Below are 72,089 nucleotides of genomic sequence, written 5' to 3' on the forward strand. Positions count from 1 at the left end.
AAAAAAAAAAAAAAAAAAGAAAAAAGGGAAGGAAATTTTTCGACACCACGCCCTGAGGTGTCCAACTTACCAGTCAGAACCCTTATTGAGTAAAAATATATCAAAGACATCTCCTATTGTTAAGAAACCACAATTAACTGATGGTATAAGCAAGTTAAATATTTCGAAAAGACAAGAATAACCTTGAAGAAAAACCCCCCGTTGTTTTTCCGCCCCCCCCCTCCCCCTCGGGGGGGGGGGGGGGGGGGGGGGGGGGGGGGGGGGGGGGGGGCGCGCCGGGGCCCCCCCCCCCCCCCCCCCCCGGGGGGGGGGGGGGGGGGGGGGGGGGGGGGGGGGGGGGGGGCCAAATTTCTCCCCCCCCCCCCCCCCCCCCCCCACTACAAAAGATAGAGAATGAAGACTCCAAGTAGATCCAACGATAAGTGATGTCATTAGCATGAAACGGTGAAAATGAAATTTGAAACCTGGATGCTTGATTTCACAAAAGTGAAAATGTGAAAGACTGAAAGTCTGAAACTGAAACAACGTTAACGATTAAGATTAAGACTTAAGAGTTAAGAGTTATCAATTAAGACTTTTAAATTTTAAAATAATAAAACTAAATGAAATTTGAAAATTAAAAAGTTAAAACTTAAACCGTTAAACGTGTTAACACTTAACTCTCACCTACTCAAACTCGAGTCTCAACGTCTCAAACACTAAAATTCATGGATCATTAATTACATTTAAACAATACCAAAAAAAATTACTTACATTTATATGTTAATTTTATGGGATAATTACTATTGCCCCCCTGTATTATAGCTTTATTACTAAAAGAACCCTACTCCTTATGAAATTACTGTTGGCCCCCTCAATTCTAACGGTGGAACCGTTAAGGTTGAATGTTTAATGTCTATTTTGCCCTTTTACAAAAAGAATGCCAAATAAAATATTATCCTCATTTAGAAAAAAAAAATCATATGAAATAATTTTACATGTGTATTTTTATCATCTTGAATTAAAAAGAAAAAGGCACCATATTGGTAGTAGGACTTCTTAAAATAGCTAACATCAAATTAGATAAATAAATAATAATCTATTGGAAGTAGAAACTTCTTAAACTGATAACATTAAACTAGAAAGTAAATAACAAAATTAAAAATAACACAAAAAATTAGGAATTACTATTTTTTTATTACCAAATTGAAAAGTACATATCGAAATTTGAAAATGTGTATTCCTTGATTTTCTCTCTTTTTTTAGACTAGGAAAGAAGATTGTTTAAATAGGTTTAAGTTTTCCCTAATTATTCAGGATAGTAATGTAATTTAATATAAAGTGTAAATAAATAATATAAGACTATAGGGTTAATTTGGGATTTTTAAATAAATAAAATATGCCATATCATCATTTAACTAACGGAGTTTAATAGTAGGGGGACAATAGTAATTACAAGCAAAGTTGAAGGTTGAATTAGTAATTTCAAAAAGTACAGGGGATACATTAGTAATTAAGCTATAGTACCGGGGGACAATAGTAATTATCCCTAATTTTATTTATGTAAAAGACTAACAGGCTGACGGGGCCGCACACGGGCTGGGCCGGGCCAGCTCGAAACTGTTCGGGTTGAGGACCCTCAGCCCAATTACGGCCCATTAAGGATCGGTTCGGGCCGGTTTGAGCTATAACAGGCCGGCCCGGCCCGGTTTTAACGGTTCGGGTTGAAAATTGACACCCCTATCTTTAACTACTTTCTCTCCCAATCATTAATTATCACGTGTCATAAATAGTGTTTTCAAACTTAGGATGTGGGGGTAATATAGAAAATAAATAAATTAAAACTAATTAAAACTAACAACGTTAGTAATAGCTGGTCTATCTAATAAATTGAAAAACTTAAAGGGTGACATTAGTATTAGAGGGTAACTCAACGGATAACATTGAAATTTTCCCCCAAGGAAAAAAAATCTCCAATTCAGATCTTTGAGTTTTTTAAACCTTAAAATGAAATGTAATATATTATCAAAATAAATAAATAAAAGGTAACATCTAAATGTTCACCAACCCAAAAGCTTAAGATCGGACCATCATATGCTGAGGATATCAACTCACAAGAGGAGTTACACGTACTATCAAATTCAAAATAATTATAAACATCTGTGGTGCATTCATAATTTCAAAATCTAATCAACTATATAAAGATAAAAGTTTCATGTCCTTAATTAAGTAAATGCGTCAACTCTATCATTCACCATAATGAAATCATTTCATAGATCAGGGTTGAAACCAAGGTTCAAAATGTAGACCAAAACTCGTGTGTCAGTGGCGAACGACATCACTAACATGGCGATATTTTGCCGACTTTTGGTAGGGGAATTGATGCGTCTCAGTTAAACTTTTGGATTGACTGAGCCTCCTCTCATATTTGGGACGATGAGTCCTGCAAGAAAAGTTAGATGCGGGTCGGCTCATGTGCCGGGCAGCCGCCTCCGATGGCTAAGTCAGATGATGAGCAAGAAGAATACTTATGTAAAAGCAACACAAGATAATGCTCAAAATGTCTTGGATCCTTACCGGAGGGATATGACCATCTTTTTATACTGTAAGTATTACCTTTTACGTACTTGGTAAGTTTATCCGATAGAGGTTGTTGTTTCTCCTAAGATTATGCCTCCATGTTGTAGGTCCTGCTCGATTAGTGATTAAGTTGACCTTCCCCATTGAGAACGGTTGCTATATTAGTCCAGCATACGTTACGCCTTGGTCGGGGTGGTCGGCATATGTTCCGACTAACTAGCATGTGAAGCCCCATCCGCGTCAGACTCGATCGGGTAGGAATCTTCCGTATCAGGAACTATCGCCAAAAATCCTATTGCTTTACGCCTTCACCTGAAACGAGAGTGGCGATGGAAGTGTGGAACTCCATAAATTGCCCTCCGAAAATAGCCCACTACTTCACCTAAAACTAGAGAGAGAGAGAGAGACCTAAGAAGACTTAGACAGATATCGCAGAGAGAGAGAGAGAGAGAGAGAGAGAGAGAGAGAGAGAGAGAGAGAGAGAGAGAGAGAGAGAGAGAGAGAGAGAGAGAGAGAGAGAGAGAGAGAGAGAGAGAGAGAGAAGAAGAAGAAGAAAAAAGTTAGCAAAATTTTCGAAAAAAGTTAGCAAAATTTTCGATTTTTTATTTCGCCGATTCGATGATTTTCCAGTGATTTTTTGTTGTTGTCGTTTCGATGCTTTGTTTCATGTCACCCTTTAGCGACAACATGCTGACTTTTTGCCAAAATGTCACGATGTTTCAACGACATAATGTACTGTGGTTGAAACTAAAGGTTTAGGTTCGGATATGGTTGGGTTAGGCGGAGCCAAGGCCTCAAAACTAACCTAAACCAACTCAACCTCACCCTAACCTAGGGTTTTAACTGTCAGCCCTAACCTATACCTTATTCGGATTTAAAATAGGTTAGGACGGATTTGGGTGATCCGGGCCCTAGATGGAACATGGACCCTAATGTGTATCATGAAGATCTACCTATGCTAGCATGGGTAGAGGATCTCTGGACTCTTTAAAACTTCCCTCCCTCCTAACTAAGCAGCCAAGGAGTACAAGCAATTTGGGCTGGAACAGAGTCAGAAACAGAAACAGAAACTGAAACTGAAACTGAAACTGATTCAGTTCAAACCCAAGTGTATATCGGTGTCCTTTCAGTCCTGCGGGAGACAACTACATATCTGTCTTTTCAGTCCTGTCGGAAATGCTGATATGCCCTAAGCTCTGAGAGTTTATTAGTAGTAACTAGTAAGACAACATTAATTTATTTATTAATTATAAACAAACATTATCTACTTATATATATTAAGTTTCAACTTTCAGATTTCTATAGTAAACATTGACTGGGCTCTTCTCTTAAGTAAACCAACTGGAATGAAAATAAAGGTGATTCAATTAAACAAAAATAAAGGTCTTATGTTGTCAAGCTTAGGCATTGAAATCTCTATCTATCATCTTTAAAAGCTGCAACCAAGTCAAGCAGAAATATTGGTGTTTGCTTCTCAGCCCAGCATAACACCTTTGCGTATCTGCAACCATCTCTCTCTCTCTCTCTCTCTCTCTCTCTCTCTCTCTCTCTCTCACTCCACTGGGTTCCTCAACTGGGTTCCTTCTTAATTACCGGTGAAAGTAGCCATGGGGAGAGCTCCTTGCTGTGACAAAGCCAACGTGAAAAGAGGGCCATGGTCTCCTGAAGAAGATGCAGCTCTCAAGAACTACGTTGAGCAGTACGGCACTGGTGGTAACTGGATTACTTTACCCCGCAAAGCAGGTCTTTCTTCCTTCGATCTTCCTCTCTATAATTTCTCTTCTTGGTCCTCAGCCCACAATTTCTGCTCTTTTTTCTTTCTATCTTTTCTTTTCTGGGGTTTTCCTTAATTGCTCACTCAACTCAACGAGAGAGAGAGAGAGACTAATTTTTACTGATCTCTCTCTCTCTCTCTCTCTCTCTCTCTCTCTTTCTCTCTGTATGTGTGTGTGTGTGGGGAACTGAAGGAAGTTTCAGTTTAGAAGGAGAAAAGAAAGAGGAAGTGGGGTTTCTTTGTTCCTACATTGTCTTTGCAACTACTATAACTGGAAGTTTATTGTTGATCTTCCTATTCCATACTTTGATTACAACAGAACTTTGTGATTTTGATCCAATTTTTGAATACCCACTTACCCAGTTCTCTAATTTTCAGGAATTAAACGCTGTGGCAAGAGTTGCCGTTTGAGATGGCTCAATTATCTAAGACCAGACATTAAGCATGGAGGTTTTACTGAGGAAGAAGACAACATAATCTGTACTCTCTATAATAGTATAGGGAGCAGGCAAGTTTATTTCATTTCTCTTGTTCCTCTCCCTTCGGACCTTCCTTCTCATCTTGATTTATGTTACTTTTAATGATTTAATTTATTCTTTTTTATTTTTATTTTTCAGGTGGTCGGTCATTGCTTCTCAGTTACCAGGAAGAACAGATAATGATGTGAAGAATTACTGGAATACAAAGCTGAAGAAGAAACTAATTGCAGGAAAGATTCGTCTCCCAAGCAACACAAGTTCTCCTGCTTTGTCTGAAGCTCAGACCTACAAGCCTGGTTTTTCTGATACTATCAACACAAGCTTCTCAACATTGCCATTATCAAATGAAGTTGGGCTGGGACAAAATTTGGATTCTAAAGCACTTGCTTCAAACCCAACAGGTCACTTCTTTCCTGAATTTGGAACAAGTACAACGAGCAGTTACAGTGTCCCATCATCTCGTGAAGTTCCATCAGCAAGCTTCTCAGTTGCTGCTGCCTCTTCTACTTCTCTTGTCATGGATAATACCTTGTTTTCATCAACTGGTAGCAGCGGAGTTGTTGAAGAAGATGGATTTTTCATGGATTTCTCATTTAACTCTCCATATGATGTATTCAGTGGCTTTGGCTTTCATGGGAAGATCAGTAGTGAAGTTGCTCCAACCTTAACTAACCCTCCTTACACTAATTTGTAAAGTTGCATTCTAATAGTTCATTGATCTCCAACAGGGAAAAAACACAGAAAAAGAGCGAGTAACTAATTTCTTGTTTAGATTTGGTGTTTTAATGAGTCTTGATCATTATGATGGAGGAGAGAAAGAGAAATATTGGTTCCATGTAAATGAAAATTGAACTGAAGTGAAGTATATTAGATTTTCAGAAATTCCACTTATGTTCATCTGTTTTTATTTTTATTTTTTTATTATTATTCTTATTAAGCTTTCGTAGAAGAAGCAGTCTGTGGGTCATTGATTCAGTTTTGTTTTTAGGGTGAGATGTTCATGAATGTGAGAGGATGTCTTCAGCTAGACTGTTTGTTTCTGTCTGGTCAGTGGTCACGAAAGTTGCATGAGATGGCCAATTCAAAGTTGAAGAAAATGTCTCCATCACAACACTACCCATAAAGCTCTCTCTCTCTCTCTCTCTCTCTCTCTCTCTCTCTCTCTCTCTGTATATATAATTCTTCTTTAGCTTTCTTGGAAAGTTTGAATCTATGACTGTAATGGGTTTCTAAGAAACATCAGAAGGTGATAAAGAAATATTTCTATAGCATGTGTGAGACGATGCAAATATTATAAAATTTTAAGAATAGTGGTAGAAATTATTCTAAGTCATCGGAGAAATAATTACATACAGACAAACCTTATTTTAACACTAAAATAAGAAAGAAATGTTCCTAAATCATTAGAATAAAAACATATCGGTGGGTTGCTATATTTAAATAGAAAAGAATAATGGCAACAAGGTTTTCTTTATTGGCACAACTATTATCATTTGAGTTCGTATGGTTTTGCTACCAAAGGCGCCATTGGATCTAGCTAGCTAGGAAGACCAATAATCTTTTGATAATGAAATAATAATCTGTAAATTATGTTTTGACTCACTTGGTTTCATATATCCTATCTTCACTTACTTGTAGGGTATGACTTGAAATGTATATGTTGATGAGCTAATGTTATAAGGGTGCACTCAATCATGCAAGTGACAAAGTCATGAGGTAGCATCTGATGTAATCCATATATTTATATATTGTAACGAAAAAATTTATCTATTATATGATAAAAGATGGGTGTTTGGTTGCAATATTCGATGTGGAGACAATTAAGAATGCACGCAGAAGTATTAATTCAAATGTTGTCTTTTGTTTTACGAGAATGAAATAAGAGTTTCTTTTTCTTGGGGGCGGGAAGCCTTGTATATGATTAGTCAATGGATTCAAGACAAATTATCAAAATTGTCATTTGTGCTATTAAAATTAGTATTTAGATAACCAAGGAGCACGTTGACAAACATTTTAGACAACTTATATTTTGGTTAGTGCATTGCAAGACATTGTGATAAAATGAGGAGAGCCTTGTACATGGTAACTGATATATATATCCGAGATGAGCTCTAAAATTTGACATTTATTAAGTTAAGTAAGAGTGTGACAAAGCTTGTTAACCATTTGAAGCTTTGAATTTCTTCATTACCTTTCCGAAATGCTAAAATCTCATATATTAGTGTTAATTTTTACAAGATTTTTATTGCATCTTCATTTTTCAGCTGGGAATTAAAAAGTCTCATGATTATATATCGATCGTGGTTCTTAACTTTTGACCATCATTCGAAATTGTTCAACAAAGATGATAAAATATATCATGTTTTAAAAACAGCTAGAATATTCAAATGAAAAAAAAAAAAGTCAATTTATTCGCATAGGCCATCTTCAAATTTTGATGAGCTACAAATTAAAAGCATTTGACTAATATATATGAAAATAATTTTCAAATTAATTTTGATTCAAATGTTGGAATTTTTCTCAAAAATATTACTTAATTATAGTGTGAGTTTCATGCATAGATTGGACAATCAAGTAGTGCGTTGCAAAGTCTTCTTTTCTAATATTTTTATTCCTGGGTTGATTAAGAAAAGTTTTAGGATCACCTGATAACCCACTAAAAAGTAGTTTCTGGTATTTCTTGTATCGAGAAGCAAAAAAATCAGTTGAAAACTATTTGATAAAACGGTTTTGTTTTGCATGATTTTAGCAATATATATTAAAATTTAGAGTAAATTGCATTGGCACCCAAAATGAAGGCTTTAAAGCACTGATATCTCACTTTATGTTTAAAAAACACAGAAATCCTAAAATTGAATTTTAATTTGATATATTTGTCAAATTTACTATCCAAAAATGTTAAATCATTGTTTATTTAAAAAAATATTCCTATAATAAACAGTGTCCGAAAGGTTTTCATTGACAAATTGGACAAATATATCCAATAAAAATCCAATTTTGGGATCTTTGTGCTTTTTAAACATAAAGTGGCGTTGTCAGTGTTTTAAAGCCTCCATTTGGGGGTGTCAGTACAATTTGCTCTAAAATTTATGAAAATTTTTGCTTCAAAAAAAACTTTTGATGAAATTTTTTTTTAAGTTTTATCAAAAACCTAGAAAAATGTTTATATTTCTAAAAACAATCATAATTGTTTTTGGTCTTTTCCCAAAACAAAAGCATTTGGATTGCGTTTATTTTCAAAGGTAAGGTAGGGAAAAAGGGGTGGGGCCAAGAAAAATATGTGGGTCATATATGTAATGGAGTGAGAGAGAATGAAAGAAAATGAAGAAATTTTATGGAACAATGTTAAATGTGGATTTTACTTTGTTGTTTTTCACACTTTTTCACTAAATTTCACTTATTTTGTGAGGTTTTGAAAAAAACATGAGATGTAAAATTTTAGTATGCTTCCTCACTAGACAAGCTTCTCTAATTTAATAAAGTTTGTCCGACAATTTTTCCCCCCCACAAACCAAACAAATCACACTTTTGAAATTTTATTAACAACATTATTTTTTTCAAACTTTTTTTCCACTTACTTTTATTCCAGTAAACAAACATTGGCTTGGTGAATTATTAAATGGATACTTAATCTTCTCTTATTTGGTTCTTTGTATCTCAACCCAAAGACAAAAGAATTTACATAAATTATTCTTATCCTTTCAGAAGATCATCAATAGATCAAACAAGAATTTTCCATTCAAACCTAGTCCACCTTTGACAGCACGTGAAAATTATTAAAGAAGAAAAAAAGTTTGGTCTTTCGTCCAAAAGGTTTTCATAGACTAATTGCTGGGCGGCTGCAATCCTTATTCTCCTTCAGTGATTCTTCTATTTAATATGCTTTTTCAAATAGATTTCACGTTTGAACTTTCAACGAATTTTAAAAGTCAATTTTCCAACTAGAACACACAAATAATAATAATAATAATAATAATAATAATAATAATAATAATAATAATAATAATAATAATAATAATAATAAAAAATAATAATGTTTTCTCTAATAAATTTATAGTATATATATTTCAACTTGACATTATTATTCTATTATTTATTTATTAGTTTAGATAATAAAATAGCAGAAATTGATGCATTTCATATCTAATGATAACCTCTGCAAGATATTTTCAATGAACTCTATAAAAATTTTAAGAATCTACGAAAATAATTATTTTTTCTTTGTATTTTAATTATAATTTCTTATCAAATATATGGGGTTCGATCTTAAATGCTAATTAAATTGGTTGTTACATCTCATGAAGAACTCAACGACAATACCTTTGTTTTGTAAACTTTTAGAAATTTTTCTATTAGTTGTGGAATTGTTAAAATTCATTATTATGAAAATCAATCATTGCTTTATTTATTTTTTATTTTTAAAAAATAATTTCTTTGACCTAAAAGTGTTTTTTATGTCAAAAATGAAAGTTCTTATTTAGTTTTTCTATTTAAAATAATTAATACGGCTACATTATTAGTTTAAGCTTGTTGCTTATTATTTTATCAGTCTTTTCTTATTTTAACAACAAAAATAGTAGACACTAATGCAAACTATTTCTTGAAGATCTACAAGATTTTTTGAATATAAACTTTAAAGATTTCTAAAGATGTGTAGATTGCCTCCATTCTTATGATTTGACAAATCCAGATCCATCAAATGGAATTTCAGCCAGTGTTTGGTTCGGGTTTTAAATATACTCCAGAGATGAGTCAGCAGTTTGTTCCTGATGGCTTGAATTTATCTCAGTATGCATCAGATTTTGGCCCTGGGAGTAGATTAGGTTCAAGTCAAGTGACTTGATAAGAGTCATGATTGAGTGTTTAACTGGAGTTGGCTCAGAAAGCATGACCAACCTTTTTGGTCTTTTAGGTTATTTTTTTTGTAGTTCAAGTTAGAATCAAGTTCGAAGCCAAGTTAGGATTAAGTGTCTACCCTGGTATGGCCTGACCATCTACGACCAGGGTCAAGAGTTAGGGTTAAGGCCAAGCTAGAGTTTTAGGATTAGGATCAAGGTTTTTTTTTCTTCTTTTTTTAATTGTTTTACAAGGGAGCTTCAATAAATAAGGGGTTGGGGGAACTATTACATATACCACCAAGTGGAATCACACTTGTGATCTATTTACAAAGAGGTAATAGTCATTGCCAATTGAATGAATCCTTTAGGGTAGGACTAAAGTTTTTTGGTATATAAGGTTCATCCGGGCCAGCTAGCGCACACCTCGATTACATCCTCAAGGGGGAGCTTTGTTGTCTACAAGGTCGAACCCATGACCTCTCCACTGAGAAGTATGGATCTTAACACTCAACCAACTCTACATTGACATGTAAGACCAAAGTTTTGAAAAGCCTGACCTAACTAATCCTATTACAGTCCCCAGATATGACTTATCCAAAATATCAACGGCTACCTTAGTGAGTTGCGTAGCAATACGGCTGTAATAAGGTTTTGGTGCATTCAGACTCCGAAGTGGCAATTAGGACTTGTCTGGGTACTTACCGCTCACATTGGGGGATGCTACACATTGTTGAGGATATTCTTCACTTGAAATCTTTGTTTCAGGAGTATATTTTGGTACATGGTGTTAGGGAGACTAATAGGTGCGCGGATTTTTTAGCCGGATTGGTAACGTCGGACCAAGAAATTTTGTTGGATCCTCTCTCTTTGCCTGCTCAACTCTCTCAATATGTTGTAGAAGAGCAACAGGGTCGTAGGTTCTTTAGAACCTAATCCTGTATTATTGTTTGTATTCTATTTATTTATATTAATATAAAGTCTCATTTTCTCCACAAAAAAAATGATGGACGATAAAAAACCAGTTGATCAAAGTTCGAATCTCCTTGAGACCAAGTGGCATAGCCTCACCGATTTTGTAATACCACATCCCAAATATATAAAAATAAAATTTGGGTGTAACAAAAAAAAATGATGTCAGTATATATTCCTTGGGAAGAATCTTGACTTTTCAACCATCTTGAGTTTGGTCGACGGTTCAGAAATTTGAATTAGAAAGCCCCATTTTTTCTGGTCCAACAACTTTTTGAAAATTAAAAACACCAGAGGGGAAATAAAGAGGGAGAAAGGTAGGAAACTTTAAAGAAATGTGGGCCCCCAAGCCCCTGTATAGTCAATAACTCATGAAAGTCCACACTAGGGTCCAGGGTTCTCTTTCTCTCTCTCAAGATTTTCTCATGAGAAATCAATTAATTTTGGAAACCCTAAAACCATTTCTGGATTCAGTTTGAGACATAATTGGTATTGTTTTAGGTACTCTACTGTGGGCTCGTGGGCCTGTGGCCCAGTGGTCAGTGCTCTTGACTTCTTGTCATTAGTGTTTATACTTATAAATCCAATTTTGGGTTTTTTTTGGGAAGTTATAGGTTTTCAGAAATGGGTATTAGGGTTTCCAAAATCTGAAATTGAGAGCCATGCATGGCTTGCTATTGCAACAAAAGTGGTTCCAGCATTTGTTACCTTTCTCTATGTCCTCACATTGTATCATAATTAGGGTTTGGCTTGGTTCTTTGTGGTTTGACATGGAAATGAATATATTCTCTGCATGTCATCATGTATCTAACCAAGGTTGTATCTATAAAACCTTGATCTATATATTCATGGCCGCCTGCTTTGAAAATTGTATGTTTTGCCAAGGACTTAAGGACTAACTCCATAAATGAACTTAATCAATATGGGTTAACATCATGAACTTGGATCAAATGAACTTTTCAGGACTTCTATTTGAGATTGAACTTTTAAAACACCAATCATTTATTATTTTTACACTTGATGAATGCAACTAACCATGCAAATATGGTATTCATCGATCGTATTAATCGATCATCAAAGGACAAGTATTGTTTTGCGTGGGCACGCCAGAGTCACAAAGACTCAAAAGCTAGATGAACAATATTATCTAGGCTGTTTAATGTGAAAGACCAAGGATTTCACCATCATAGGGTTTCTTGGCCGGTAAGACCAACACCTCCTAGTGAAGGGTTCGGGGGTTCGATTCTGATTTCTGCATGATAGTATATTAGGTAATACCTCCATTCCTAATGTATAAATAGTTACTCCATCCCTTATATATAAAAGCAACATTTACCAAAAAAAAATGAAGATAATATATCCACCATTTTTCTTCAGGCCTCTGTTGAACAAATATACATGCTAGATTGACCAAATTCATTAAAACGGTCATGGATCTAACAATCATGAATAGTCTAAACCTTGCATTGATAATGGTGTTAGTTGCCTCGTAAGACATGGACCAGATGATAGGTGACACTGCTTGAAACCATGGGTAACAAATGCACTGGTAATACTAGAATTTTATTTTTATTTATTTTTCTTTTTTCTTTGGTGAGAGCAATGCTAGAATTGTATTAGATAACATGGTTGGAATTGTCTTCTAAGTAACCTAGAAGAGGGGGGGGGGGGATTAGAAGAAAAGTCTCTCCAAGCCAAATATATAGTCAAAGATAATGATTCATTCTATTTTTGGACTTTATTTTGTGTGATGTGTTCATCATTTTATTATAGAAGTCCTTAGTAGTCACCTTCATCATTTGAATTTTAAATCTCAACACTCAAACCATATTTTTAGCATGATCCCAATAGTCATAGTTTTTTAATTTTCCCTCTCTTTACTTTAATGTTACGTTTATTTGCTACAACAGTTGGCAGTTCAATCATTTTTTCAAGTATATACATTTTTTTTAATAAGAGTTTTTTACACAACAACTATTATTATTGAGGTAAAACTAGTGATCATCTACTATTATGCTCTAAAATATATGGTATTCACTGTCAAAATTACAAGTTACCTGTAGTTAAGATTTTCTGTTAAGTGATGGGTAAAATGACTTAAATGCCCTTATCCCCCCGGTTTAACTCATTCAAAATTTGAAACACAAATTACCAAAATGCCATTTGAAATTATAATATTGCCCCAATCTTACTCAACATCTCCCTCTCCATCAACCAACCCACTATATATTTTTCCCTCTCTGCTAACCTACTCTGCCCTTTGCAACCATCTTATCCGCCCACTATTAGGTCATTTAATGAGTCAAATTGGAGGCAATAATGTCATTTTATTGCCTAAAGGGCATTTTGATAATTTGCATTTTAAATTTTAAATGAATTAAACGAGGGTAAGGGCATTTAGACTATTTTACCCATCACTTAACATAAAATCTTAACTGTGGACAACTTGTAATTTTGATTGTGGATATCATAATTTAAAGCATAATAGTTGGGGGTCACCAATTTCACCCCAATAATAGTGGGTGTTGTATAACTTCACCAATGTTTTGCAGCCAGTTCCAAGCCCATGTAAATGAGGAGGGTTGGTGAGTCAAGTCGGCACTCGGCACCCAAAAAAATCTAGCCAAACACTTTTCATGGATTTGACCTCATATAAATAGTGGGTGCTGTGTAAAAAAATTATTTTAATAATTATCAACAATTCTTGTAATTATTAAAAAGTTTATAGGAAGTTATAGGATCACTTTACTATTCACCATTTGATCAGTCATTGACAATTTATTAGTTAGTGACCATTTATTGAATAAATAATATTTGTTGACACATTTTTACTTGTTTAAAAGTCGACTACTCCAAATTTGTCAATTATCATATATTCTTTTTTTTTTTTCCTCTCTTTCTTCTTTACTTTGGATCTATCATCAACCTAGTCATAAGGGCTGGGGGCCATAAGGAGTGACAAACGGACGCAAGGATGGGGGGTGGGGGAAAGAAAGGTGTGGAGGAACAAAGACTCGAACCTTCGACCTCCTTAACTATATTGTTTCTATATAGAAGGATTGTTACTAATGTGCCATAAGTGCGTCCACTATTGACTGTGCTTTTGGTCACACATAGTTTCTCAATCACTAGAAACAAGTTCTAATTGAACAAATTTCTATCATTCCCCTATACGTAGACTCTATTTACTAAAACTTTCTTGCGCAAAACTTTCATCTGATTCTCCCCAAAATTCAAACTCTCACCACTCTTTCTCCCTTGATAATTTTAAATACCAAAATTATCCCTTTATTTTTTTTTAACCCAGTCAGTTTCTCTGTTTTGAGTAAAGTCAATTTACTTAAATCCCCAAGCTATCATCTATTTTCTAAATTATTGAAATCAACTTAAGAGGGGGGGGGGGGGAAGAACTTTCCGCAATTTCTTTCTCATCAACAATCTATCATACAATAACAGTGTCGTTTTGGTGAGCATGCCAGAGGATCAGAGATATTGTACTCACCCTAGCTTTCTCCTTTTTCTTCTTAATTTGTTGTCGTTGTAGATGCAGAAGATCCCATAGTCTCGGTTCCCTCCAACTTTCCTTCCCGCTTTTCACTTACCTCAGACAAATCAAATTGAATTGAAAACAAGATCTAAGATTGAGTTGGATCACCTCTAGAGAGTTTAGATTAGAACCAAGTTAATTTATACTACAACTGCGTGGTTCCCTTGGAATTCAACCTTATAATGTTCTCACTGTTTAGAGTCTCTATGTAAATGTGTGAGTGTGAGTTTACTCTAATCAATTTGAAGTAAACGGCCGCATATTTATTCTGACATAAGCAAGGTGTGGAGGAAAGGCCATGATGTACAAGTTACAAAACAATCTCCTCATAAGTCAAACTATCGTGGAGGTATTCTTAAATTGCTTCTTCACCTTCTTCAACTGCTTTTCTTTCTGAATTCAATTCTCATTACATTTCCAACCCAGGGTTTCAACTTTGACAAAAATATATAACATTAAAAGGAAAAGAGTATGGTTTTGTGGATCATGGATATGTCTTTAGATTCTTTACCAATTTAGAACTACGAGGTGACAATAGTGTCATTGAAATTAGAAAAATGTTCAAAAACTCCTCAAAACAACATCGAAAGGCAAAATACAATGTTGATCATCGAGAATCTGTGAATCTTGCTCCAAGGCCCATTTCGAAGAGCCTAATCGAATTTTAACTCATTTTGAGTCCTGGACCCTAAAGAATACCTGGTGCTACCCCATGTGCATCACTAACTCCACCAATGACATAAAACTTAGTCCAACCTTGATTTTGGATCACACTCTTCCTTTTACTTTGAAAGAAAATAAAACATAATGGATTCAAGCCATTTTTTGATAAACAACTAATGAAGTCTATACTCAACAAATTATTATTCTTTTTGTGTAAGCATACAAAGAAATTGCAAACTTTTTAATCATTAAGGGTGGGGGGGGGGGGGAACCATTTGGACGTGTGCAATACACAAGGAATTGAGAAAGAACAAAATGTATTATTTTTGATAAGTCATAGTCAAATTGAGGCAAATCTTTCAGTAGACCAAATTATTTAAAATAGTTATTTGAAACTTTGTATTTTGATCCTTTGTAAGGGTAAAGTTGCGGTATCTATTAATTGGGATTTACCGAAAGGTAAAAGCATAATAGAAAAAGAAAAAATAGAGGCAAGTGGTTAAGGGTAATACTGTAATATCACAAGATATCAAGGGCAATTTAGGAATTATGAATTATGTAATCATCATTTAGCAGAATTTGCTGATGAAGTATACCATTGTGCCATTTTAAGAGATATTTTGGGCATCTCTACCAATTTGATATATTTTTAAGGTGTTTGTGATTCTTGCTATTGATGGATGTCCCTAAAATTTTCTCAAATAAATATTATTATAGACAATTAAAATAAAATATTATTTCCTTTTTTGTAGTGTTAAGTGTAGTCTATGTTGACACAAAAAAAATATTAAATATCCTTAAAAAAACTACTTCAAAGATAATAAATAAATAAAACAACTTTTGGAAGAGGAACAATGAAGAGGAAGCAACAATGGGGGATTGGATCTTCTCCTTAAAGAGTTCCTACCTAATGAGTATCTAATGGGTGGACTGACACACTCGGCGGGGCGGACCGGGGGCCGGAGGGGGCCAGCCCCCCCGGAAAAAACCAACCCACCAACGACCCCCACGGAAAGCCCCCAAGGACAAAAAGAAAGAAGGATAAAGCACCAAAAAACAACCACAACCAACCCCCCCTACACAACCAGCTAAGGGGGAAGGAAAAAAAAAAACATAGGTATCAAAACAAAGTACTAATAAAACAACCTCAACCCCACCCCTCCACCCTCCAACCCCCCCATAGCGTGGCAAGAAAGAAAAAACACCCACAAGAAACAGCTGCTCTTCGACAAGAAACGAGAAGAGAGAGGAAAAAGCAAGAGGAACAAACGAGACCCAAAAAGGACACCACAGAAAGGGCACGGGGGCAGGTTTTTATATGTGTTTAATTACCGCGAGAAAAAAAACCAAAAACATCAAGGGGGCCCCAAAAAGGGGCTTTTAAAAATGCGGGGGCCCCGGAGGTTTGGTTCGCTGGGCGCCTTCAAGGTGAGGATCCAGACTCACATTAATTGAGGCTATGCTCCAAAAAGAAATCTTTTTTTCTATATATAAAATTCTAAAAATATATATTCTCTAAACGATCGTAGTAGATTAGTATGTTCACATCTATGAGTTTCATGTGTGTACGGCAGAATGGGCACATTCAATTCCTTGGCTTCAACAAATATTTAGGCCTATGCTAATGCAGGGTTGGTAGAGTGGTAGAGATCCATGCTTCTCAGTGGAGAGGTTCATGGGTTCGACCCTTGCAACCAGCGTCTCCCTAGCGAGGATGTAATCAAGGTGCACGCAAGCTGGCCCGGATGAACCTCAGCTTCAAAAAGAAAAAAATGTTTGTCTAATGTTGTAGGTTGTAGACATGCTACTACTCAAAAATAAATAAATAAATTCCTTAAGGAGAACATTGGAAATTTTAATTAGTTATATATTTTGTTTATTTATTTATTTTTGTCAAAGAAGAATTCACATAAAGCTCACTAGAGAACCCTCATAGAAGTTGAAAATTCAAGATTCATGGGGAATTAGGGTGGAGTTAAGTTATAGTATAAACAAGTTGTCACTGGGATCTTTAGTTTTATCTTATGTCTAGACCTATAGAGATCATAATTGCATGTATTTTAAGAAGAAAAAAAATCACATATTGCATGTAACTTGATAGCATTATCTTACCCATACTTTATATATAAGAAATGTCTAATAAAATATAGGAATATAGTGGAAAATATTAGAAAAAATGGAAGATTGTTTTATAAAACTAGAAAGACAATGTTAGATGTGAATCTACAAAAGAAGAATATCATAAATGAAAAATAGAGAAGTGGATGAAAGATTAACCATCCATCATTTCTCCAATATAATATAAATAATCTTAAACCTATTGGAGTCTTGATTTTGCTCCTCTTGAGGGCAGCATATAACACTACCTCACATCTCCACTACCATAAATTCAAAGGGGTTCTTTAGTTCTTACCTTGTTAGCTTTTGGAGATTGGATCCCACTGATTATGTGGGGGGTAAAGGATAATACTATTCTCCAAGAAATGTGATCCTTTAACTTTGAACCTTGTACACATGTTTTCTTATCAATTCATTCCTCTCTTCAAATTTTTGACATCGTGCATGTGATGGTGGGTATTATAAAAATGATTTCAATTGTCATTTTGGAATTATTATACCCTGTCTTTTAAAAGAAATTGTGGGAAATTCTGACGACCCGCCAACAACCAACAACGCATAAACGCCCCACCAAAGCGAGAGAGGGCACAACCCAACACCCCAAAAACCCAACACACACATACCGCAAGCGGTACCTTAATAATGGGGAAAAAATAACTAATCGTTTATTTAAAAAAAAACCAAAAAAAAAGAAGAGAAAAACCAAGAAACCCAGAGGGAGGAAACCAACCAATGACGAAACACCAAATATTCAAAAAAAGAAGAGGAGGAAACCAAATGGATTTGGATTGCCATTCTTAATTCAAAAAAAGAAGTTAGGGGTGGGAACCAAACAAATTGGATTTCATTCTTTAATCAAAAAAAGAGCAGGGAAACCAACGGATGGATTTGCCCATTTCTTTAATTCAAAAAAATAAGTTTAGTGAAGGGGGAAACAATCGGATTGGATTGCCCATTCATTAATTCTAAATAAATGAAGTTTAGGGTAAAATGACATTTAACGGTTTTATAAATGGGATAGCATCGCTTTTATTTCTTAATTTTATGGGGCAAATTAGACATTATTCAAACACGGCACACACCGTTAAGGAAGGGGGCACCGTATTTGTAACGGGTTTTATTAGTATAGATCAACTCGGGTGGCAGTTTATCCCAATTGTTTTTTAAGAGATTGTTCGTTATGATTTTCATCAATTTAGAAAATACAAAATTCATTATTGTTGATGCAACCTAGAGAGGGGGTGAATTGGTCCCAATTTTTTGGTTTGATTGCAAATTCAAGGTAAATTGAAAATTCAAATGAAATTAAACAATAACAATAAACCACAAGACAAGTATTTTATAGTGGTTGGACTTTACAAATCTATGTCCACTCCTCTCTTGGCCTCAAGAGAATATTCCACTAGTGATTCTCTTTCAATACAATGGGTAGAGATCAAACCCTTTACAATTTTTATTATGGGGCAAGAGCACCCTTTACAATCTTTGTTTATTTTAGGACAATACCACCATTTTCAATCTTTGTTAACGGGCAATAGCACCCAAACAATCTTTGTTCACGGGCAAGAGCACCCAAAACCAATTCTAGTCTACCTAGACTTAGAATTGAAGACAAACAATATACAAGAAAATGATGTTACCTAACAAGAGGTGTGACACTTTACCTCTTGTGTGAGTGTGATGCGATGAGGGTTTATGCTCAAATGGAAATGAATGTACCACCAACGCCTTCAATCACCTCAAGCTTGGTTTCTACGAGCTTGCTTAACACCTTGGTATGTTCTTCAAGGTTGAGTGAGGATGAGATGCAAAACCCAATTGATTTTCTTGTAATTTGATGAGAGCTTGAGAGTACTTGGGGAGTAGTTGATCAATTAGCAAGGTTCTTGGTCTCAAATGGGGTAAATTGGGCTTATATAGATGGCCTTTGGGTGCCTTATCCCAACCCCAAACGAATAGAAAATAGACAAATTTTAGTCATAATTTCAGTCTAGACGGACTACCATCTGGCTCAAACGGACTACCATCTGACTTAGATGGACGTCCATTTCATTTAAAATATAGTCGTTGGAGATTTTTAACCAGGATGGCAGTCCATCTAGGTCGACGGAGCTTCGTTTGAAACACAGAAAACCTATTATTGGGAAATACATGGACTTAAAGGGGTTTTAGGGATTTCTAGTCAATCCTAAGCCTCATACACTCTCCTAACATGTCTTAGGTCAGTTTAATGAGATGATATGTGTATAATTGAGTGCAATTACATATGAATGTACATGAAGTGACTTAAGTCCTAATTTGCTAAGTCTTCTTGTTTGAGCTTGAGTTGATGATCATTGATGTTCTTTGAGTCTTCTTGTACTCCATTCTTCATGCTCATCTTAACTTAGACTTCATGTCCATCTTGGCTTGGTCTTGGCCTTGACTTGAACTTAGGCATTTGGCATTGAGTTGGATTTGATCTATTTGCTCTCATATTGAACTAAACAAACACAACTCAATATAACCATAAGTAATTCATGTTTGTTATCATCAAAACTCATGGAGGCTGATGTGACAATGCTAACATGGCATTTTCCAACAATTATTTTTTTGAAAGTATATTTTAGACTTTTATGTAAGGAAGATAGTTGGTAAATATTTAAAGGGACTACTAGTGGCTTAGTTAGTAGCTGATGTTGTGGGGCATAATAAATCCATACTTTCTAGGAGGTCACTAATTTGAATCTTCACCACCTTCTACACCACACATTCAAGGAGAGTTTCCATATCTAAAAATTGACAAGGTAGAATCCCTTCATGAATGTGTGGTGGAGAAAGTGGGGGTTGTGTTATACATTATCCCCTGGGAGAGCAGATTCAAACCCATTTTGTTGTTACTTCATCCCATCTCCCCCATCTATCAAAAGAATAAAAGTTGAATTTGGGGTGAATAAGAAATTACCTAAGAATCAATCAAAAGGAAGAAGCATATTTAATAAGATGTATCACCCTAAATTACCTGAGAATCAATCAAAAGGAAGAAGCATATATAATAAGATGTATCACCCCCCCCTCCCCCCCCCCCCTATGTGGATTTTGGGAGTCAATAATTGACCACATCAATAGTTATGTTCAAAAAATTGTTTTGATACATAACCCTTGTATTTAGAATACGAGAGAGAAAAATAAAATAAAAATGTAGTGTGAAAATGAAATTCTAACTTAGTATTATATAACCAAGTCCCCCATAAATTGTTTGTTAATCTCTTAAAAAAAACTTTAATTTATAAATCTAAATATAGAAATTTAAAATTGAACACTATATAAAAGGCGGGGGGGGGGTTAGAGAGAGGAGGATATCACATATATAATATTCATGGTTATTGGCAAAAAGTTTCCTACTAGTCATGCCCCTTCATTAGGGTTGTAATAGGAACAGGTTGGGCCGAGCTTCTTAAAACCTTGACATTGACATTGTATTCTTTAGCCTAACCTAAAAACCTAACCATGACTTTATAAGGTCAGCTTGCATTGGGCTAGGTTAGACACTATACTTTGACCATAACAACAAAACATTAAAACAATGTATAATTCCATATCATTACCATACTTTTACCAAGAATATCCCACAAGGTGGTATGTTTGGTCCAGCTTTGTCAAACATCCAATCCTAGACCTAATCTAGAGCCACCCTAACTTGAACGTAATCAGGACCAAACTTGCAACCATACCTTTGTTAATTATATGCTCTTTTCTTAATTTGATTGAGTTATATTGTTTTCTACACCACCATGTGTGTGCCAAGAGATCCCCCCCCCCCACCAAACAACACAAGAAAACTCTTCTCAAATCATATTTGCAAATATCATCCTAGCTATTTGTGACTAAATAGCAATAGTGACAAGTAATTTATGATTCTACCTATGGTGCAACATTTCTCCAAAATTCGGCCGTTTCGGTGGTGGGCAAAATAAATTTGGGGGCAAAAATGAGAAAAATAAAAAATCGGAGAAATATCGCTAAAATCTGTGCAATTTTACAATTCTTATTAAATATTATAATATTTTTTAAATCTATTTCACATACACTACTGTGCATGTCATTTTAGGGTGGTTTTTCACAATAGTAGGAAGTGGGAAGTGGTGTAACTAGTGGGACCTAATGGCTATTTCATTTTAAATCTTTTGACTTTGTCTCTATGGGTAATTATTACACTTTTTGAAAACCCAAATCAAATTTTAAATCTCCACCATTGGATTTTTTTTGCATATCCCTAGATTTAATTCAACCATTATGAATTTGAAACTGATAGAATTGACAACTAGAGGACAAATTTTGTCTGATATTTCGGCAAAATTCGCTGTTTATCTTGTTTCAACAAATGGCTAAATGGTGAACTTTGCTGAAAATTCTCACAATGGTTCTACCCCACGCGCTTCCCCAAAAAAAAATTAGAGCGAGACAACATTGCAAATGGTTGTTATCATTTCAATGTTGGGCATAGTGAGAGATATAGTTTTTTTTTTTTTGGGGGGGGGGTGTAAAGTGAGATTTAGTTAACCTCCGCTATTTGCTCCAAGAGAGACTCTCGTACTCAGTTATTTTTTTCTTGTAAAGTCTCTTATTCAACTATACACTTATAATCAATACTTTTCCTTTCTTATGGGATTAGGGTAGAGCCTTTTCCATAGATGAGAACAACAAACCAGTTATTTATATCCATACTGACTTGACTCAATTAATTGGCCAATTCAATCCCGATTCAGGGGTTTTCCAATGATAGTTAAGGGTGTCAAACAAATTTTGTCGGCCCTGAGTCCATCGATATTTACTTGGTTTGATTTGATTGTCCAGTGCAAACAAAGGGTTAGAGTTAAGCATTTCCTTAAGTGTGATAAGGTTCGATAGTATTTTGAATATAGGTACTTGACCTTGTAATTAATCTTGTATGCACTTATGAAGAACAAATGAACAGCGAGTCCAAAACCTCTATTTTTGTAAAGAATATTAAGAGCCATTGTCAAGAAAAGATAAAATATTGAGAACAAACCTTCCGAAACTTTCCATAACGATACCCGCTATTGTCAAATCCGATACCTACAGGTTTCGTATCGGCGATAACTGTACCATGAGCAAGCTTGTGCGGGCTTTTTATCTGGAACGAACAAGCCACAGAGGCTCCCGCCAAAGTGCCACAAGATAAAACACCATTTCACTCCACATCGCTTCTTCAATTCTTCTCAGTCTTTCTCCTGACAGCTTCAGAAGAGGAGATCTCAAAATGGTAAATGAATCTCCCTGAACCAAAACCCTTTATGAGTGCTGTGCTTTGTTTCTGTTCCTTTTACAGATCAAATGCGACCCTGTATAAATTTTTAAATTAAGCTGGCTTATTATCTGTTTCTCTTCCGATGTAGTTCCGAATTCTAGGGTTCTTTCTCTTGATTTTGAAATGCCGGTTTTGCCTGGACTTATTGTTCTAATTAGTCGATCGCTTGTTAGTAATCTAAAAAATAAGTTCCTGAACTCATAGTATTTTCTCTTAATTCAAGCGATCCTATAAAATGATTGGTAATAATAGAACAGAAAGCTAAGTTCGCTGCATTCATTCCTCCAAATAGAGGTTTTTGTCGTATCTTAAACTGCTGCAATATATATATGGGCAGAAGAGCTCCAATAAAGCATGCAAGTGATAGCCAAAACTTTGTTCAGTTGGTGTGGTTCACTATTACATGCTATTCTGTATAAAGTACTTGATCTGCATATGGCAGATGGGATTTCATCCTTCCATTTTCTTTGGTTGTATCATAGATTAGAACAAGCATATGCCAAATGTCTATAAAATGCCCCATTTAACGCGAAGAGTTTATAGTTAGTCCATGTCAAGTTACTATACTATAAGCAAAATGAGAGGCTCTGAATTGAACAGTAGGTGGAGGAATCACATTTTGTAACGAGTAGCTTCACTTCTTCTCTCAGTGAGGACTCAGTTTTTGTTACCAGTGCTGCTACATAAGTATATCACCTCCCCTTCTCTTTCCACCCTGTTAATGTAATTGCGGTGCCTTGGATGGAATTTTAAATTGTGTATATTTTTATTTGTGTATTGTGCAGTCAAAGAAAAGAGGCCTTTCTATGGAAGACAAGCGTGAACAGATGCTTAAAATCTTCTATGAATCTCAAGATTTCTTCCTTGTGAGTAAAGCTATAAATGTTTGTCACATCTTTAGTTTGTAGAAACTCATGTTTTCCTTGTAGTTTGATGAAGCACAATATAAGGAACCAGCGTCTGTTTGTGAACCGTGTCTTTTGAATTAGCTGATTTTGTTCATACTGCTTTTGTTTCCTATCTTCTAATATGTTAGGAAGATTGAGCACAGACTCGTTACCTTCTAAATATTTGTGACAGTGTTTTACGTAGCTCTGAACACCTTCTAGATTGAAGCTTTGATTGCCTTATCACGGCTTTCTTCCAACTAGATATGTGTGTCTAGTAACTTTTGGTATATCTTCTGTTGCTATTTCTTGCTTCATTTGCATGGTAGGGACATGAGTACTGTTGTAATGAAGTGTGAATCCAGGCAGATATGAACTAGGAACATGCTGAAGGCTGAAACCTAGTATGTTGATTTTCTTATCACTTAACAAAATTCCATTTATCATAATTAATGGGCTTAGCAGTCCTGCCATTGGTTAGTTCTATTTTGGTGGAATTTACACTGGGCTGAGTAAAAAAGCCACATGATTGACCTCACAAAACAGAATGATGGAGCTTTTCCTTCTGGTTTCTGTTCAGATTATGTTTCATGATTGTTCTTGAATTTGGATGGGCTCTACAGATTCTCTTGATTTATCTTTCTATATTCAAGTACTTATTTTTGCCTATTCTGTATTTTGAGAGGGTCACAATCGTTCATTTTAACTTATGCTACATTTCTTTTCCCTTTTTTTGTACATACGCTACATGGTTAGATAACCTTTCTTTTCCTAACACTTTTTTCCCATGGTCTGCCTAGGCATTGATATTTTCTTGGAGGACTTCATGGATTCACTAGATCCATTATTTGTCTTTACATATTGACTTACTTAGTCTTGTTCTATAATTTCAGCTAAAAGAACTAGAGAAGTTGGGCCCAAAGAAAGGTGTTATCAGTCAGTCTGTCAAAGATGTTGTGCAAAGTCTGGTGGATGATGACCTTGTGTTGAAGGACAAGATAGGCATCTCTGTAAGCATCTGTTTCAATAGAAAAGATGAAATGCCAGTGTTTATGACTTTGTGCATGAAGGATGAGTATTCATATCATATTGCTGATCCTACTTGGTTGTTGGAACTTCTTCCATGCAAACTTGTCTAGATTTCATCCATGCTAATTTCATCTTCCTACTTCCAGGTTTACTTTTGGAGTCTTCCAAGTTGTGCCGGAAATCAGGTGAAGACTTGAGTCCACTGTCCCCAACCCTCTCTCTTCTCTTGTCCCACCTTGTTGGCTATACCTGCTTTATGAGATGGCATTTTGTAACTGTTAAAACTTAAAAGACAGTTATCCATTCTTTGTTTTATTATTATCATCATTTTATTATTGTATAGTTGAGGAATGTGCACCGCAAACTAGAGTCGGATCTTGAAATCAGTACAAAAAGGCTTGCAGAGCTTATGGACCAGAGGGAAGGATTAAAGAAGGGCAGAGAGGAATCTGTAAGAGTTTAAAGCTTTTCTAGAATTGTTAATAGTGATTTTTGAGGCTTTTACATTTACCTTTTAAGGTTTTATTCCAGGATGAGCGAGTGCAGGCTTTGGATGAACTGAAAGCCATTGAAGGCAAGCATAGCGAGCTGAAGGTAGTTCCAAATATTCTATTTTTTATGGATGGAAGCTTCAAATACCTTTTGTTCCAGCCTAAATATCTTGTGATCTTCATAGAAGTTAATGGTTGGAGGCTGCTGATTTTGCAGGATGAATTGGGGAGATATGCTGATAATGATCCAGCTGCACTTGAAGCAATGAGTCTGTGCCAAAAAAAAAAAAAACTTATTCTTTTTATGATTTTTTAATAAATGGTTTTGTGGTACTTTTCTGAAGTTTTCTTATATTTGGACGAGCAGATTTTTATTTTCACATTTGCAGGTAATGCAATCGAGGTTGCCCATGCAGCAGCTAACAGATGGACAGGTATAAACACGTTCCATCTTCTTTTTATTCTATACAAGGTGGAACAAGATTTAGCACTCCTTGGACTTTCAATTTGCTACACTTAAAACTCTGGAATCATTCTGCAGACAATATCTTCACACTGAGGCAGTGGTGTTCCAACAGCTTTCCTGAAGCCAAAGAACAGCTTGAGCACATGTACAGGGAGGTAAGTTGTTGATAATCCTCTAAGATGCATATTATTGTGCTTGCGGACTGTTAGGAACTGTTGTATTCCTGCTCCTTCTCATCCCATGCATCGATGCTCCAATACAAACTTTTGCAAATTTGGTGTTGGAAACCTATTATGCACCAAACTTTTGCCCATGATGGGAGTTTGAACTTTCTGGTGTTTCATAATTCTATGGTCCAACCAATCTCATCTTGTTTTGCCAACCAGATAATATATCTGGAGATCCAAAGCAACTGAAATCTGTATGAAGTTGCAACTTCATAATTTAATTATAAAAGATCTGTCTTGTCTTCAACATTTAAGGTCTTGTAGGCTGTAGCTGCAGAATTTGCAGACCAGTCAGTTTGTTATAGACACTGCTAAAGTAATTAATCTTTCTTGTGGTTGAAGATCTAGGATTGGTTGGTTCATGATCAGCATAGAGCAGCGATGCTAGGGCAACCCATGGGTTTTAGACCATATAGTGGGTTTACCCTGGTCAAGCGGTCCTCTTAGGTACTAGAATAAATGCTGAAAAAACCAAGCAGGATCCAACAATTCAATCTGATGAATTTGACCATTCCTTGTTGAAATAGGAAACCTCAGATTTGACTAGTCCTCTGATTTTCCTACCTTCAGGTATCAGATTTCATATCACTAATATCAAACATATTATCCATTGAAATGAGGCTCAACAGACAACATAGTGTCTTGAATGTCCACCAAAATACTAAGTCACAATTCCAACTTGATCTAGGATAACAGCATCCTATCAGCAGGACCAACTTGTTGGTAGGATTGTGTTTAGGGAACTGACAAAAGGGAACAGATCAAACATTTGTTACCTTAATTCAGTAAACCTGATGTGGCTAGGAGTCCGCTAATTATGAAGAAAACTTGAATTCAATAACAGGATGGAACAAAGAACAGATTTGATATTCTTAAAGAAGATATTGCAGAGATAAGAGACAATAACTGGGCTTCTCACTGCAAGAATTTGATTGGCTTCACCACCAATCCAGCATTTTGAATCACCCAAGACCACATTATGGACATATGACCAAGAAAAGATCGAGACGAGATGAGGTCAAGTGATTTAGAGACACGCGCGAGATTGTATCACTCTAGAATGATTAGGTAATTCAATGGAGAGACGTAACGAGATGTATCGTATCGGTTTGTCAAATATGGATACATATCAGCAAGTATTGTATTGTATCGTGGGATACTTTAAACCTTGCCTATGACTTAAGCCCTGGTGAGCACCCGACACACAATCAGAAACTCACACAGCAGCACACAGTGACACAGAACAGACTGATAATTTAGGAAAGCAATTCTGAATCCATTCAAGTAGCTGCATGACAGAGTAACTGAGTAACAGCTCAGAGAAGAACTACAAGTAATACCTTGCTGGCTAACCAAGAGGCCAGCACTCCCCATGCAAGCCAGCTTGCCCAAACCCTCACTACTCTACTCCCAAGAACCCTCGATAAAACAGTAAACTCCCCTAAAGAGTTCTTCCTCTCCTCCAATTTCCTTCCCTCACGTGTCCCACTCCTCTCTGGATAGGAGGACATGCTTCTATGCACATGTCTCCCTCCCCCACTAGCTAGAAAGTTCTTCCACATGCATGGGTGTAGACATTCCTTTACTGCTCATCCTCTTTCTTTTTAATACACCCATGATACGAGGGGCTTATCAACACTTCCCCTCTTCAATTTCACCTTATCCTCGAGGTGAAAATCTAAGAAACTATGGCTCCATCTCAGCATTATCCTCCCATGCAGTCTTGCAAGAAGGCAGGTTCTTCCACTAGATCAGGACCTTAAAAACCCCCTGTGGCGGGTAGTGGATGTCTACTAACTTCTCCAGAATGAGCTTCAATTCCCAGGCCTATGAAAGGCATGGAGGCTCTCACATCCCCCCACCCGGTACCCTAACCGGCATACCCCGGAGTGTGATCCACAGCCCCGAAGATCAAGTATCGAGGAAATCATCCTCCCACATATACAATAACATAATCATAAACAAGAAATCATGGTTTAAATATTATAAACAAAAGATTTGAAGTCAATAAATGAATAATCAATAAAATCAGAGTGCGGAAAAAATGATACCAGATATCCGAAGATATCAAAAGAAGTAGAGTGAGGCGGAAATTCACTCCACGGATACGGCGGAACGTAGCATAAGTCTAAAAGGAATAACAACTGAAACAAAAGAAAGAAGAAAGATAAACTAAACTTAAGAGTCTTCTATTCTATAAATAACATCTTCAAAATAGTGGACTTCATCGGCCAGAGATGCTCCAACCCACGTTGCCTTTAATCGTAGTACGCAACTTGATCACTTGAGGGATCATCAACGTAATTTTGATTGTCGCCAACCTCTGTAGTACGCTTCATCGGCTGCGCCATCGCGTCCGTCATAGTAATCGGTTTCGTAGAATAGTCTAACAAAAGATTGTACAAAAAGGAATGAGTTTTGAAAGAAACTCGGTAAGGCAAGTTAACTCATAACATAGATAACATATATCGGAACATAACAAATGCAATGCGGATGGAACAAATAATGTATGTATGCATCTAAACTCTATGTATGCTGGTCTCTATTGGCAGACATGCTTCAAGTCATAGCACCATCCTTCTTTGGGTAGGTCACGCATACGGCTCCTGTTGATAGTGGGTCCGGCATCCCTCTCGGACATTCCATAACTGGGGGTTAAGTCACCGCTCTCTCACATCACCATTTGGTCTATCTTGGCGCATGTCGGGGTAAAGCCTAGCTCAATGCAAATCATCTACTCGGTTACATCAACTCGGATCCGGATACTTCCATTCCTCCCCTCGGGGACCGGTATCCTTCACACTAGAGTTAACGTATCCAACTCTCTCAAATACGGACTCATCAACCCTATTGGTTATCCACATATGGTAAACGGGAAGCTCTCATGTCCTCTCACAGATATAACTCACCAGTCTCGAGCGCCCATGAGCCCAAGTCTAGCCATATGCAACCCTCCAATAAATGGCCCCCACAATATGATTCTTGTCCTCTCACGGATATAACTCACCGGTCTTAAGCGCCCGTGAATCACATTGCTACCACGGGTCGTTCGGTCTCAATACCCTTCCGATTTGGGTCTGATATAACAAAGACATCCTAGCCAAACACTGCTAGATAGCCCTAGGTATGACAACCAATGATTCGGGAAAGCGTCGATGGGCATCTTCGGAGAACATCCCATACTATTCCCTCCGATGTCCAAGGACAAAAGCGCCAAAAGGACACTTCCCGTCCCAAACCATACCTAGTCAAACACATTCTCGGATCAGTCATGACATACACAACCAACAATTCATCATATAAAAGAGAATGTAAAAGCATAATCCGATCAAGCAGTAATAACATCTCATATAATTAAATAATTCAAAGAATACATAAACAAGTGCCCCAGGGTACATCAAAAGTATAAAGTACAAGAGAAGCAAACTCATAGTTTCAAAAGTAGAAACCAGAGAGTATGCAATCTATATCATTATGAAATAACTGTCCTTACCTTGATTATCGCTGAACATAATCCAAAGATCAAAGAGAGTAACTCCAAACTTGGCAAATAAACTCCTAACAATCATAGATACAACATTTAGAAAGATGCTTAAAAGATCAGAGAGCAAACTAATCAAATCGGGAAGACGACCCGGCGAGGCGGGAGCCCGCGACCAAGCAAGTCGAATGGAATTGAACCAGGCCATAACCCCTTTGAAGTCGGATTGATCCAAAATTCGAAGGGGAACTTCCTAGGATCTATTAGAATCATATGGGAAGGTAAAAACATCAAATCATGGTAAAAATATGGGTTCTTGATTTAACCCAAGAAATTAGGGTTTCAACATATGGCCCCCGAAAGGTTAAGATCACAGGATAAAAGGGAATTAATGATTGGCCAATTATAACAAGAAAATCATAGAAATCTAGTTTAGGTTAATAGAAACATTACCCAGACGCCCTCGCAGGAGGTCACCAAAGTTCGAAATCAAGCAAGGGTTAGGGTTCAAGAAAATAACAGCAGGGTGAGATCATGACGATGATCAAGATCTCAAAGAATAGAATGAGATCATGGAATAGATAGTTGCAAGGATGCAGATCTCTCCCGATCTCAAACAATAACAAGATCGAAGAGAAGAAATCACAATGTTGAACGATACAACCCGGAATTGTCGAACAACGATGAGAGGCGGATTGGAGGAGAGTCTTGAAATCACAGAGAGAGTTTCGGAGAGGTGTTCTCACGTTCAAAAAGTGTAGGAGGCAGCCGAACAAAGAAACACGAAGTAGGGTTTAAATAAAAGTGAAAAACCCTAAAATTACAACTGGATCACACCCTGGTCGAGTGGTCCACTCGACCAAGGAGCGACCAAAAGGACAGAAGGCCAAGATAGGGAATGAAGGATCAAAGGGCCAAACCAAGGCGCACACACATCAAGTGACATGTCTAATGTGAGGAAATACCTCAAACCAAGGAAAACCCAAGCCTAATAATCTATCAAAGCGCAGCCCCCAAAGACATCAAGTAGGAACCACACAACATCCATGGGTCGAGGCAAACACCATGTTTTACGAGATGGCCCATAGTGGCTTCCTACTCCGGGTCATCGGACCTAAAAAACCGGGTAAGGCGGGTCGGGTAGGGTGGGTTTCAGGAGGCTGTGGCTATGTGATCACACAAGGCCCAATCACTTTCTTCAACTAAGAGAAATGGAAGACCGGGTGTACTTTTGAATCTAGTGGTAGGCGAAGCTTGTAGGCCACTGGTCCTACTTGTTCAAGGATTGGTTATGGTTCATAATAGCGGTGCCCAAGCTTCTCATTAGGGCGTTTGCCAATTGCTTAAACCGGTAAGGCTGCAGCTTAAGAAACACGTCCTCTCCTAGTTGGTGACTCACATCATGCCGGTGTTCATCAGCTGAAGCATGCATTCCATCCTACTAGCTACAAGTTATGAGCTCCTCTACATTCGGTCGCATTCCAAGAGGAATAAATCAACCTCATCAACCTTGGAATGACCTCCGTCCCATTTGAGTAAGATCAGAGGCTCTTGGCCATACTCTATTTGGAATGGTGTCATCTTTGTCGTAGAGTGGTACATGTTATATCAATACTCCGTCCAAGAAAGCCAATTACTCCAATCACTCGGCTTTCGAACACAAACACACCGTAAATAGATCTCCAAGTTCCTGTTGACCACCTTCACCTATTATCTATCTGAGGGTGTTAGGTGCTGCTGGACTTCAAATGAGTCCCCAACAGTTTAAAAAGTTCCATCCAAAAATCACTTAGGAAAACCTGATCCCTATCAGAGATGATTTGGGGAATCCAAGCAATCTGGTTACCTCCATGCTGAAAACCAATGCTACAACCTTGGCTGAATATGGGTGAGTCAGGGTTATGAAATGCCTATATTTTAACAGCCGATCAATCATCACTAACAGCATATCCACACCTCTGGTTTTTGCAGCCTCCAATGAAGTCCGTATTCACATCCTCCCAAATGTGACTCTAGGATGGGCAAGGGCTGGAGGAGACCCACTAGTTTTGTGGACTGATATTTGCAGCGTTGGCAAGTGTCACCCCCTACCACAAACTCTTGAACAGCTGTCTTCATTCCCAGCCAATAAACTACCCTCAACAATTGCTTTTAGGTGCAGAGGAATTCTGAACAGCCCCCAATTATCCAAATGGGATCGAATGATACTTAGGTAACAATTTTGGAATTAGCAATAAGCCCTCAAAGTGTAACCATAGGAAATGCATGTATTGATAGCCATATTAATGAGCATATCCAAATATATAATTGAAAAAAATGATATTTTCCTGTGTATTGAGCATACACTTGTTCCCATACCCTACTTCTAAACTAACCCCTATCGGTTTCCCTATTAATTGGCGTATTAGTTGGCATATTAATACATTTTATGCTTTATTTAAAAAATAATAATAAAGAAAAAAATCCAAAAGGATTGTGAGAACTCCCAAATATATTCATGGAACACTCTTTCCTGTTGCTTTTCCTCTGTCGTCCAATTCTTCTTTTGCTCACAAATCACAAGACTCGCAACTTGCTGACTGTCAATCGCCACTATTGTCAGACAATTCAATCCATTTGTAAATGACTTAATTCCTCTTTATGCCATGAACACCTTCTCAACCTAAATTTAGGTTTCACTTGTATAAATAGAATAAGAATCGTTCAAATCCTAAATTGTTGTAGTGGGGATGAAAAGGGGAATTGGGTTAAATATCAATGTCTAACCTCACAAATCCTTCCTTTAACCGCATTTTTTTCTTTTCTTTTGAGTTAAGAAATATCTATTGGACCTGTCACTCCCAAATTGAATAACAATCTCGTTATATCTATACCCCCATTAGTTCTCAAACATAGGGAACAGTGAACATTTCCAAACAAAGTATGGGGATTTTCTTATTTAAATATAATCTTCATTCTCCACCAAGGAATTTCATGGGATTTCATATAAAATCCCCTTCTTTGAAGCATATTAAGTGCACCGTTTGGTTCAATATGTGTGGGCTGATTAATTACCGTATACATCCATACCTGAAATATTGCCGTATCTGAACTTACTATGGTTCTAACTAGTCGGTCTTTCTAGCACAGAATCCCATTTCCCAGCTGATAATTTGGGAACTCCTGAGAGCCGCAGAGCAGGGCCTAAATTACACCCTGTAATGGTCTGAAGCCCGGACCTCCTTGTTCAACCCCTCATAGTCCTGCCACACATCCCACACCACTGTCAGGAGAGTAGAGAGCTGCATATTGCTGTCCAGTTGGTAGGAATCTGCAGCTTTATTTTAGTGTCTTTTTGATCCATTCTAATTTTGAAACATTGCCTAATCAAATAATGACGCCATTTTTGGATAGCTAGAACTATCACCATCAACTCCTTTTCATACAACCTACTTAGCTTGAGCACTGGCTGACAAAACACTTGGCTCCAATAGGCAATGGCATGCCCTTCTTGCATAAGAATCAGCCCCCAAGCCCAATCTTGATGTTTCGTCTTTACGATTAAGTCCTTGGAGAAGTCGGGAATAGCCACTACAGGCATGCAGTTATGCTGCTTTCAATGCTTGAAAATCCTCAGTGGCTGTCTCATCCCAATAGAAGGCATCTTTCTTCAACAGATTGGTGAGTGAGGCAGCCAACTTCCATAATTCTTGATGAATCTCCGATCAGGCCCAAAAATCCCCTCAAAGACATGAGGTTGTTCAGTTAAGGCCTTTCAACATGCAATGAATCTTCTGTAGATCAGATGCAACTCCCTCTTCAGATATCACACAACCCAAGTATTCTAACTTGGCCACCCCAAACAAACACTTTTTCCAGTTCACTGTTAAGCAATGTTACATCAACAAAACAAAAGTGGACCTTATTACCGTAAATGAACCAGATGCTCCTACATTGACCTGCTAAACACCAAAATATCATCCAAAAACACTAGCATAAATTTTCTGAAGTGAAAACAAAATACCTCATTCTTGAGTGCTTCAAATGTAGCTGGTGCATTTAAGAGCCCAAATGGCATTACGAGTTTCCAGTTGTTGAGTCTGAAAAGCTGTCTTCTCTATAACCCCTTTTGCTCCCCAATCTGGTGGTAGGTTGTTACCCAAACTTCAAGTCAAGTTTGCTGACCACTGGTTAAGGGTGTCAGCCAATATCCCAATGTCTCCAGCCTGCACCGATTTCGACAGTCCATGGAAACTTGATAACTGAAGCAAAGCTGGGTCTCCAAACAGTTTTGCCAGTTTCCCCTGCCCCTCAAAATGCATCGCCTGAAGCTGCCAATTGCTCCTGATATCAGTGAGCATGGTCAACCACTCCAGTCCAAGGATGACCGAGACTCTGGGAAATCAGGGTTAATGGAAACCAGAATGTAATGCTTATTGAACAGTTTAATGTCATCCAATAACATCCCATCCCCCCCACCTCCCACCAAACAACAAAAAACAAGGGTACCCTACTGTTTAGTTGCATCAAGCATATGTATGAATATTCCTGGTAGATGACTAAATTCACCTTAATTAAGGTGCATATTGTCGTAAAGTAGTGAACTGAGAAGTTTTTAACCATCTCTTGATTGCCCTCTATCTCAGCTCTTCTCATTTTGGTGAGTTACAAAGTGAATTTATGGTTCATTAAGTCATTGCAGTCATACATGAGAAATGACTGAGTTTTTCGGATACCCAAATGGTATGAGAAGTGTTACCCTCTTTGGAAGAATTATTTCACTATTTCATACCAAAGCTACGTACTTATTTGTTATTACTGAGAGAATGGTCTCATTGCCCGTGTTTGTACTCTCATGACTCATGACATTGGTTGTTCCAATCCAACTGCAGGTAGGAATAACAGATGACTTCGATTATTTGGAGGCGTCAGTGTCGCTTCCACCCAATGTAGTTCGCAATTAGAATCTGAATGGTGTATCAGAAAGTCCATTTTGCTCCAGGAGTTTTGTGTTTTGGATACTTTGAACACTGTTGTAGTGGTGTTGCTGAGGAAGACCGCTAGCCTTGAAAGGAATGCCAAGTGATACAAATGATCCCTAGTATGCATGCACTATTCTCCCTTACTTTGTTTTTTGAGTATGGTCTCATTTTTACTAATTACATCGATAGCACTGCCATCTGTATTATAGTGACCTAAGAAAGGAACATCTTATCCTCTTTTTCTCGTCTCTCCAACCACTATTCTGTTTTTCCTTTCTCTTTTTTCCTTCGTCTCCTCGTTCTCTTTATTATCTTTTCTTCCTTCTTACAAACCCCAACCCCCAGCACAAACAGAAAACAGTATATGTACAGGTGAAACAATTTATACAGGTTAATTACGTTTAATTCTTCAAATTGAACCTCGTGCATTGAACTTACCAAATTGCAAAAGTAGAGGCTAGCAACACCTTCCTAACTAGGCTCTTCTGTGGTTTAACATGTCTCATGTCGAATCACGAGAACAATCTTTCATTTTATGACCTATTCGAGATCAGGTAACTAGTATTAATTTCTAAACATTCACACCTTCCAAGGCACGAATGACTATTGAACTGATCTTTTTATGATTTATTTTATTTTTTATTTTCCCTCTCTCGGGCATTAAGCAAGTCACAAAAGATGGCAATGAGGCAAGTTCGAACAATACCATTATCAAGAAGGTTCTTGATGTCTATGAAAATACCATGATCTCCATTTTGCTTACCTTGCTAACTAGAGGCCCTGATGCGAGCTTTAACAAGCAGGCCATTCTGATTTTGCAGCATCTTAACTAGGAAGGATGCCTTACAAGGTAGCTGATTTTTCTTTCTTGTTTCATTTGGTAGGTTACAAGAGAGAAACATGTACTTTTCTACCAAGTCAAATGCAGCCTATAAACGTCTCATTTTCAATTGTGAGGTTCCAAGAGAAGTACAACATTTTATTTAGGAAATAAAATACATTCTATAGAACCAAGATGTAACCATTTCCATGTTAGTTCAAGGAGAGGCTGAAACTTGAACCATCAAAAACAACCATCTAGTACCTCACATTACATTTTAAATCCTCTGAAATACAGTATGCATTGTGCTGAAGTCAATTTTTACCATGGAGAAACAGTCAACGACTTCAAACATGAGAGAGAACAACCATTTTGGATGCAATAAACTGAATGATATTTCCATAGACATCAAAGCTTTCATCCCCCTACACACACTCAGATATTTCTAGCACATTTACATTGCCTGGGAGCATAAAACAACATATACAATGGACCTATCTTTTGTTATCCATACATAACAAACCTCTCCTGTGATTTAACTCGGTTATCAATTGAAAAAGTTTACGAAATATATGAACGTATCAGAAAAGTAATCCAAATAAATTGGCAACCTTCTACAACTTCTAGGCAGTGCAGTATAGAAAAAAGTGTGTTAGACAGTCACTTAATACACTACAATACATCTTATCACACAACGACGCTGAGGATTGCTTTGTATGAATGGAAGCTCAGGCAACATCTGACGACTACAACTTGTCTTTACATAACCTTGCATCACTCCATGAGTACCTGCAACATCTAGATTAGTTCAGTATCAATTACTAAATGAAGGGAGCCAACCTCAATAAATGCCAGATGGTATGTGCAGCAAATTTGGTTGTAATTTATGCAATAGCAAAGTTTCACACCATGATAAGTCGTTAAGTTCACACATAGGTTTTAAGTTTGTTTTAGAAGTCTAGAAGTGAGTTTGACAAGAATTGAATCAGAGCTGATTGAAAAATCACTGGAGCAAATAAATCCATTTGTAATGGGCCATCATGTTTGGGCAGAACAAAAAAATTTGGTGAGGCTTCATTGAGATGAGTATGAGTCTACTTCATATATATGGGAACAATAGTGCTGTGTCATGTATAGAAGAGAGTGCCAATAATTACACACATGCAAGGACATCAACCAGGGGGTTGGGGTGGGTTTTTTTTGTGTGTGTGTGGGGGGGGGGGGGGGGTTGCTGTACAATCAGACTTTTTCCATAGTATGTGTGTTATTCTCTTCCCCCTCTTTTTGAAATAACTCCCTGACAGGGAGCCATGTGGAGGAAAGGAAGGCAAGTTACTATAACAAACTGCACTTGTGGGGGACAAAAAAGGGGGGAAGTCATGAGACAAGGGTATCAGTTATTTTGTGGAAAGTTTTGGGGCAGCCTTTGGCTGAAGGCAGCATATGCTGTAGGGGGTGACTTGCACCATCAAAACCAGAGTGTTCTTTCATATTTAGCTTGATCAATTAGAAGGTTCTTATCACTCACTTACCCTCAAAGGGTGGACAGAGAGAGGGGGGTGGGGGTAACAAAACACACACAAAAAGTGTTAGCTTACATTATATCTATACCATTTGCATACCCAGCCAATATCATATATATACACCCTTGTCTTATTCCTGCAAGTTGTTTAATGCAAGGGTGACACTAGTTTTATAAAACATTGAAAGTGATGCAATGCAGGTAAATATGAAAATACAAAGTTCCCTGCCCTAAATAAATACTCAGAATAAGACAAAGGGAAAAAGATAATACTACAACTTCTAAAGTTCACCAACTTGGTGACAACAAGATGCACCTCCATGGCTCCATCTTATCAGTAGAAAGAAATAAAAAATCAAGTGATTGGTCAGAACCATTACATATTCAAAGTGCCATCTCTGCCTGCAATGCAGCAAGCTCATCTTCCTCCGCTTTGTTCTTCTGAGCAGCTGGGCGTGCTGGTACCCTGCCAGCTGGGACTTGCACTGGAGCTGCAGGTAAAGAAGTTGCAGGCTGAAGAAGCTGTTCTTCCAACTCAGCTCCTTCCAATTCTTCAAGCTCTGCTTCAAGTTCATCCTGCATTAACAGATGAGTTTAGACAGTTTCAGAACTAAGGGGATGAAAAATGTGGCAAAAGAAAAAAGTTCAAAAGAGTACATACATCATCAAAGTCAGCCGATGCACCAATCGGAGCTGACAATGCTTCTTGAATCTGTTTCATGTTCTCAGTCTGCTCATTTATCTCATCCATTGTCTTGTCCACATCATCAATGTTCCTATTAAATAAGATGCAATCGTTAACATCCATAACATTCTGAATACGGAAGTAAAAACTTCCCTATATAATATATAATAGGAGCAGTACTTCAAAGGCCAAATTGCTACCGTCTCTCATGCTCATCATCAGAGAAACATATGAATGGGACAGAGCACACAACTTCTGTCAGATAGTAGATTAACAAAATATTCACAAAATAAATTCAAAATTTAAAACCAGAGCAGGTCCAGTGGGGTTGATGCAATTCAGACTGCTAATTGGCTCTAGAAAGACCTACTGGGCCATGAACAGGTCGTACGTGCCTTGGGCTACTTGTATATGGGGGTATCTTCTACCAGGCCCAAACTATGAGCCCATAAGGTGGGGCTCAGATCCAGAGCCTGTTGAACCAATTTATTTTCATCAAACATACTCTGATGAACTGCAACACAATGCAGTGGCAGATGTCACATTTAGGAAGTCATGACAGGAAACAGAAGCTTCAGCAATTTTTTTATTTTTCTGTTGGTGAGAATCTAGAGGAGCTCAAAACATTGAACTGTAGACCTGTGACTCAACTTTCTAAGAAATTTTGAATCATGTCAATCTGAAATTGAAGTGACAAGTTATGTTACAATCTTCAGGCATGCTGCTTGAGCTGAAAATAGCAGTCACTACATATCACCAGAGTTCAAACCATGGAGAAAATTTCAGTTGAAATCTAAGTTTCAGCCCAGCAAAAAACCAAAAATTTTCAGGTTTGGACCAAAATTTCGGTGGAAACCTAGTACTTTTTATTTTTTAATTTTGGGCCTTATATGACCTCCATTTCATCAAATTTCTGGCTTTCTACCTATTTGAAGCATAATAAATACAATGGAACTACAATTTTGCCCCAAAAAAACCACTCAAAAGTTATCATTCAAATATACTAACAAATGATTGGTTCTGACAAGTACACACTGTATTTGCATACATGCATAAAATTATCAGCATACATGAATTGTTTGACAAAATGGTTATATAAACAACAAGTCAACAAAATACAATGACCAACTAAATCAAGTGATGGTGTCTAACATGAATTAAGTTCAAGCCCATATATCATGTATACATATGTAATTTGAAATTTAGAAAATAGTTTTTAAGGTTAAAAGATCAAAAAAATCAAAAAGAAAAAAAAATTAGTTGCAAAAATCAAAAATAAGTTTAACACTTAATCATAGATCAATAATTCTAGACTAAACCTAAATTAATTTCAAAGCAATACAATATCATTTAAGGCTTGAAGAAAACAAAAATGAAAAAAATGAAAGTTTGGAACTGTAGGGTATGACGCATACTTCGTATTATGTTGCCGACAAGTTTCCTTTGTATTGTGGGCTTAGGCCCATGAATAGTTGTTATGGCTTAAAAGGTGTTTGAAGAAAGTAATTGTGGAAATTAGGTGAAAATGGGATGGAAATTAACAAAAACCAAGGAAAAACAAGTTTTACTATCAAAACCTGCAAAATTTCGGTTGAAATGGTCGAAATTTCAGTCAAAACTTTGAACTTTGGGAAATTCTTGAAGTTTCATTTCGTTTTGTTTCAAATTTTGCGGATATTTCGGTAATTTTGACAAAAAAAAATTCCCATGGTTCAAACCCAATTTTTGGATCTATAAACTCAACCTATAATGCAGATTCATCACCAAACCGGGCTTCTTTCTTACAAATAAGTGTAGGGTAGGGTTGTATACATGTCTCTCTCTTCTTCTTTTTTTGGGTTGGGTAAAAGGGATGTATACATGTTGGGTCGGGATCCATTCTCAATGCAATTGGCCACTTTATGGACTTAAACCATGGGTAATTACATCACACATGAAATTAGTATCTTTATTTCCATAATTACTTTTCATTTTATGTTTTAACTTGACCTAAAGGAAATATAAATACCTAATTTCAATTTAAGTTGTTTTGGAATGATTTTTTCTTGGTGCGAAAGGAATAGTAGTTGGAACCGAAACTCTTTTAGGCATATTTCAGTTTCTTAGGCAGTTTAACATACCTATTATGTTATGGATTGGGTTAGGACTTCTCAATTTTTAGTGCCCAAGTCTAGTTTTGAGTCTTTCATATAAAATTGTGAGAAAAAATATTAACACAAATTGATGAAGACCATTACTTTGAGGAGTGCCTAGCCTTATGGAGATTACTCAACTTCTCCATCCCACCATTGAATTCTTTGTCCTTCCCCACCCTGCCTCATTCAGTTCTTAGAAGATCTCCTTCAAGTTTCAAAAATTTCTTTCAGATTCAAGAATTCAATACTCAAAATTGAGACTCAATTTTTGGAACTCAACCTTTACAGAAGATATCTATTAAACTGTCTGCTGCCCATAACAACCCAACTATCTGTGTGCAACAGAACCCAAATCAAGAATTGAGTCTTATACTGAAACAATTTTCTCCCAGACCTCAAAAAAAGTCAACCAATTCATTCCCCAAACCCCCTGGCACAATTCCCGAATTCCCAAAACCCCACAGATCCATCCAATTATCTCAGATTTTCCCAAGAACCTACTCTCCTATAGCATCCACCAATAACCCAAACATCAAGCATCTACAAATAACTCAAACACAAGAAACCTTCACTGATTGATGTAATCCAACTCTAGGGTTCCGATTCTTTGAAATAATGCCCTAAAGTTTACGGTTAACCAGAATCTCCCAGCAAATAATCACCACAATTCCAATGGGTTGATCCAAGGAAACAAGGAATACTAATGGAAAGGTGTAGGGGTTGCTAGGGAAAAGCTAGGGTTTTTCTAAATTCTCATGGGATGATCTTGAAAGGAAAAAGATACCCTAGGATTGATAGAAAGAGGAATGGGATAATTTGGATTGATTTGGTAAGGTTTAGAAAAGATTGTGGGGATAACTCTGGGATGAAACAATAGGTAAAGAGAGTTTTAGGATTTGGGGAATGGATCTTGGGTAGGGCTTTGAAGATCTTGGGAAACTCTTTCTTTTTTTCTTTTCTTCCTTCTCTTTTACCTTTCTTTTTTCTTCTTTCTTTTTTTCTTTCTTTCTTTCTTTTTCTTTCTTTTCTTTCTTTCTGTTTTCTATCTTTTTCTTTCTTTTTTCTTTTTTCTTTCTGTTTTCTGGTTGCCACATGTCAGGAGGGTGAGAGAGAGAGAGAGAGAGAGATGAAGCCAAGAGGGAAAGAAGGGGTGGGGGGTGCCGCAGGGTGTTAGGGAGGTGGGGCAGTGGTCTAGAGGGATCACAGGAGTTAGGGGAGGGGATTTGAGGGGCTGTGATGGTGGGGGATGGGGTTTCCTAGGCTGTGCAAGAAGGGGAAGGGGAGAGGAAAGGCTGCAATGGGTGTGGGGTGAAGGGAAAGGGGCTGGAGTGTTGGACTTACTTGTAGGCGCTGCTATTGAGAGAAGGTGACTACTGGTTTTTGAAGGTGGAGTGTTGCAATTGAACGCAAGAAGCTTAAGAATCCGCCACAGCCCTCCCAAGAGAACCACAACTTGTTTCCCACAAGAATTCTTCAATCTTTATTCAATGCAAACTGGTTTTACAATGAAGAGAGTGATTTATTTATAGCCTTACATCAAGAAAGAAAGAAAGAATCTAACTCTAATTGGGAAATTGACTTAGACTCAACTAGGAATTAGAGACTAACTCTACTAGGGTTTCTTTTGTAAGTTAGGATAACCTTTACAATTAAATAACAGCCACATAAAACAAAGAACTAATCTTGACACAAAGGACCTAATTATCCAGAGTCCTACTTAAAAGAAAGACTCCCTATGACACTGGAACTCAACAATTAACTCAAACTAAGACTTCAAGATAGAATTGGACTCAGAAAAATAAAACAAGACTTCTGAAAATAAACGCAGCAACTAATTAGGGCTGGAAAATGACCAACTCGCCCCTTCAGGGATTTGGCCAGCCCTAGGTGTGCCATCTTGGTTGGGCTTTGGGGCCAAAGCCAGGGTTTTGATCTTGTTCACATCACTGATAGCCTTCGCTATACTCATTTGATTCATCCATACCATCAAACCACAGATCCTGCCAACATATCCCTAGTTTTGACCTAAAAGCTCTAATTTTGACCGCCCCGAGCTTTCCGGCTCATCCCAAATCCTTGATATTTGATTATAGTTGGTCTTCAACCATTCTGTGACTAGATCATCATAGGGCTGCTGGAGTCCTACATATCTATTAGCCTTTTGAGTCTAAAAAGATTCACGTTGACTGGAATTTAAACACCGAAAAATATGGCCATATCCGCAGGGGATGTGCAGACCTACCTAATTTCAACATTAACAGACACCCTTGAGTCAGAATAATGCCTGTGAGCTTGCTTCCATCCTAATAGAGGCTAATGCTTATAAAGTACTTAAACCATGGACTTTTCTACCATAAGCTAGCAACAAGCGTCTGTGAGCTTACTCCCATCCTAACAGAGGTTAATGCTTATATGAGTTCTGTAGAAATAGGATGGCTATTCATCCAGACCGTCAGGGATGGTAGAGCAGCCCATAAATGGCATTTTGGTAATTTGACTTTGGGTAGATTTTTGAGCATGTTCCAGGAAGAATTTGATGAATGCTATTAAAAAAAAAAAGTTAAAAAAACAGGGTCTCATATAAGCCTACTTTTGGATGTAATATGAATCAACCAAATCAGAGATGTAGAAAAGAAGTTATGCCTTCCAAATGAAGGAAAGGTCCGTCTACCTAACTAGCTTCTCAGGGCTGAACCAAGCATGGTTTTGAAACTCTTATTAAACTTCTTTAGTGGGTTATTGGGAAAACTTTCATCAGCTCTTCTAAAAACAATATGGTACAAACTGGTTGAGTTAGGCCAAAACTAGGAAATCATTCAACTCCAAAGATACCTCATCTCAGTTTTCTACACTACAAAGATACCAAGATAACTCACAAATCTTGGTCAGTCTTAACTGAAATTAAGTTCCATGATTACAGCAGATACAAAGAACGCCAGCTTAGCATGACCTAATGTGTCCAATCTTTTATTTCTATCTCATCTTTTTAAGCTGGTCTAGATGGGTTCATAGTGAAAATAAGCTTTGGCAAGGTTATGTATGCGTTGTCATTTTGATCCCATGATTGTCATTAACGGGCTGTCTTACAACTCCCGTGTAGGGTAGCTGTACAGGATTAGTTAAATCAGTGTCATTATTCACGGTTACCTAGTCACTTTAGCTTACCTTCATTAAAGATTGAATTAGGTTGATCCTTTAGAATGTAGGATTTAGGAATCAAATTTTAAGTCTTCTACATAAGTCTGTAATAAGACCAACACCAGAGATGAGTTTTGGTTAATAAAAACTGCAGATTTTACCATCAAAGGACAGCTCAGTTGGCAATGACCAACACTTCTTAGTGAAGAAGTCATGGGTTCGACTCTCCTTCATGGTATATATAATAGTCCCCACCCCCAATATAAAGCTACCAATTCCCACCCACAAACCCCGAAAAACACTGCAGATTTGCCAGCTTCTTCTCATGTAACCAGATCCAGCAACCATAGGGTCCCTTAGAAATTGGACCCAAAACAAGTCCCTAGTGGCGCACCAAGGAGCTGACTGAAATCTCAGAAGGGCAATTTGGTCATTTCCACACCTGCTTTGAACATCAAAAGGATCTAGGTAGTTCCAAAATAATTTTTGGATCCAACATCTACTTTTTTCTTCTTTTTTTTTCTATCGGATTGGTGGTTAGGGTCCTTGTTTGAGTAGGAGTCCCAATTGGAATCAAATTCTCAACTCAAGTAGGATTCCTTCTAGAAGTTGGTTGCTTATTTTTGCAAGTTATCTTCGGATAGGAGTTCTCTTGAAGACTTATTTCTAGTTGTCTTATTTAAGTTGTTGACTTGTAAAAAGAGTCCCAACCGAAAGTCAATTCCCTAGTTTGAGTCCAAGGAAGTTTCCTAAGTTGAGTCTTTGTTTGTTTCCCTCAAGTGTAATCCTATATAAAGCCCCCAATTCATTGTAAGCAAATCAGTTGGAGAATGAATAAAAATTAGACTTGGAGTCGTGGGAAGCCAACCCATGACCTAGGTTTGAGGGATTAAGAGTGTTTGATTAAATTCTGCAATTATTCTTCATCTTGTTCATGCATGTGCCAGCAATAGAAACTACATCCAACCAGCAACCTTGTATCCAGCCTCTTCCTCCAATCAAGTGAGTCAAACCCCTACCCACTTCAACCCAATTCCCCTCCTTACCCCCATCACGAGCTTCACGCTCTCCCTCTTCTTCCCTACAGCAGCAGCTCCCCTCCCCAAAATAAAACCTCAGAAAACCATGCCCGTTCCACTATCACCCTACCCCTAGCAAGGAGGCGCGCCTAGCGCGCCAGGCAACGCCGGCGCCGGGCACCCGGAGCGCCCAAACGGTGCGCCCATTTCAGGCAATAAGGCGACCGCCGGGGATGAGGCATGCCAGGCGCGCCTCAAGAGCCTCGGACGCCTATACCCCAAAGCGCCGCTTTTCCTTTAAATCACATGAAAGATGCCAAATCGAAGGCACATATTGAATTACTAATTAGATTCTAATTGTAAAGTATCTATCAGTTGAACCCATATGCATATTTATAATGACACTACAGTGATCAAATGTAAAAAAAAATAAAAAACAAAACGAAGAGAAAAGCTGACTAGCTCACACCTCACTCTCAACAATCCCTAAACTCTTTCTCTCTTCCCTCTTCTCCCCACCCCACGGCAAGCCCGCGAAGATGACCCTCCCTTCCCGTGGCTTTTATTTAGGACCACATGTGGGTGGAGGAGACAGGACAATATTAGTTTTTATCATATAAGATATGATAGATTAAGCATGGGAGTGAAGAATGTCCAAAAATCATTAACGCCTCAAGCGCCCGGGGGTGCCTCACGACTCTCCTCACCAGCCTGCCGACGCCCGCGGCAACGCCCTAGGATTGCACCTCTCTCTTCCACCTTTCCCTACTTTTGAAACCTAATACAGCCCCTTCCCTCATTGTGTCAAATTTTCCTGCACTTCATCTGCTCCCCCTAAAACCCTAAAACCTAATTATACTAAATTCTAATAACTCCTAAACCTTACAACTGAACCCCAAACCTCTTTAAGATTAGCCTCACCCACACCCCCTCTACCTCTCCTCTCAACCCTAACTAGTACCCCATGAGTCCTACACCAAAACATTATCATTCAATACTTGAAGGTTAGCATCCATCCCCCTCCCTGTCTGCAGGGCTTTTAGAGTGTTTTGAGTAAAGTTTTCGCTGCTGTCCATTGTTGATCAGAGCCAGACAGCAAGAATCCAAACCCTAATTGACCTATTGTGAGGATACTTGGAGAGATCAGTTGCTCTGCACTAATTCCAGACCTAGACAGCAAGGTTGCAAGCCTAGAACTGCTACTGTCCTTTGAGATTTAACCCAAACAGCTAGGAATTGTACCCTAGATTGCCTGCTGCTTTCTTAGAAAATATCCTACTACTGGCCCTGTAATCCAGGTTTACATCTTCTCTGTTGAAAGATCACTTTTGTGTGTATGATCAGGAAAAGTACAGGTGTTTGATCCAATTGACACCTTGCAGATAGAAACCCAGGTAGATCATCTTATGACCATGTCCTTTTAGTACTGGGTTTATTACTTTTTAATCACTATATCTAACGAGTTCAGTTCTCAGAATTTTTCTACAGCAGGAGTCCTTGATTCTGGAAGATCACATACTACATTCTATTTGAAATTACACAATCCGACTGTTAGTTGACGCTCAAATTTTGATTGAACCGCAGTAACCCTAATTGGAGAAATGAATCCAAAATTCAGGCTGTTTTGACCAGACAATGAAACTCCAGGTTTTCCCTTTTTTATTAAAACCTACTTACATGCTTGGATGAGCTGGATTTCTGAATCTATTTTAAGTACTGACTAATGCATTAGTTAATGGTTGAATACATTGATGTCTCACTATTTTTGGAATAATCTGAAATTTTCATGAACTATTTCTCTACCCTCATACTGAACCCAGTTGGAGTTATAGGACCATTGAACCACCTGATTTTATGTTACTGATGATCTCATCATATCCAGCATTATTTCTACAGAAAGATCTTGTCTGGCTTCAGTGTTTATCCTTCAAATTCAGTATCATATCGCTAATGCTTCCTTGACATCTGGATTGCATTTATATTTACTTGTCTGAATTTCAAGAATCTTACTGGTCTTCCCTTACATTTGACCTAGCCTTCAGCCTGACCTAACCATAGGTTCATGAGTTATAAAACTTCTCTTATTTCCTGCCAGTTCTGTCCTGAAGATACTTGTCAGGTTGATGTAACTAGGGTTGGGCCCCCATAATTGGGCCCAAAAATCAGACCCAAAAAAGGCACTTAAAGTTGGCTGAATACTTCAGGAGTATTTTGGTCATTATCCCAGGACCTTTTGGGGCTCAATGTGGCTCTCAATAGAATCCCCTCGATCCAACGATCAGGGATCTACCTTTATTTTTCTGTTTGAATCAGTAGTTTGAGAGTTATAGTCCTTTCAAAATATTGTTGAGTTAGTTAATCGTGGATAAAATTCCTTATCTAAAAAGGGGATCTTAACTTTAGCATTTGTTCTATTTGGAGATAGTCTCTTATCTCCTAACGGTGGGTTCTAGTAAGTCCTATTTTAGTAAGTATTTGAATCCAACTAGGTAGGGATTCATTATTTGAGTCTAGTATGGTTTGTGGAGGCTATAAATAGCCTAGTCTCTAATGTAAGTTTTCAATTTCGAATATTGAATGAATTGATTTGAAAGAATCGCTTTGGTAAAGTCGTGGATCCCCTACGGCTGGAATTGTGCTTTGCTTCTTCAACTCAAGGCAGCCATCTTCTTCTCTAAGCATTCAATCTCAGATCTCAGCAAGTTTCCTCGACCATGAGTAAGTTAAGAAGCCCTCAACCCCTTTCCCCTGCAGTTTTCAGCCCATCCCTACCCTCTTCCCCACCACCAAGACCTTCCCCTTCTTCCCTCCTTCCCTGCATCACAACAAGCTTCCCTCCCCTAGTTCCCCTTAATACCCAGCCCCTTTGGACCTTAATCACCCTTCCCTAGGCTCGCCCTAACCTCTAGAGAACATCCCTAACAGCTACTGCCCAATCATCCCTAATTTGACAGTTACCTGACAATTCTGCAACTCATCTTTCCCAATCAAGTTCTGCAGAATTTTTACCAAACCCTAGCTCAACCTAGTTCAGACCTAAACCCTATTCCCCAGCCTTCATTTGGATCCCAAAACCACACGAAAGCCCTGTGGCTTGATCAAATTCCCTTGCTGGACTTTCCTGGGCTAACCGTAGTTTAGGGAATTACCTAGAAACCCTAACCCTAGACCTTGGGTTTCATCACAGATTCCTAGATTTCTATACAGATCTTGGTTTAACTGTGGTTTCACTTTTGTGCTATTAGTATTAGCAGAGTATTAAGATTCAATTCTGAAACTCTGAATCCCCACATCACTGGAAGAGAAGGTAAAAACGAATCCATGCTTCCAGGTCACCAGTTTCCCAATCATTAAGGGAAAAAGAAAACAAGGACTACGCAGCTCACTCATTTTGAATCAGTAAAAAGGCAAGCCATGACTATTTTCCATTTAATTAGACATGGACTGAATCTCAAACCAAGTAATCAGGGGAAAAAGTTTGCACCCCAACATGCAACAGTTTGTTAATTTCTCTTTTAGGAAAAAGTAACAGAAGTACTCTGCACATAGGCTTTTCCACAGGGAGCATATTAATATCCTAATCCAGAGGATTTATGTGGGCTGCAAATCAGTGACCATTTGGACAGACTGCATCCAGCAGTACATTAATTATCAGAGGCAGGCTCCCATCCATGGCAGATCTTTTTTTACACCATCTTTGACATCAAGATCAGCTCCAGATTTTTTTTTTTTAGTATTTGAATTATTAAACAAATAGATTTCCTATTTCCCCAGCACACTGTTTGGTTTGGTGTGGTAGGACTCACCAGAACTCTAGTACTTGTAATGAGAACAATGTATCTAATTATCTATTATATTTTAACTCCATAAATCATTTGCTTCTCATCATCAAAACGATTCAATAGCAAACCAAGAAAAATAAATCCTCGGAAACATGTGTTCCCGAACAAACTCAATAATACATGTGAAATATGAATACTTACGTTGATTTGTGCATAGCTTTCATGGCAGCTGCACCGGTTCGCAATGCATCCACAGTCTCAGTTGTTGCTTTTGCACCTTCTAACAATATCATCTGAAGTTTCAACACCACAACATAGATTTGACGTTCAGACATTCACACCAAATTATCAATGGATATTGTCAACTAACACTATCTAGGAAACCGTACTAATCATTGGAAAGATTGAAATTGCAACTTCACCTGATCATGAATGCGCAGTTGGAAATTTCCCAGCTGCTCAATTTGTTGTTCATATAGCCTCTTCCTTTTCAAGCATTGTATTGCCGCTATACATTGAAAATAGAGTAGAGACTTCAATCAGCACACAATAAAAATAGCTGGAAGATATCGCTTCAAAGCACATGAGGGTCATGGAAGAAATTGGAGCAGCTAAAACTGTGAGAATGGATTGTGAGAACAATACAAGAATCAACTATAGATGTAGAGACCTGCTAACTGCTCATGTTTTTTAATAGCCCCATAAAGGGAGACCCTATAAAGGTAACCAAATCCATGGAATACACATAGAGTTAAAAGTATCAGCATACGTACCCATCAATGGAAGTTAAAAGTTTCACATACATGACGAATCAATGAATATAAAAGGAACCATCAACAGTCAGGATTAGGGTCAACAGGGAATTCAGAGCAACATTAGGATGCTAGATTTTCCAGCAGGAATCCTCAACTACATTGCTGCAAATAAGTTTTCACATGCAATACAGTATATGAACAGATTTCTGCATCCAAAGCTTTAAGAAAGTATTGCAATCATACCCCTTTTGTTCTTTGCTCTGGTGAATTCTTTGGCTTTTTCAACCTCAGTGCCAGCCTTCTTCAATAGGACTTTTTCCTTCTTCTCCAGCATTTCAAGCGTCTACCAGGTGCATGAAGTCATGACAGCAGTAGGCAACCACAAAGTCAGCATACAAGTATACAACACAAAAAATTAAAGATTATAATGTCTGATAAATTAATCATTGGAACGATTATGAAATACAAGGAATACCTACACCAAGAAGAAACCCGCCTTCAAACTAGACAAACTACTTAACATACCAACAGTATTACTTGTAGCTCCAAATAAAGAAGCTGACAATATGATAAAGTTAAGAAAAAGAACAGAATGGAAAAATTAAGTGTCCGTTTCCAGAATGTTGACTGCGATATAGATTTAACAGTATATTACCACCAAAGAACAGCACTTTTAAGTTTTAACTACTGCTTTTTTTTCTTTTTCTTTTTTTCAAACTACTGCATTTTAATCTTCTCCAAAAAATGCTAAAGCAATAAAACAAATGTTAGCACATGTTTGGCTAAGCTTCTAGAAGGGAAAAGGAGCCAAGAAAGCATGTTCCAATAGATTAATTCCATTTGAAATCATTACTTCCTGAAGCTCAGGAAGCACCACCTCACAGAACCCCCACGCCACCAACCCCCCCCCCAAAAAAAAAAAAAACCAAACACCACAAAAAAATTGAAAAAAAAAAAAAAAGGAAATAAAAGGCAACAAAACCATCCCAAAAAACATACTATAAGCCAAAGAAGCTCAGCCAAAAGATATGCACTCAGTCATATGATACATCAAGAAAAAGAAAATCGAAGAAGTATAAACTATCTAAGTAATACAGACAAATGCAACAAGCAGACTGTTCCTAAGGTAAGAGGTCCAGTTTGCTGATGAATCTGCATCACTAGGCTTCTCTTTTCTTAGGAATATATAGAGCTGGGTTGTACACATGTTGAGTGTATTTCTTTTTCTTCGCCTATCATCCTGTCTACTAAAGTTCTTCTACATTTCTCTATATTTCATTAGACTTGGCCCAAGTTCTGTAGGCTGATTCTGTAAGTACCACGTAGACTACACATTTACAATGAAGCTTTGGTCTGTTTGGACAATCCTGTTTTCCATTGTAGAATTTAGTTCTGAGATCCAATTAAAGTATCCTATTGAAGTTTCTGTCTTATCTGAGTCTATATTAATGATGGATTTGGAAATAACTGTTCGTAAAAGGAAAATAACTGAAAAATAATTAGGCCAACACTGGCCAAAGAAGCCTGATTGGTAAACACACATTTCTATTTACTGAGTTTCATCGCTATCAATGGACACTGATAGAAGGATTACGGACAATACTTTATAAGATTGAAACTCCACCCCAAACTTGTATTGTGCATTCAAACAAGAGAACTGTTGTGGTGGCTTCAAAGGAGTTGTGGACGAATCATTATTTGAGTCAAAATCAGGTATCCAGAGGCAAATCTCGGGCAGCCATAGCGTTACCATGTGCACTGGGGTTCCTGGCTGGGCCGCCCCCCCCCCCGCCCCAAAAGGGGATTACTTTGCAGTTTGTATGTGTCAAAACTTAATAATGCAAATTTTGGTAAACATTAGAACTTCTATCTGAGCTAACCCAGAACAAACTTAGAATGTTGGCGCAAATTAAAATTTGAAAAACAAATACAATTAGTCCAATAAACCAAATTCCAGTCACAGCCCACGTATGGAAATTTGTAGGAAACCACTGCCACCCCTTGACAGATGGAAAACTACGATTTAATTTTCAACACAAATTACCTTCTAATAAACAGCCCCTTCAAAAAAAACGAATAAAGAAATAAAAGAACCATAAAAAGGTAGTCAATTACTAATAGGAAGATTAAAAGAATAAGCGACAGTATCTGATCGGAGGTCATACCTCATTTAACTTGTCTAATGTTGCCAAGGCATTACTTTCCTGCTTAGGTTTACCAAACACCCGCTGAAACATGCTTGATCACCTGCAAGTAACTTCCTACCCTGCACCCGACAAGTAAAAGAGAGAAACTTTCAATCAAAACCCTAACGCAAGATCTCCATACGCATATCCCGACGATAGGCCATCAAGAAGTTAGCCAAAAAAACAAAACCTAACCAAAATTTAAAGAACGAACCCATACAGACCTGTAAATCAAAAATTTATGATGAATTCTGAAGAACGACTGACAGAAACTTGATTTCGCCTTAGAGTCGGTAGCAAAAGAACGTCTGGTTAAAGATCGTTGTCGATCTAGGAGAGTATCAACTCTCGAGTCTCGACAGGAAGCCCACGCCACGCCACGTCAGAAATGTAATTAAAAAGCTAAATCGGAGCAAAGGTGGATAGATTTGGAGTCCCTTAATACACGAACCAAGATTAAGTTACGCAAATGTCGATGATGGAAGATGAGTCATCAACAATGGCGGATTGCCCCACGTAGACGTCAATGACGGAAAGCGAGTCATACCGCATACGATCCGGTTTCAGTTTCATATGAGCCAGAATAAGATCCAACGGCTAGAAAGCTTCAAATTCAGTTAGCTTTAATATACCTTTAATTTTTTACAATATCGGGTTAATACTAATTCTTTCCGTAATAATGGACCTAATGGTTAGTATTAATTTTCCGTTTACCCTTTGGATTTGAACCACAATGAAACCATTATCCCGGAAATTTATCAGGTACATTTCCTTATAGATGTGTGCCATGTGTCCCAACCCTGTGCACACATCTGTAAGAAAATGGATATTACCATGGCCTTCCAAACTCACATGACCTCTTGGAGAATTAACCATATTAATGAAATTGGCTAAAACTACAAAAATGGTGAAATTCGATATATTACCAAACCCTATGCTCCAGATGCATTTTGAAAAATATGCTAATTTAGCAACTAATCAAGGGGATTAATGTAATAGTACAATATGTAGTCCTTGTAAGTGTTTTCAGTACTAAGTTTTAATATGGATTTTCTTTTCTTTGATAAATAAAATAATAAAAAAATTAAAAAACTACAAAACTGAAAAAAATCTCGTTTTTTGTTAAGAGATGTTAGAGAAAAGGGAGAAAATTAGGGTTTAAAAAAAAATGCAATGACCATCTTGACCTCATCTTAGCTTGGAAATATAAGTAGGCTTACACATAAATGAGGAGAATGAATTTCTCACGCATAACCCATGATAGACAAGAAAGTATATTATGGATTTTGAGAATTTTTTTTTTATTCTTTTGAATAAATTTTGAAAATAGATGCCAAGCACTTTAAAATAATGAAAAATACCAAAAATTAAGAATAATAATAGATACCAAGAAAGGCCTTAAATTCATTCTCCAGCAACTCTTCACAATTTACCTTTACCCTAACCTTTTTTTTTTTCCTCTATTTTTCATAGAAGTATTTAGGGCTTGTTTGGTTACTTGAATCTAGAGATTTGAAATCTCTGGATTCATGAATCTGAGAATTATACCCATTTGGTTGTAAAATCTCAGATTCAGAAATCTAGAGATTCACCTACACTAAAAAGGAACGAGATTTATGGGTAAGGGGTGAAATCCGAGATTTCAAAAAGCATACATTTGCCATCACAAAATCCGCGATCAAATAGTTTTTTAGGACGAATCCACAAATTTCATTTCACAAACAAACATTTAATTTTATAAATTATAACTCCATAGATTTGAAATCTATAGATTTAAAATCTCTAGATATTTGAAATCCTCAGACTCATCTAACCAAACAGGCCCTTAAGCAATCTCACATAATTCAAAGGACAATTTTGGGATTTTCAAGAAATAATGATGGTTTAACTACATCCCGTATTAGACTGGACTAATATGTCCAATGAAAATCCAATTTTGAAGTGTCTTTGCTTTTTAAAAATAAAGTAGCGTGTTAATGTCTAAATGCCTTTGTTTTAGAATATTGGAGTAATTAGCTCTAACAAGAAGATCAAGACACACCTCCAAATTCATTGTTATGAGGCCTCTCCGACTTTACACTGGAGGTGTGAAAGAGCATGGTGGCAATCACCATGGTGATTGTTGGTTATGGGCTAGTCTTTTTCCAAGTGGGTGTGTCCAAGAAGGGAGTGCTCCAATCCCTGCTTGGCTTCTACTGAGGAGGATGGTGAGCTTATTGCGAATTGCCAACTAAAGGATTACGGAGATGGGGTGGTTAGGTAAAACACAACGTTTGTTGAATATGTCTTTATGATAGAGCTAACTTTTACATTTATGAAAAAGTATGTTGAAGAAAAGTGGTGGCATGTGGGGGTCGTTGAAGTTATTAGGATTGAGGATGGCCCTTTTGTGTTTGATTTCCAGGAGAAATTTCTAAGTCAGTAGATCCTAGATGAGGGCCCATAGATGATGGGGTCTAACCCAATTTGTTTGAGATCTTAGTCTCCCCACATCCTAAGGGAGAGGAAGGAGACAAAGCTCCCACTATAGGTTCGTTTCTATGGTCTTCCTTTGCATCTATGGGAACTGCGTGCTTTGGGAAGGGTGGCAACTGTGCTTGGGATGCCATGTATTTTGACTTTCAGATGTATGAGAAGGAGTGGCTAGCTTTTACTCGAATGTGTATCTTAATGGATGCAAAAAAGGGCCTCCCATCCCCAATCAAAGTTTAGATTGCAGGATTTTAAGAAGGGAGAAAAAGGTGGACGAGAATGTGGCGCAAGGGGGATATAAATGGAAAAGATTTAATAGGGAATCAATAAATGGATCCCATGATTTGCTCAATTGCAAAACCGCAAGGTTCGGGAATGTGGCAGTTATGGAAGGATAATCTAAGGTTATGCCTAGCATAAGTGGTATACATGTGGTTTGCGAAAATCCCACATTGTCAAGGGTATTACCGCAATCAGCATTAGTCCCCGTGGCATCAATGCCAACCCACGTGAGTCAAGCTCCTAACATGCATATGGATGTTCGACCTTCTAATGGGCTGAGCCGTTTTGGATTGGGTTAAGGACCTCTAGTCAATTTGGTCCATTGGAATGGGAAGATGATGGCACTGACGCTCAAGGTGACACACAGCATATTCAAGAGAGGACCCCGATGGGTTATGGTGACCGACAATTTTTCCAACCGTTTTCATGATTAAGTTGGTAGCATGAAATATCAGGGATTTAAATTACCCTAGTAAGAGGAGGACCATGATGGTTGTACAATATAAAATAAACTTTTGTGCATGGTATTTTGGAGATGTATATTGGTGCATCATCATAATTTTGACTTAAGAAGTACACCCAGGGCTACTTTGTCCACCTAGACATTTAAATGGATTAATTTTTCAAATGACTCAAAAGTGTCCTTGAACTTGTCATGGGAAGACGATCCCTTAATGAGAGTTGTAAATATCACGGATGTTAATCCCCTTTTGAGGTGCTCCCTAAACAAACAAAAACCACATTTGATTTCTCCCAAATGACAAAAGGCATGGATAAGAATGTTTATCATTCCTATACCGGGATTAACTCCCAACCAACCCATATACTTATATAGTGTAGGCACCTTGGCTATTGGGTTTTGATTAATTTTGCTAATAATTCGTTAAAATTTGAAACTGATGGATGAGAAAGAGAGTGCTTCTGCTGCTTACCAATGTTGTTGAGGTAACATTTTAATCCATGTTGGGGTAGGCTAGCTCCTGTGAAAGAGGTTCTCCAAGCAGAAGGGAGTAGACAGACAATCCAAGTCATTTTGATTCAAAATGCTTGCTCCTAGCATTTTTTGACGATGTGTTGGGCAGAGATGGGAAATGGGAATCGGTTGAGGGAGGGTTTGGGAAGAGGGGAGAAGTGAAGTTTCAATTGTAGAGAAGTTAACTTTTCAGTTTGTTATGGCAAGTATGCATGTATGAGTGCTTCATGACACGGGATATAAGATGGTGTGCCCATGCATGTAGAGTGAGGTATGCATGTAAGTGTGGTATGCGTGTATAATGTGCTCGCATGGGACATATCATATAAGATGGTGTGCCATGCAGACCATTGACGGCGCATTATCAAACCTAAAACTTGGAAGCTACTCTTTGTTCCTTGTCAGCTGGTGACTCCACTTTGATATTGGCAGCACTTGTCCAATGAGTAAGGAATCAAGCAGGTTAGATGAATTATTTTTGTTATATATATCAGTACAAGTCGAAGATGGTAGGACTCCGAGTGGGTGCCATTGTAGCTCGTGAAGATGATAGCATTTAAGCTCAAGGTGATATACAACATTTTTAAGAGAGGAACCCAATGGGTCATGGTGATTGACAACAATTGGAAACCCTTATCCAACCATTGTGATGATTAAGTTTATAGCATGGAATATCAAGGGTTTAAATTGCCCTAGTAAGTGGAGCACCATGATGGATTGGGCAAGTATAAAATAAACATTCCGTGTATGCTATTCTGGAGACAGAGGTGCGTGGTCATAATTTTGGCAGTATGTCCCATTAGTTTAGAACTCGGTGGAATTGCCTTACCAACCACAATACCTTGGACATGGGTAGAATATGGAATGACGAGGACGTCAAGGTTAAACCTATGGTGACGACATAGTAGTTAATTCATGTTGAGGTGGTGTACAAACGTAATCAACACTGCTTTTTAGTCACTTTTATCTATGGAGCAAATTCAAAAGAGGAAAGAGAGATTTTGGCCTTGTTAAGATACCTCTCCTCTTCAATTCACTCCTCCTGGGTCCTTTTGGGCAATTTCAGTGCCTACAAGGATCTCTCTGAAAAAAGGAGGGGAGTCCCTATTAACTCCCATAATTGTGGTCCGACGAGATCTTGTGTGGAGGATTGTGATGTTCTAGAGCTTTGGAAGCATGAAAACTTATTGACTTGGTGCAATCTAAGGCGTGGGATGATTGTACTAGTTCCAAGCCTGATCATGTGCTTATTAATCAGGCTAGGATGAATGTCTTCATTCATCTTTTGTGACTTTTCAAAATTGTGGTCTCTCAGATCACCCCCAATGGTAGTGTTCATGGGATTAGAACCAGTAATCAAGGATAAACATTTCTATTTTTACATTCATTAGATTGATAACCTCGAATTCCTCCCACTTGTTTTGTGGTGTGGCATCTGTAGGTTCATGACTTCCCCCTCTTCACCCTCACGTCCAAGCTTTGTTTTGTGAAGAAGAATTGAAGTAGTGGAGCAAGATTGTCTATAACAACTTGGATGGTCATATTGAGGAGGCCAAATAGTTTTGGACTAGGTTCAGTCTCTTTAGTTTGCACCTTATGAGGATGGATTTATTCATTGAGAGAAGCAGGAGGCTGATGTCCTCTAGAGATTCCTCAACATTTGTGAGTCTAAGCTTCATTAGAAATCTCAAGCCACTTGGTTATTAGAAGGCGGCGGGAATACAAAGTTCTTTCATTGATCTTAGAAGAACAGGAGATCTCGAAATTGGATTTCCTCTATTCAAAATGCGGATGGGAGAGTTTGAAGCTATTCCAATGTGGTCCATGTGTATGATAAGGGATTGCTTTCATGCTGTCAAGTCTATCCTCTCAAAAAAAGAAAAATGAAAGAAAAAAGGAAACAATTAAATGGTTTTAAAAATCAACATTAGATTAAATTCATATCTATGTTGGTCTTGACCAATCCAATATTTACGAATACAACTTGGCCAGTTAGACACAAATATGATATCAAATTGATTTGATAGGTTGAAACTTTCCTTTCTGAATTTTTTTCTTTGCATAATAGTGTTTGCAACTTCTCCAAACAAAACAATGCAGAACAAACATTCGACTCATGTAAATGCGAAAATTGCACGCCCCCTTATGCCCTAAATCCTCCCTCATTTTGCTTCTTATTGGCACTTGTACACAATCACACATCTTAATATTTTTTCAACCTGTATTTGTTGAGTGAGATTTTTTTTTTTAATTTCCTTTTGGTAATAATGAGATTTAATTATTTTTTAGATGGTGAGACTTCTTTTTAACCTTTTATGTTTTAGAGCACATCACCTTAGACCCTATAGGCTGCTACTAGCTAATCATTTTTATTATTTTTTTAAAATTCAGGAGCAGAGCTTCTTTTTTTTGCCCAAAAACTAACAACTTTATATTAGCATATCCCAAGAAAGAAACCTGGAGTATAGTCATTATTTACAGTTTACAACAAAGAAAACGGGGTGGGACAAACCACCAAAATCTAGAGAAAGCAAAGAGATTTGCTCCACGAGCAATAGCGTCTACAGTGGTATTAAATGACCTATTGATGAACCTAAATTCAGCATAGGATAAATTAGCACATAGCTGCTGATTTTCTCTAATAATACTCACCCAATCGATGGGTTGATTACCACCATTTAAAACAAAAATAAGTGACTGACAATCTAAAAATAAAACAACTCTATCAACATGTGAGTTTAAAGCTAAAAGAAGTCCATCCCTAATAGCTTCGGCCTCAACTATAGTGGCTAATAAACTATGACAAAACTTGGCCTAGGCAACTATGAAACATCCAATCGAATCCCAAAGAAGAGCTCCACGTCCTCCCTGTTTTGAGGTTTTGCTCCAAGCACCGTCCATATATACCTGATGTATATCATGAAAATGCAAACCATTAGGCTGATTGTTAGGCTAAAAATGGTGATGCCTCGATAAAAAGGAGACAATATTGTGTTGAAATTCAATAATTTCATTAACTTGAGAGGAGAACCCAATTCATAATGTATGGGATTGAGATACCTTTACCATCAAAAGAAATTTGTTCATTGTATTCCAAATACACCAAGTCAAAGTGGTCCATAGAATATCTATAGTATGCATCTCCTTGTAATTATGAAACTTAGTATGAATAAAAATGAGCCATTCCATTATAGAATTACCACAGAATCAACAATATCAATTCTAATGGGGGATAAACGTTAGCATTCTTTTGCATAAGGACATAATGATATTGCATACATACAATTTTATTAGAAGAGGCATATACATGACAACGTGTGGAGGGGGAACATCTTCTATGAAATAAATTATCACATATTGATAAAGCTTCATGAGATACTTTTCAAATGAAATGTTTTATTTTTAGAATAGTGGGAATGTTCCATATGTGTTTCCAATGAGATGCTATTGAGGATGATGATTCAATGTTGCCATGCTAATCAACAAATAAGAGGCATAAAAAATAAGTTGATTTGATACTAAATGTCTCATTTAAATATTTACTCCATATCCACTTGTTGTGTATTCGGGTAAAAGATAGGTAATGTTTTCATTTGTTCTACTTCATTGTTAGAGAATAGGGAAAGAAGAAGAGAAAGGTTCCATTGCAAAGATTCTCAGTCAATCAACTCATTGACTTTTGTTGGGCCATTTGCAAATGGGATGGAAGAAATTTTGTGAAAGATGGATCCTTGTAAATGAATGTGTTGGAGCCATTGCCCACGTGCTTAAGGATGCGTTGGATTAAAAGCTCCCTACTTGCTAGGATGCTTCACCAGCTCCATAAGCAATTTCTAGGGGTATCAATTTCAAGAATGGGTTTATGGCGAAGGTATTTAGTATAGATTACATGGGCATACAGACACTCAAGATTAGTAAATAATCTTCAGCATTGTTTTGCTAGCAATGCTTTATTGAAACACTAGATATCACGAAAGCCCAAACCTCCTTCATGTTTCCTTCTGCATAGGGTTTCCCACCTAACCCAATGGATACCTTGACCTTTGTTATTTTTCCACCAAAATGTACGAATCATTTGTTCAATTTTTAGGCATATCTCATTGGAAGTTGAAAACATAACATAATATAAATTGGAAGAGCTTATGCCACTGCTTTGATGAGAACTTCTTTTCTAGTGGAAGAGAGAAGTTTTGCACGCCATCTTGAGAGCTTTCTTTTTAGCCTATCAGTGATGAAGGCAAAGGTTTGTGTCTTTGATCTTCCAATTTAAGAAGGTAGGCCAAGATAGATGCCATGGGATGGAGTTTCACAAATATCTAGAGTGGAGATGATATCAGTACGAAGGTCCTAAGGGGTTTTGTGACTGAAAATTACAGCTAATTTTAAAGAATTAATGTGTAATTCGGATACTAATTTATAATCCAAAAGAAGCATATTGATTAAATAAGCATTTTCAATTGGAGTTGGGGAAAAAAGCATGTTGTCATTAGCAAATAAGGTTGATCATTGGTGCTTGGGGAGCCAACTTAATACCCGGAAGACTTGGAATTCCTTGATTAGAAATTAGCCTTTGAGTAAAGGTTTCTTGACATAGAATAAAAATATATGGGCTAAGAAGGCATCCCTAATGAATTTCTCGTTTGGGGGGGGGGGGGTGATGTTTTGAGTCAATTCTCCATTTACTTTGATTTGATATTCCACTGTGGTTGTGGTTATGCATTGCATCTAAGGGTGTCAATTAGGTACCGAAACCGTATAACCGCACCGTACCGAACCGTTTAAACCGCGCCGTACCGTACCGTTTCCAAATTCGGTACGGTACGGTTTCGGTATACGGTACCATACCGTCGTTATGTATCATATACCGTACCAGCAAACCGAATACCATATACCGTTTGGTATACTGTATTGTGTACCGTATACCGGTAATAAATTAAAAGTTAAAAGTTAAAACCCTAAACAGCTTGGTAACTTTGCTTTGTTCGTCAGTCGTTACATTCGAAGAGAATAGAGTACAGAGAGGCGAGGGCTGCGACTGCGAGAGTCTTCCTGATGGCCTGGCAGTGATGCCTCTTGTTCTTCTTTCCTCTCATTCTTCCTTCGTTCTTGTACTCTGTTTGCTTTTTATTTTCTACAAATATCGTTCTTCTTTCCTTCTTACCGCTGGCTCTGGGTAAGGACGACAATGGTAACTGGGTAAGCACATCGCCTCTCGTTCTTCCTTCTTCGAAGCTCCATCTAGTAAGGCCGTAAGTAAGCTGCAACCTGCAAGCAAGCCTGCAACTGCATCTGTGCATCGCCTCTTGAGGCTCTCATTCTTCGTCTTCCTTCTTCTGTCTGACAGTCTGAGTGTCACACTCCGCCCGCCAGGCCCGGTTAACCGCCCGACAACCCGCGGATGTGAACCGTCACAGGATCCATGGTTTTAGTCTATCAATAATAATAAATACAAATACAGATAATCAAGAGCAAGAAAAGTGCAATAATTAATAAACAGGTTACAGGAGTCCAAATACTCCAATAAATATCCAAGAAATAATCAGGAAAGAATCAAGAATCAAATGTAATATCGAGTTCAGCGGAAGCAAAAAGAATAACTAAATAATCTTCATCTTCAGGAGGCTTCATGCTCTGCAAGTCCATGTATCACTGTCTGTGCCACATCAGCTTCAAACGAGAAGGCTCTTTCATACGAATCATCTCCAACTTCCGACGTTGTGCAACCATCTGTACAGTTTATATAATACATACAATGAAAGGAATGAGTTCCAACGAACTCAGTAAGGAACAAGCAATTCTCATATATATGTCAATACAATCCACGAATGCACATATGAAATGATATGGATGATATGCAGAAATATGAATGCTACTAAGATCTAACTATGCAAGTCTCTAATGGCTGACATGCTTTAAGATATACACCAGCCCTCCTTTGGGTAAGTCTCATCACTCGATCCGGCAAGGACCGGTTACCTCTCGTAGGGATCCTGGGCAAAGGGGTAAGTCCACACCTGGCTCTCAAAACCGTGGGTGGGGGTTAAGTCAACACTCTCTCACTACGACCATTGGCAATGAGTACCGGCGCATGTCGGGGTTTCTAATCCAATGCAAGGTCATAATGGTAACATACTATATGAAGTCCGAGATACTTCCCCTATGGCACCAACCAACTCGGTTCAGTATCCTTCGCAACCTAGGAGTGAGAATCCTCACGGACTGGCTACCTCTGTTGGACTCCACTCCTTAACCCTATGGTCATCCACATATTATTGGGGCGGATGCTCTCATGACTCCTCGCGACACCCGGTCCGCTCCTTGGACGTCCATGAGCCCAACCCTAACATATGCAACCCTACCATTACATGACCAATAGTGGACCACTGAGTCTCCGCACGGACTGGTTACCGCTGTTGGATGAAACATAGTCACGTCACCATTGTCACGGGTCACCCGGCTTCAATTCCCCTGCCGAAAGGGTAATAGCATGTGGGGTACCTAGCCATGCAATTCTAGACTCCCTAAGTATGTCATCAAGTAATCATGATAGTGCTGGAGACATCAGCAGGCATGTGTCCCATTCCACAGCCTTCTGATATCCCAAGCCAAGATATCCCAATGGAATACCCTTCCATCACAATCACACTACATCACTCTTTATCATATCATGAACAGTTGTGCAATATCATAAAAGATGAAGTACATCAATGAATACCACAAACAGCAAGTGTACAATAAGATTCACATACTTTATACAATTACAGCAAGTTACATGATCAAAGAATAGTAAATAGAACAACAGAATCATCATGTATATGTAATTGCATATAAATAAGAATGCATGTCCTTACCTGTAATTTAGTAGAAGTCCTCTAACTTGCAATCCAAAAACTATTATAAGACTTTTATTTGAAACGAGAGAACACCTAGGCATAGGGTTACAAGAATGTATAAGAGTCAAGAGTCAAAACAATTCAAAAATCAAACCTACACGATTCTATCGAAACCAGCCGGTTGCTTGTGGCGGTTGCTTAAGTTAAGCGACCTCCACAAGCGACCGCCCTATTCAGCAGGTTTCCAACTCCGAAAATCAGACTTTTTATCATCCGATTTCAATCCGTTTTGGGATGATCTTAGTCCGAAATTCAAGCTTAATAAGTCTAGAACAAGGGGGTAACAAGAAACCCTAGAATTAACAAAGATTTATTACCCAAATCATTCCCCTTGATGGGATCCATCCATTAAACAAATGCGGAGATTCGTTTCTGGACAGGATCTCATCAAGAACATTGGAAAGGGAGTACAACAAATCAAATGGGTAACCACCAACAAAAAGGGGATGGGTTCATATCAATCAGAGGTTAAAAAGAAGAGAATAGAAGATGGAGATTCATTACCTTAATCAGAATCACCAAGAATAGAAGAGAAAAGGTTTCATATCATTAACAGCACTTCATACCTGAATCCTGCACGATTCCACTGCCGCCTAATCGCCCAAAATAGCAATCCCGAACATAATAATGCGTTAATAGGGCGAGGGATGCTATTTATAACGAACAGGGGGCAAAAGAGGGCATTTTCCAGCAAGCAGAACCGGGCGGTCGCTTAAGGCGGTCGCTTGGTTTAATCAACCGCCACTAGTAACCGCCCCCAAGTATATTGCTATACAAGGGTGCTTTGCTCATGGGGTTGAAGACCAAGTACAACCAAACCCAAATGAAGACATGGGGGAGATCATAGTCCGAAAAATCAATCATAATAGGTTTGTAACAAAGAGGTTAGGGTTTCACCATAACATATGGCTCATCAAAAGGTTATGATCACGGAAAGAGAGGGAATGATTGTTATCAAGAAAATAACAAGAAACCATAGGAAATCTAGTTTATGTTAACAGAAACATTACCCATGAGGTTTCCCTCACATGGAAGGTTACAAGAGGTTTCCAGAAAGATCATAAAAGGATTAGGGTTAAGGTTTCAAGAATCTATTAGCTAGGGTTAAGATCATGATGATGATCATAGATCTCAAAGAATAGAATGAGATCATGGAATAGATGGTTGCAAGGATGCATCATCTTTTTCCTGATCTCAAACAAGAACAAGAACGAAGAAAGAATAATTAGAAATCATAATTAAGTTAAACATGGATCATGAAGAAAATATAGTGATCAAGTTTAGGTTAACACAAATATCACCCAAGGGAAAGAGAAACAAAGAATGCACAATCTGAAAAAGTGTTGGGAAGTTTCCAACAAATAAAAGAACAATAGGTTTTTAGATATGGTTACCTCTCATGAGAGTTGGTTACCTCCCATGAGAGTTACCCATAATTAATTCTCACAAAAACAACCCAAGATAGATAAAGGAATATCTCATTAGTATTTCAAAATAAAGAATGGAATTAGGAAGGGTCTACTAATGAGAGAAAATAAGGTTCTCAATTAAAGTGAAGGGAAACAAATTCAAAACATACAATTAGGGATTTACTAACAAGAATCCGTGTATCCCACGAAAAGACTAAGGAGAATAAAGATTCACCCTTAGGGCAAGGAATTTACAATCAATAAAGGTTTTGGGGAGGGTCCAATGAATTAATAGAAAATAAAAGGGTTGCCAATTGTTCCAAAGAAAAACAAGGATCAACTCCTCAATCATGAGGACACAAGGGAAGGTCATGGTAATAATATGAGACCTTCCCCACAATAGTAAAGATAGGTAGGAAATTAGGGAAAGTATCATTAAGAGCTTTGGTGGAATCAAATTCAAGGATCATCGCCATATGGCTTCAAGATCATAGAGTGAATTGGGGGATTCACTCTAGGGCTAAAAGAATTAAAGAAGAGGTTATTACAGCAGTGTAATACCCTTCTCATCATCAGAAAATCAGAAGTAGAGAAGAAAGAATGAATTAAAGAAGAAACGAATTGCATACCAACATTTTAGAAGAGAAACCGATGAAGAAATCTGAAGAGATGCTTGAGGATCTTTCTTGGCTTCGAAGGAGAGGTTATAGGAATCTTCCCACGTTCTCCCAAGGCTTAGAAACAGATTGAGAGTGAAACACATGGAGTTCCCCCTTTTAAATAGCACAAAGAGTTCAAGAGTTACTAGGGTTTCACCAAACTGACCAAACTGACCCTGTTGGTTGATTGGTTGCCAAAGAGGAAGTTCAAAGGTCGATCCCATGCTATCAAGAGGTTTAGAAACATGGTGGGAATAGTTTACCACGAAATTAAAAGAAATAAAGCTTTTGAAAACCTTCAAAACAGATATTTACCAAAATGCCACTGCCTGGACAGCTTATTCAAAAATAGGGATTTAATGGGCTAAACTTCAATATTTTTGGATGGGCTTCTTTCAATACATCGTACTACTTACCTAGTATGGAGGTAAGTCTTCAAACCAGATCCAACTAAGCTTTAGGTCCATCAACCAAGTTCTTCTTCACAAATAAATAGTTCAACACCAAATCAAGTAAGCTTTCCATAAGGAAACACCATCATCAATATCCATGGGTTTTGGGTCAAACACCATATCTTCTACTGAGATGGCCCACAAAGACATCTTCCTAAGATTTTCAAAGATAGTAAAACTGAAATCACGGTCAAACTTCAAAGTCAACATTAAACAAAACCCGACTTCACCCAAAACAGATCGGGTCTCCGGGCTAGATTTGGGCTGGGTGTCACACTGAGGCTCTGAGCAAGTCTGTTCATCGAACTCTTCTGCTCTGTTCGTCGAACTCCAGTGGAAGGCGTCCGGGTGAGAATTTTTTTCTATTAATTTGTAAATTGCTGCTCCCTCTCCAAAATTTAGGAATTTAAATTCCTAATTTATGGACGACCTCATTTCCCAACTCCATTCTCACATCAATAAGGTTCTTTCATACATTCTTTAATTTAGTTTTTGTCTGTGTATGCCACTATGCCTACCTGTTCAACAAGAATTGGGTTTCCTTTTGTTTTAGGTTATCTCTAGCTGGGGGCGGTGCTAAAGTTGTACGAAGAAACAAGAGTCGGAATAAGCTTCTTCCAAGAGAATAGTTGCTATCACAGGTTTTGTGTCCTTCCTTTTTCCACCCTCTCTCTTTTGAAGTTTGAGAAACTGGATTGGGCATCACCGCATCAGAGTCTCAGACATATGCAATATCCTAAAAGAATTTTTTTTTTTAAGTTGATGATTAATTGAATGCAACTAATTCATATGGGCCATGTAGATTTTTTATTCAGATTTTTAAGTTTTGGGGATCAAATGCTATTCCAATCTTCTGACTTGTAGTTTTCAGGTCACCTAGATGGTGGCGTGAATGGTGAAGAAAGTACTGTAGCCTGAGCTGTAACGAAGTTTTTTTTTTTTTTTTTTTTTTATGGTAAACAACTGTAACGAAGTTACTGTGGTGTCAAGTGTGAAAGAAGTACTGTAATTACTGTAGCAGACTAGCAGTAATAGGAATAAAGAAAAAATAGAGCATAGAGGAGAAAAGAGGGGGAAAAACTACCTTACCCACTTGCAGAAATACAGGTGAGGAAGAAGAAGAAACTTCAGAAGAGGGGGAGGGGAATCCATGAGAGAGAATTTTCACAAGAGAGACTGATGGGCTTTTTATATTATTTTTCTAATTCATTCATTGGTCCTCCCTATAAAACAACTAACTGAAACAGATAATTCTCTCTCTCTCTCTCTCAGCTTGGTTTGACATAGAAGCAGACTTTATGTTGCTTTGCTTCATCCCTAAGAATGAGAATGCATCTTTTATTACATATTTTAGATAGATCAACTTTTGTATTGTGATTTATAAGATATATTTGTAGACTTAAAACTCTTATTGGTTATCAACTGATTCTTTTGTGATTTCATGTTTATCGTTCTTGCTCTTGTTTCTATTTTTTGTAAGAGTGTAAGAGGTGAATTGTCCTATTTATCATCTTTGCAGTTACTATTATATTTATCACTCCAACAAAATGAAAAGGTGTCGGTCTGAGATTTTCGAGCCACATGATGTTTCTGTTTTGGGTCCAGAACCTTCTCAGATTGAAAGAACTGTTGAGCAATTAGATAGCCAACAAGTAGAGACCCTTTCAGATTCAAATCAACCAACCAAAAGGGGCAAAGTTAAAACATCATTATGTTGGACAAGTAATTGGTTCAAAATGGTTGATCCTGATCCCAAAAAATATCAAGATGGAAGGCTTAGGGCAGAATACACAAAATGTGGGAAGATATTTTTGGCTGACCCCCAAAAAAATGGGACCACTGGTCTCAATAATCACATGAAAAAGTGTCCTAAGGCAGATAACAAAGACATAAATCAAATGGTGTTGCAACAAAGTGATGGGAACTTGGGGATGAGAAGCTTGAAAATTGACCCGAATGTAGTGCGTGATTTGGTCTTGGAGATGATTGTTAAGAATGAACTCCCTCTGAGATTTGTAGAGTATCCAACATTTAGGAAACTAATGTTATATCTTTATCCTGAGTACTCTCCTATTAGTAGGAATACTCTTTTGAGTGATATTCATAGAATTTTCAAGAAGGAGAAAGTTGCTATTAGAGAGGCGGTGAAGATATCATCCTGGAAGAGTGTCAATCACAACAGATCTGTGGACTTCAATAGCTAATGATGGGTATATGACACTCACTGCTCATTATATTGATAACTCATGGGTTTTGCAGAAGAAATTGATCAAGTTTTCTATATTAGCACCTCCACATTCGGGTGCTAATATATGTGAGGTTGTTCACAAGATTTTGATTGAGTGGGGGATTGAACAAAAATTATTTTCAGTGACAGTTGATAATGCAAGTTCCAATGATTCTGGGATTAATTATTTGAGGACCACTTTGAATTCAAAGAATGCATTGATTTGTAAAGGATAATTTGTTCATATTCGATGTTGTGCCCATATTTTGAACCTTATAGTTCAAGATGGCATCAAATTCATAGATGCATCTGTTTCAAAAGGTTCGAGATAGTATCAAGTATGTGAAGAGCTCACAAGCTAGGAAACTAAAATTTCAAGAATGTTGTGCTCGCCTAGGAATGTCATTTAATAGGGGTTTGCATGGAGATGTAACTACACGATGGAATTCGACATTTCAAATGCTTAGTGATGCTCTATTTTATAGGCTAGTATTTGAGACTTTGGGATATTCAGATCGAAGTTATGCATTGAACCCTGACTCGGATGAATGGGAGAGGATTAAAAAAATTTTAAAATTGTTGAAGCCATTCAATGAGGTCACAAAGGTTTTATCGGGTTCTAAATATCCTACTTCAAATCTATACTTTGTTTGTGTGTTGGAAATTTACTTAACTTTGAATAATGGATCACTGATAGATGAGTTTATGGCAGATATGTTAACAGCCATGAGACTAAAATTCAACAAATATTGGGAGAAATACTCTTTGATTTTGTCAGTTGCCATTATTTTGGATCCCCGATACAAAATGAGTATTGTTCAGGCTGCATTTGAATCAATCTATCAAGGAAACTCTTTCTTAGTGGAAGGTGAAATTCGACGTGTTAAGGGAGCTTTGGAAAAGCTCTATGGGGAATATGCGAACATGTCAAAAGATAAAGAGTCTTCTTCTTCTTCTTCTTCTTCTGTTATGATCTACGAGGCCTCTTCTGATTTTCTCAAGGTATATTATTATATGTCTTTGATAATTTGTGTTATCATTTGATTGATATTTATTAGTTTTTATGTTATATAATACCTTGTATGTCTATTTTATTTTCCTTCAAAAAAATCCTGTGGAAAAAGTTGGGACAAATAAGACTGAACTGGATCTGTATCTTGAAGAGCCATCCAAGCAATAGGCAAAGGATTTTGATATTCTTGCATATTGGAAGGTAGTTGAAGGACAATACCCTAATTTGGCACGGGTAGCTCGTGATGTTTTAGCAATTCCAGTGTCAACAGTGGCATCTGAGTCGGCATTTAGTGCTGGGGGTAGGGTGATTGATAAATATCGAAGTAAGTTACTCCCTAACAATGTTGAAGCCTTAGTATGCCTTCGAGATTGGATGTATGATGTGAACTTTGGAGGTAATATTTTTTTCTTGTTATTACTATGCGTATCTCTTAAAATATTGTTTTTTAACTCTAATTAGTTATTTTAATTGTTGTTTTTCTCATTTCGTATAGCTGAACCAGATCCAGATCAAGATACTGAAGAATTATCTGAAGCATTGCAAGATGTTTTTACAATGTATCCGGTTTCTACTGAAGGATCCCCAACTCCTAGCAACGTAGAGTAAGTCTATAAGAATATAAGATTGTTGTTGTATATGCTTTTGTTTTCATCTAAAAGTAATTGAAACTCAAGTTAATATTAATCCAAAGATGATATTCTAATTCCAAATTGCAGGGATTGATGTAGTGTGGAATTGTGAAGGGAGGATGCATAGCAACAAAACATAGAGTTTATTTATAATTTCATCTAGTTCTTTGCTATGCATATGTTTTCATTAACTATATTTTCTGTTTAGATTATTCCTCCTCATATTGTATTATTGTCAAGAACTGGGGAACTTTGGATTACAAATTTGGCAGGTCCAACGCCTTGTGCCCATAAACGTAAAGCTGTTTACCCAAAAGATATTTCTGATAGTCTTCATGATTATCAGATTGAATGTTGCCTAGTAGAGTCTAAACTCTAAAGAGAACTTATTATTGGTATTAAGGCTCAGTACAAGAAGGGTTAGAAGAACTGTCAAATTTATGATTTATATGCTTGTAGAAACTTGGTGAATATAAGTTGGAAAGAGTACCCGTATTACTTGCCACATGTTTGGATCACTCCCTCTAATCCTCTATATGAAAGATGTAATTTTATGACCCTTTAAACTTTTGATTGTAGACCAACATACGCATGATATGTTCTATTGAAAACGAAACAATAAGCTGGGGAAATTAACTAGCAAACCGGTGGTTTTTCTCAATAACCGGTTTGGTTTCTATTGATTACGCCAAACTTCTCATTGTAAATTTGTAATAGCCTCATCTCATACCGATTTTCATACCGTAACAAAACTGAACCGTATACCAAACCGTGCCGTTTTTTCATACCGAATTATTACCGTTTTCATACCGTACCGTTTTAAAAAATACCGTTTTCATACCGTACCGTATAAATTCTATACGGTACGAAAACGGTATGAAGTTTTCAAACCCAAAACCGTACCGTACCGTACCGAATTACCGATACCGTATCGAATCGACACCCTTAATTGCATCACCCATTGTATCCAATGGTCAGCAAATCCAAATCTTTTTTAGAGTATGCTCAATGAATGACCATTCAAGTTTATCATAGGCCTTGCATAAATCCAACTTAATAGCCATATACCCAGATCTTTATTGAATTTTTTTTAATAAAATGAAGGTATTCATGAAGAGCTAGGTATATGTTATCGAAAATTGGCGGCCTGGTATAAAAGCTCTTTGGTTTTAACTAATGATGAACCCTAGAATGGGTTTGAGACAATTAGTCAAGCACTTTGCATTAATCTTATATGGTATTATGCATAAACTAATAGGCCGGAGATGAGAGACCTCTTGTAGATTTGCGTTTTGGGGGAAAAGGGGGTGTTTTTTAGGCTTGGGGCGGGGCCCCGGGGGGGAGTGGGGGCCCCTTCCGCCCCCCTTCCCCCCCCTTTTTTTGCGGGCCCCCCCCCCCCCCCCCCCCCCCCCCCCCCCCCCCCTCATTTTTACAAAAAAGGGGGGCGCGCCGCCCCCCCGGGGGGCGGGCCCGGGCGGGGGGCGGCCCCGGGGGGCCGGGATCCATGGTTTTAGTCTATCAATAATAATAAATACAAATACGAGATAATCAAGAGCAAGAATAGTGCAATAATTAATAAACAGGTTACAAGAGTCCAAATACTCCGATAAATATCCAAGAAATAATCAAATAAGGAAGATCAAGAATCAAAAGTAATATCGAGTTCAGCGGAAGCAAAAAGAATAACTAAATAATCTTCATCTTCGGGAGGCTTCATGCTCTGCAAGTTCATGTATAGTCTTTGTCTGTGCCACATCGGCTTCAAACAAGAAGGCTCTTTCATACGAATCATCTCCAACTTCCGACGTTGTGCAACCATACATACAGTTTATATAATACATACAATGAAAGGAATGAGTTCCAACGAACTCGGTAAGGAACAAGCAATTCTCATATATATGTCAATACAATCCACGAATGCACATATGAAATGATATGGATGATATGCGAAATATGAATGCTACTAAGATCTAACTATGCAAGTCTCTAATGGCTGACATGCTTTAAGATATACACCAGCCCTCCTTTGGGTAAGTCTCATCACTCCGATCCGGCAGGACTGGTTACCTCTGTAGGGATCTGGGCAAAGGGGTAAGTCCACACGGCTCTCAAAACCGTGGCTGGGGGTTAAGTCAACACTCTCTCACCACGACCATTGGCAATGAGTCTTGGCGCATGTCGGGGTTTCTAATCCAATGCAAGGTCATAATGGTAACATACTATATGAAGTCCGAGATACTTCCCCTATGGCACCAACCAACTCGGTTCGGTATCCTTCGCAACCTAGGAGTAAGAATCCTCACGGGTGGCTACCTCTGTTGGACTCCACTCCTTAACCCTATGGTCATCCACATATTATTGGGGCGGATGCTCTCATGACTCCTCACGACACCCGGTCCGCTCCTTGGACGTCCATGAGCCCAACCCTAACATATGCAACCCTACCATTACATGACCAATAGTGGACCACTTTGAGTCTCCGCACGGACTGGTTACCGCTGTTGGATGAAACATAGTCACGTCACCATTGTCACGGGTCACCCGGCTTCAATTCCCCTGCCGAAAGGGTAATAGCATGTGGGGTACCTAGCCATGCAATTCTAGACTCCCTAAGTATGTCATCAAGTAATCATGATAGTCTTTGGAGACATCGGCGGGCATGTGTCCCATTCCATGACCTTCGATATCCCAAGCCAAGATATCCCAATGGAATACCCCTTCCATCACAATCACACTACAACACTCTTTATCATACCATGAACAGTTGTGCAATATCATAAAAGATGAAGTACATCAAGGAATACCACAAACAACAAGTGTACAATAAGATTCACATGCTTTATACAATTCTGACAAGTTACATGATCAAAGAATAGTAAATAGAACAAACGGAATCATCATGTATATGTAATTGCATATAAATAAGAATGCATGTCCTTACTGTAATTTAGTAGAAGTCCTCTAACTTGCAATCCAAAAACTATTATAAGACTTTTATTTGAAACGAGAGAACACCTAGGCATAGGGTTACAAGAATGTATAAGTCACATAAACCAAATTGAATCAAAACCGAAATCTATTTGGTCTCTTTGTTTACCGACCGGTCGCTTGTGCCGGTCGCTTAGGTTAGCGACCGCCACTAGTGACCCGCCCAAAACATGATGAGCTTCAATCCGAAACTCGGGCTTCGATTACTCGATTTCAATCCGGTTTCGAGTAATCTCATCCTAAGTCTCGAATTAAACACTCCCAAAGACAAAAGGGTAAGAGAAAGCAATCCCCTATCATCGGTGGATTATCCCTAACCCTCTCCTTTATTGAATTTTCCATCTCACGAAGCGGGGTTCCGTTTATGGTTATTCCATCTCCACGAGATAAAAAAAAAGGGTAAAGAATAACCAAGGGGTAATCACGGTGACGAGGAAAAAGGGTAAAACCAAACTAACGGAGATAAAAGAGTAGAGAACGAAGGGTTAGTTCAATACCTCACACCGAGAAAGCGAGAGAAGAAGAAGGCGATCCTCCAAACCCAGCATCGGTACTCCGAGAGACTCTTTCGGATCTTCCCCGCAGCCGTCTTAACTCCCAAATAAGAAATAACGAATAAAGTAATCGTTAAAGAGACGGAGTTTGCCTTTTATAGAAGTGCGGGGGCAAAATAGGGCAAAATCCCAGCAGACCGGGCGGTCGCTTGGGCCGTCGCTTAGGTTAAGCGACCGCCACTAGTAACCGCCCCCATGAAATTTGTCATACAAGGGTGCTTTGCTCATGGGGTTGAAGACCAAGTACAACCAAACCCAAATGAAGACATGGGGGAGATCATAGTCCGAAAAATCAATCATAATAGGTTTGTAACAAAGAGGTTAGGGTTTCATCATAACATATGGCTCATGAAAAGGTTATGATCACGGAAAGAGAGGGAATGATTGTTATCAAGAAAATAACAAGAAATCATAGGAAATCTAGTTTATGTTAACGAAACATTACCCATGAGGTTTCCCTCACATGGAAGGTTACAAGAGGTTTCGAGAAAGATCATTCAAGGGTTAGGGTTTCAAGGAATTTATTTGGCTAGGGTTAAGATCATGATGATGATCATAGATCTCAAAGAATAGAATGAGATCATGGAATAGATGGTTGCAAGAATGCATCATCTTCTTCATGATCTCAAACAAGAACAAGAACGAAGAAAGAATAATTAGAAATCCTAATTAGGTTAAACATGGATCATGAATAAAATATAGTGATCAAGTTTAGGTTAACACAAATATCACCCAAGGGAAAGAGAAACAACGAATGCACAATCTGAAAAAGGTGTTGGGGAGTTTCCAACGAGATAAAAGAACAATAGGGTTTCATATATGGTTACCTCTCATAAGAGTTGGTTACCTCTCATGAGAGTTACCCATAATTAATTCTCACAAAAACAACCCAAGATAGATAAAGGAATATCTCATTAGTATTTCAAAATAAAGGATGGAATTAGGAAGGGTCTACTAATGAGAGAAAATAAGGTTCTCAATTAAAGTGAAGGGAAACAAATTCAAATCATACAATTAGGGATTTACTAACAAGAATCCGTGTATCCCACGAAAAGACTAGGGAGAATAAAGATTCACCCTTAGGGCACAGAATTTACAATCAAGAAAGGTTTTGGGGAGAGTCCAATGAATTAATAGAAAATAAAAGGGTTGCCAATTGTTCCAAAGAAAAACAAGGATCAACTCCTCAATCATGAGGACACAAGGGAAGGTCATGGTAATAATATGAGACCTTCCCCACAATAATAAAGATAGGTAGGAAATTAGGGAAAGTATCATTAAGAGCTTTGGTGGAATCAAATTCAAGGATCATCGCCATATGGCTTCAAGATCATAGAGTGAATTGGGGGATTCACTCTAGGGTTAAAAGAATTAAAGAAGAGGTCATTACAGTAGTGTAATACCCTTCTCAAAATCAGAATATCAGAAGTAGAGAAGAAAGAATGAATTAAAGAAGAAGCGAATTGAATACCAACATTTTAGAAGAGAAACCGATGAAGAAATCTGAAGAGATGCTTGAGGATCTTTCTTGGCTTCGAAGGAGAGGTTATAGGAATCTTCCCACGTTCTCCCAAGGCTTAGAAACAGATTGAGAGTGAAACACATGGAGTTCCCCCTTTTAAATAGCACAAAGAGTTCAAGAGTTACTAGGGTTTCACCAAACTGACCAAACTGACCCTGTTGGTTGATTGGTT

The 72,089-nt window shown here is 37.7% G+C and overlaps 3 protein-coding genes across 3 annotated transcripts; 2 read left to right on the forward strand and 1 right to left on the reverse strand.

The window, feature by feature from the left end:
* Positions 1 to 3,968: 3,968 nt before the first annotated feature.
* On the forward strand, positions 3,969 to 5,769 carry LOC149011434 (transcription factor RAX1-like). Its single transcript, XM_089163884.1, has 3 exons — positions 3,969 to 4,302; positions 4,712 to 4,841; positions 4,951 to 5,769. Exons 1-3 carry the CDS (start codon positions 4,167 to 4,169, stop codon positions 5,504 to 5,506), a joined length of 822 nt encoding a protein of 273 aa, XP_089020010.1. The 5' UTR covers positions 3,969 to 4,166; the 3' UTR covers positions 5,507 to 5,769.
* Positions 5,770 to 22,105: 16,336 nt separating this feature from the next.
* On the forward strand, positions 22,106 to 34,032 carry ATMND1 (Mnd1 family protein). Its single transcript, XM_089160638.1, has 10 exons — positions 22,106 to 22,213; positions 23,044 to 23,124; positions 24,039 to 24,155; positions 24,321 to 24,359; positions 24,518 to 24,625; positions 24,706 to 24,768; positions 24,883 to 24,934; positions 25,055 to 25,099; positions 25,207 to 25,286; positions 33,711 to 34,032. Exons 1-10 carry the CDS (start codon positions 22,211 to 22,213, stop codon positions 33,780 to 33,782), a joined length of 660 nt encoding a protein of 219 aa, XP_089016764.1. The 5' UTR covers positions 22,106 to 22,210; the 3' UTR covers positions 33,783 to 34,032.
* Positions 34,033 to 35,205: 1,173 nt separating this feature from the next.
* Positions 35,206 to 50,256, reverse strand: LOC149011436 (vacuolar protein sorting-associated protein 32 homolog 1-like). Its single transcript, XM_089160639.1, has 8 exons — positions 50,067 to 50,256; positions 49,822 to 49,922; positions 47,900 to 47,999; positions 47,324 to 47,409; positions 47,103 to 47,194; positions 36,804 to 36,918; positions 36,523 to 36,718; positions 35,206 to 35,409 (listed from the first exon to the last, which is right to left on the reverse strand). The coding sequence occupies exons 2-7, from the start codon at positions 49,891 to 49,893 to the stop codon at positions 36,527 to 36,529; spliced, it is 657 nt and encodes a 218-aa protein (XP_089016765.1). The 5' UTR covers positions 49,894 to 49,922; positions 50,067 to 50,256; the 3' UTR covers positions 35,206 to 35,409; positions 36,523 to 36,526.
* Between the last annotated feature and the right edge of the window lie 21,833 nt (positions 50,257 to 72,089).

Source organism: Hakea prostrata, chromosome 7 (genome assembly GCF_041222555.1).
Source record: "Hakea prostrata isolate BN-2017 chromosome 7, UWA_Hpros_2, whole genome shotgun sequence".
Taxonomy (NCBI): Eukaryota; Viridiplantae; Streptophyta; class Magnoliopsida; order Proteales; family Proteaceae; genus Hakea; species Hakea prostrata.

What these genes read in the sequence shown, in the direction of transcription:
- LOC149011434 (XM_089163884.1), top strand. Translation starts at nt 4,167, where the DNA reads ATGGGGAGAGCTCCTTGCTGTGACAAAGCCAACGTGAAAAGAGGGCCA. An exon ending in TACTTTACCCCGCAAAGCAG is followed by an intron (nt 4,303 to 4,711) that starts GTCTTTCTTCCT and finishes TCTAATTTTCAG; the next exon opens with GAATTAAACGCTGTGGCAAG. An exon ending in TATAATAGTATAGGGAGCAG is followed by an intron (nt 4,842 to 4,950) that starts GCAAGTTTATTT and finishes TTTATTTTTCAG; the next exon opens with GTGGTCGGTCATTGCTTCTC.
- ATMND1 (XM_089160638.1), top strand. An exon ending in AATCTCAAGATTTCTTCCTT is followed by an intron (nt 23,125 to 24,038) that starts GTGAGTAAAGCT and finishes CTATAATTTCAG; the next exon opens with CTAAAAGAACTAGAGAAGTT. An exon ending in AGCAGCTAACAGATGGACAG is followed by an intron (nt 25,100 to 25,206) that starts GTATAAACACGT and finishes ATCATTCTGCAG; the next exon opens with ACAATATCTTCACACTGAGG.
- LOC149011436 (XM_089160639.1), bottom strand. Translation starts at nt 49,893, where the DNA reads ATGTTTCAGCGGGTGTTTGGTAAACCTAAGCAGGAAAGTAATGCCTTG. An exon ending in CAGAGCAAAGAACAAAAGGG is followed by an intron (nt 47,410 to 47,899) that starts GTATGATTGCAA and finishes TTCAATGTATAG; the next exon opens with CGGCAATACAATGCTTGAAA. An exon ending in CATCGGCTGACTTTGATGAT is followed by an intron (nt 36,719 to 36,803) that starts GTATGTACTCTT and finishes CTGTTAATGCAG; the next exon opens with GATGAACTTGAAGCAGAGCT.